Source organism: Nicotiana tomentosiformis, chromosome 11 (assembly GCF_000390325.3).
Source record: "Nicotiana tomentosiformis chromosome 11, ASM39032v3, whole genome shotgun sequence".
In the NCBI taxonomy this organism is placed as follows: domain Eukaryota; kingdom Viridiplantae; phylum Streptophyta; class Magnoliopsida; order Solanales; family Solanaceae; genus Nicotiana; species Nicotiana tomentosiformis.
Window position 1 is genome coordinate 46,008,396 of NC_090822.1, and position 72,089 is coordinate 46,080,484.

A 72,089-nucleotide genomic window follows, 5' to 3' on the forward strand; every position below is an offset into this window, starting at 1 on the left:
AGCAGACTATTATCGTCGCCTTGTGGAGGGGTGTTCTGTCATTTCAGCCCATTGTTAGTATTGCCCATGGTTTCGAGGATTTACACCGTGTATTATGATGTTCATGCATTGTTACCGTGAAATGCTAGTGTGAATGGTAGGGTACTTATCTATGTGTCACGGCAGTGAATGAGTCAAGAGGAAGATTATTCGGTTCATGATCGGGAGATTCAACATTTAATTCCAGCGGAGGAGAGGCAATTGGTCTATGGATGTTCAAGCGTTGGTTGATAGAGTCGTGAGATTGGATATTTCCGAACTTGGTAGAATTCTTGTTTATATTATGGTGTCGACGTCCTTTTTTGAACGCATTAAGAATCGTCGGTATGATGGTCTTTATTTATTTGCCTTTGGGGCACGATGTTTTGAAATGGTGCCTAAGAAGCAGTTTTCGGAGATGGAGGTGTATCACAACTTCGGGTTCGAATCGGTGTTCCGGTGTTGAGGGTTCGAGTGAGATGATCCTTGAGGTGGCTTCTATACTTGGGAAGTTCGGATGTGACGAAAGGAGTTTGTTCGGAATGTAGAGAGTTGTGAATGATTGGTTATCATTTTGGAATGCTATATGGCTTCGAGTTTTAAACATATTGTTGGACCTTCAGTTGATTTTAATGGAATGAACGAATTCTTACGGCTGGCAGATGAGTGTGAACCCAAGAGAATTAATTGATTTCATTGTGGATGTGTCTATGGAAATATTGTTTGGGGATGTCGTTATGAGGTTACACAGGTGGGCTATCTCCTGTGAGAAGGTTAGGGATTGCATGATTTATGATAAATTCCTATGAAGAGTTCTAATTTCTATCCAATATGAGGCATGCACTGTATGTGGGTCTAAATCACCTGAGAAAGATGGCGCGATTGAATTGAAGTTGAGTGTGCATTTAAGACTATTGATTCGAGATGTGTGATGATTAGTGCAACAAGAGCTTGTGAGAAATTTGGCTGAGTAACGGTGTGAGATCATGGTAGCTAGGAGGAGAAGTCATTGTGGGTCCTTGGATGTTACGATTGTGGCTTAAAGATAAGTGGGGGAGCCTACCGTCGATGATTGGGTCACGTGGTTATGTGCGTTTTTAGTTTCTGGTTAGCGGTTCGTTGGTGGATTAGTTATGACCGAGGAAGAGAACATTAGGGGTAATTCGAGAAAGGAATTTGATGGATGTGTGCTATATTTCACCTTATTGGTGTGTGAAGGTTGTGGAATAACTCAGATTGGGTATTTCTTTGTGGATTTGATGTGCGAGGAAAATGATTCTTTTGGTTGCTTCTTTGGAGTATTCGAGCGCTAACAGAGCACTAGTTGTTTGGTTATATAATCGGGACTGGATTAGAGTGGGAGACTCTCAATAATGGTTCTAGTAAGGTCAAGAATTTAACGTGTGGTACCTAAGGTCTTTCCGGTTCGTCGTATGGCTAAAGATTTAGTTTTGCAATGGAGTGTGAAAGAGACTTGGATTATTTCTATGAACATCACCGGGTTTGGGGTATGGTGTTAGACGATGGAACAAACAGCTTCGGATTTGCAGAAGATCTTTTCAGAACGGGTGTATCAGTTGGAGATTCTATTTAGTGCACGAGGATAGTATAAATTGGCTTAGTGGTATTGAGGCAATGTGGTATTGCGATTTGGGGCCACTCGGGATGAGTGTCGATTGAGGTCCATTGTGTGCTGGAAAGGAGAGGTATTAGTTCTGAAGGTAAGTCAAGGGAAAAACTGAGGAGTTGAGTCAGTTTAGTAGTGGTTTGGATTGGCACGGTAAAGGAAATGATTAGTTCCTTCAGTGCGATAAGGCTATACGAGTGTTTCGTGGCTATACTTGCGGGCTTGGAAGTCTCCGTAATTTGGTTGATTTAGAGGGATTCGATCTTGATGGTTTGGATATGTTCAAGTGGGTCCCGAAGGAATTATGACGATTTTGGCCATGACTTAAGGTTTGCGTCTTCCACGGTTACGAGAAGTTGGTTGCGTGTTGCGATTTTTCTTCTGGACTGAGTTAAGTGAATTGTTTCTAGCTGATGAAGTATTTATTCTGCTTGTGGTGCAGGATTATGATGAAATTCTTGTACACTCGCATAACAACATGGTAGGTGCAGTGAGCGGTATGGAATTGGGATTGAAGGATCAAGGTTGCAGTTCAATTTTGACAGGAATGTCACGAGCTCGGAGGTGTGGGGAAGATTTCTGATGCTTAGACATAAATCTTAGAAATCAATTCAAGGCATATCATAACTTAAGTACTACCCCGAGAATGGATAAATACCTCGATGCTTGCATAGGGCTCAAACCCCACACATATGCGCACCCACAGCACGTAGCTATCACAAATAAGTCAGGAAACTAGTGCCTCAACCAAGTTTAAGTAAGATACTTACCTCAAGTAAGCCAAATCAAATACCGAGTAAGCCAAACAATAGTTCAGAAATGCCATCCCGCACAAATCAACCTCTAAACGGCTCAAAACTAGCCAAAAGCAACTCAAAAACCTAAAATAATGCCTTAGGAAACAAACCCAAGCGATAGATGTCAAATCTTTAATTAAAAACTCAAAGTCAACCAAAAGGTCAACCAGGGCCCGCACCTTGGAACCTGACAAAAATTACAAATTCTAACAACCTATTTGAATATGAGTCCAACCATACTAATTACATCCAATTCCGACTCCGAATCGATGTTCAAATCTCAATTATTCTCTTTAGAAAAGTTTTGATAAAACCCCACAATTCTCCAATCAAAATATAGATAAATTCACGAATGAACTAGTTTAACCATGTTAAAATATTTAAAAAAAAATAGGTTAGATAATGAACTCCATGAAAAGACGAGAAGAACGCCACAAAAATCACCTCGATCGGAGCTCTAGAACTCAAGATATGCTCAAAATACTAAATGAACGCAATTTGATTTTTTTATACACAGGGATTTCCGCTTTTGCGCCCAAAAATCCGCACATGCAGTTTTCCAGCTCTCATTTCCGCTTTTGCAGACCACTTTTCGCACCTGCGGGGTCACAAATGCGGACCCCACTTCGCATCTGTGAAGCACCAGCAACAGCTAACTTCTCCAACACTAAAATGGCCATAACTTCCTCATATGATAACCAAATTCGAAAATTCTTTTTGCTATAGTTCCGTAATTATGATACGGATCTAATGATTCAATTAAAACATAATTTGGAGCTTATTTGCTTAATTTTTTACCGTTTATCCTTGAAAAACCAATGTCAAAATCTCAAAAACGAGCGCAACACAACCCAAACCTATCTGAAACTCACCCGACCCCTCGGGACCCCGTCCAAATATACCAATAAGTCTCAAAATATAATATGGAACTGCTCGAGGCCTCAAATCCCACATAACAACATCAAACCATGAATCACACCCTCAATTCAAACTTAATGAACTTTTAACTTCCAAAACGCGTGTCGAACCATATCAAATCAACTCGGAATGACCTCAAATTTTGTACACAAATTCCAAATGAAATAACAAACCTATTCCAACTCTTGAACCACAATATGAACCCGATAACATTAAAGTCAACTCTCGATCAAACCTATGAACTTTCCAAACCTTCAAATTGCCAACTTTTGCCAATTAGCGCCAAAACCTTCTAGAAATATCCAAACGCAACTTCGGGCATACACCCAAGTCCAAAATTACCATCCGGACCTAACGGTACCGTCAAATCTCTAATCCGAGGACAAATACATGAAAGTCAAACTTGGTTAAGTCTTCTAACTTAAAGCTTCTAATTTAGGAATTATTCTTCCAAATCAATTATGAACAACTCGAAGACCAAAACTGACGATACACGCAAGTCATAATATACCATATGAATATATGCATGACCTTGAACCACCAAATTGAATGTAAATGATCAAAACGACTGGTCGAATCATTACACCTAGACTCCAGGAGACTTTGGCATATTTTCTAAGCATGTTTGGTACTTTGGCTTAGACATGGTTGACTCCGGTTGCACCAGCTACTTCTTAAGATGGGGGAGGAGCTAAAAATCCCACTTCTCATACTCTAGAGCAGCGAGCTCATGTTGATCAGGCACCGGCTGTTATGCCGGTACAATCCATGATCGCGGTTCAGCCTGAGGTCAGGCCAATGGCATTAGAGGAGGAGCAAATGAGGCTAGATAGGTTCAAGAAGTATTTTCCTCCTACTTTCAGTGGTGCGGCTTCTGAGGATGCATAGGGTCTAGACTAGTATCATCATATTTTACGCACCATGGACATAATGGAGATGAGTGGGGTCCGCCTTACTACCTTCCAGCTGACGGGGTCGGCATATAGATGGTGGAAGGCTTATTAGGAGAGTATGTCAGCTGGCGCAACACCACTTACTTGAGTTAAGTTCACTGATCTAATTTTTAGGGAGTTTATTCTACAGACCCTCAGGGGAGTTGCATACCGAGTTCGAGTTGTTGCACCAGGGGACCATGACTTTGTCTAAGTAAGCTTTAAGGTTTAGTGGGTTATCTTATCACGCACTTGATTTGGTTTCCGCTGTTCGAGAGAGAGTTTGCAGATTCATTGATGGACTTGGCTATGGTCTTAGATTTGGGATGGCATGGGAGTGGGGGACTGATACTCCATTTCAGCAGGTTGTGGAGATTGGTAGGAAGTTGGATAGTATCCACGACCAGGAGAGAGGGGATAGGGAGGCCAAGAGGCCTTAAGATTTTGGAGGGTTTAGTGGTATCCGCTCTGCAGTGTCAACTCATCACGACATAGGCTTTATTGGTCGACTAGTTTAGTCTGCACTTCAGGCTACTCACAGTGCTCCAGCTATTCAGGGACCTCAGAGTACTCATTTTGGACAGCCATATTCCAGTGCACCTCCTGCACAAGGTTCCTACTGCGATTATTCTAGCCATCTGAATCAGACTCAGTACCAGAAGCCATACCGCAGAGAGGTTGCTTTGAGTATGGTGACATGAAGAATATGGTGAGGGATTGTCCCAGACTTCGGAGGGGTGGACCTTCCCAGGGTACTCAAGCTATAGTTTCTGTTGTAGTTGCTACTCCACCTGCACAACCAACTAGAGGTGGAGGACATGTGGGTAGAGGATATCCTAGATGGGGAGTCCAGGCTCATTGTTATGCTTTCCCTTGTAGGACAACGACTATTACATAAGATGCTATCATCACAGGTATTGTTCCGGACTGTCATAGAGATGCATCAGTTTTATTTGATCTAGGTTCCACTTATTCATATATGTCATCCAATTTTGTTGCATATTTGGATATGTCTCGTGATTCTTTGAGTACCCTTGTTTATGTGTCTAAACCTGTAGGGGATTCTATTATGGTAGACCATATCTATAGTTATTGTTTGATCAGTATCTGGGGTTATGAGACTAGAGTTAACCTTCTATTACTCAATATGGTGGATTTTGATATGATTTTGGGCATGGATTGGTTGTCACCCTATCACGCTATTCTTGATTGTCATACTAAGACCGTGACGTTGGCTAGGTCGGGGTTGTCGATGTTAGAGTGGAGAGGTTGATTGGGTCATATTCCTAGTAGGGCGGTGTCTTTCTTGAAGGCATAACGGATGATTGAGAAGGGGTATTTGTCATACTTAGCCTTTGTGAGGGATGTTAGTATTGATATTCCTACCATTGAGTTCGTTCCGATAGTGAGAGAGTCTACTGATGTGTTTCTAGCAGATCTACTGGGCATGCCACCCGATAGGGATATTGATTTTAGTATTGACTTGGTGCTGGGCACCAGTGGAGTTGAAGCAATTAAAGGAACAACTTCAAGAGTTGCTTGATAAGGGTTTCATCAGGCCTAGTGTCTCACCTTGGGGGTGCTCCAGTTCTATTTGTGAAGAAGAAAGACGTTTGATGAGGATGTGTATTTACTACAGGCACCTGAACAAGGTTACAATCAAGAACAAGTACCCACTATCGCGTATTGATGATTTATTCAATCAGCTTCAGGGTGATATGGTATCCTTGAATATTAATTTGAGATCTGGGTACCATCAATTGAAGATCTGGGCTTCAGATATTCCGAAGAAGTCTTTCAGGATCCGCTATGGTCAGTATGAGTTTTTGGTGATGTCTTTCAGGATGACCAATACCCCAACAACCTTTATGAACTTGATGAACAGTGTGTTCCAGTCGTACCGTGATTCCTTCATCATCATGTTCATTGATGATATTTTGGTGTATTCTTGTAGCTGGGAGGATCATGAGCGGTACTTGAGGATCGTGCTCCAAACTTTGAGAGAGAAGAAGCTATATACTAAATTCTCCAAGTGCGAGTTTTGGCTTGCTTTAGTGGAATTCTAGCGCCACGTGGTGTCCATTGAGGGGATTAAGGTAGATCTAAAGAATATTGAGGCAGTTTAGAGTTGGCCCCGACCTTCTACCTCTATCAAGATCCAGAGTTTTCTAGGCTTGGATGGGTATTATCGTTGTTTCGTGGAGGGTTTTTCATCTATCGCAGCTCTTTTGACTAGATTGACTCAGAAGGGTGCCACTTTTAGGTGGTTTTACGAGTGTGAGGAGAGCTTTTATAAGCTTAAGACTGCCTTGACTATATCTCTAATTCTTATTTTTCCTTCAGCGTCGGGTTCTTATACAGTCTATTGTGATGCTTCACGGATTGGCATAGGATGCGTGTTGATGTAGTAGGTTAGAGTGATTGCTTATGCTTTGCGTCAGTTGATGCCCTATGAGAAGAACTACCTAGTGCATGATTTGGAGTTAGTAGCCATTGTTCACACGCTGAAGATTTAGAGGCATTATCTCAACAGCATGTCATATGAGGTCTTCGCAGATCACAGGAGTCTACACCACTTATTCAAACAAAAGGATCTGAACTTGAGGCAACAGGGTGGTTAGAGATACTAAAGAACTATGATATCACAATTCTTTATCATCCTGGGAAGACCAATGTAGTGGCCGATGCTTTGAGTAGAAAGGCTGAGAGCATGGGGAGTCTTGCTTTTATTCTAGTTGGGGAGAGGCTGTTAGTCTTGGATGTTCAGGTTTTGGCCAACAGATTCATAAGGTTGGATGTTTTGGAGCCTAACCGGGTTCAGGTTACGTGGTTTCACGGTCTTCTTTGTTTGAGCGCATCAAGGTGCGTCGGTATGATGATCCCCACTTGCTTGTCCTTAAGGATACGGTGCAACACGGTAATGCCAAGGAGGTGACTATTGCAGATGATGGGGTGTTGAGGCTTCAGGGCCGGATTTGTATGCTTAATGTTGATGGGTTATGGGAGCTGATTCTTGAGGAAGCCCATAGTTTGCGGTATTCCATTCATCCGGGTGCCGGAAAGATGTACCATAATTTGAAACCGCACTACTGATGGAGAAGAATAAAGAAAGACATTATGGAGTATGTGGCTCGGTGTTTGAACTTCCAGCAGGTTAAGTACGAGCAACGGAGACCGGGTGGTTTGCTTCAGAGTCTTGATATTCCAAAGTGGAAGTTGGAGCGTATCACCATGGATTTTGTAGTTGGACTTCCACGGACCTTGAGGAGATTCGACGCAATGTAGGTCATTACGAACAGACTGACCAAGTCTACTCACTTCATTCCAATCATGACTACCTACTCTGTAAGGACCCGTAAATATTTTAACCAAAAAATCGGGGTTTCGTGGTGCCAAGTTGGATTGAACAGTACCCTACGGACTGAGAGGAAAATGTTTCGCAGAAAAATGCATTTTTGCGGCCCATTATGCGGCCGCATAATCACTATGCGGACCGCATAATGGCCGCAGAGGGAAGCAGTAAGTTTGGCCAACTTGAGGTCAGTTTTGCGGTCGATTATGCGACCACATAATCAATATACGGACCGCATATCGGTCACATAATTCCTCTTGGGTTTCTACGGAGGGAGTTCTGCTGTGTATTATGCGACCGCAGAACAAGTATGCGGACCGCATACTGGTCGCATACCTGAGCCAAAAGTTTAGGCCCATGAGGGCCATTTCTTCGGTCACTTTGCGGACCGCATAACCATTATGCGGTCGCATATGTGACCGCAGACCTGTGTCGGGACACCATTTTTCTTAATTTAAAACCCGACCCCCATTTAGCCTATTTTGAAGCTCATTTCTAATATTTCTAATGTGAGAGAGAGAGGGTTCTAGAGGGAGGGCCTAATTCCCATCAATTAATCTTCAACCATCACTCAAAGTTTGGAAATATTCAAGTAGAGCACCAAATTCTTAATCCAAAAAGGTATGACTTCATCACCCCAACTCTTAATTTCAAACATAGCTATAATGGGGTATTAATAAGATGGTCCATGGGTATGAGGATTGTTCATCTTGCATTCATGTGATAAAGAGTGTGGGAAAAATAAAAAGTGAACTAGAACCATGAATGTTTTCCTAATTTTGGGTTCAATTTAGATTGAGGTTGCTAAGGGTTCCGGATAATTGTAAAGTCTAAAGAAGTGCAATTGACGTATACATGGCTAACTCTTTTCTTCTTAGAATCGAACTCCTGGTGTCCGAATAATTGGTGTAAGTTCCAACTTGATCATACTAGAATTGTTTGGCTTAGTGTGTTGGATTGAAAGAGTCATGTTCTCTAATCGTTTTAGATGGTTACCATGTCATCATGCTATTTGAGAATGTAATTATGATTTTCCAAGCTCGTTCCCTTATGTGTGAAATGCCTTATGTGATGGTACTTATTGACATGAATGATGATGTTATTTGAAAAAATAAAAAGGGAAAGAATTGAATTGTAAAATGTGCCCAAGTGCCAAGAACTACTTAATAAATGAGGTTGTTTGTGCTATGTAATGAAGATGGGAAAGAAATGTGAATTGAGTGGACAGTTGAAAGAGGTTATGTCTCAAGTGAGATGGCTTAGCCGATCGGGCCGAGATCGGATGCCATGCTGTACACATAGTGGCATTTGTATTGGAATTATTGAATTACATTGTGGATATGGATATGTCTCACTTGAGATGTCTTAGCCGGTCGAGCCGAGACCGGAATCCGTGTAAAAACACGGTGGCATTGTGAGTTGTGGCTTTGGCACTAAAGATTATTAATCTAAAAAGATGGAAAGATTGAATTGGAAACTATGTGATCCTTACTTGGTGTTTTCTTTGTATTTCTATGAAGTACTTATTGATTATTATGAATGCCTTCTCTTTGTTTCACTGTTCATTCTACTAAGATTGGTGTTTGCCTTACACACTGGTACTATTTGACAGTACTAACGTCCCTTTTGTCGGGGGCGCTACATCTTTGAATGGATGTAGGTGGTTCCATCGCAGATAGTGCCGATCGCAGATAGTTGTGCTCTCTTTCTCTCCTCACAGCAGTCTTGGTGAGACCCATTTCTCCCAGGAGTCATGTAGTCCTTCTTTTGTATAAGTTTTCACATTTTGAGGTATAGCCGGGGTCTTGTTGCCGGCATTGTCATGTTGCTCTTTTGTATCCTTATAGGCTCCGTAGACGTTTATGTGGGTCATGTATGTACGATGGGGTGGTCGCTGGATTGAGTTATATTTTGGAAACTCAACAATGGCATGATGTATATAAGGAAAAATTAACTAGCAACGTTTATATATTTATATAACTGATCTCTCCCCTATTTTACAAATAGTGATGCGATCCCTTTTTGGATTATGAATGAGTCGGGTAGGAAAGGTTTAATAGGCTTGCTCGACCGGGTTCACTCGGTTGAGCGCCGGTCGCGCTCCCCGAGGTTGGGGCGTGACATACTCTTCATAGTAGCTAGCTTGAATTTATCTTCGTGAGATAGTTCGCCTTCATGGCGTGTCGGTGTCTATTATCTCTGATCGGGGCTTATAGTTCATATCGCATTTTTAGAGAGACGTGCAGCGTGCGTTGGGAACACAGGTCAAGCTGAGTACAGTATTTCATCCACAGATGGACGAGCATTCCGAGCGCACTATTCAGATTTTGGAAGACATGTTACGTGTCAGTGTTATTGATTCGGGGGTCCATAGGACCAGTTTCTACCGCTAGCAAAGTTCTCTTATAACAACTTCTATCAGTCGAGCATCCAGATGGATCCATATAAGGCCTTATATGGGAAGCAATGTCGATCTCTGATTAGTTGGTTTGAGTCTGGGGAGGCTCAGTTGTTAGGCACTGAATTGATTCGAGATGCTTTGGAGAAGGTGAAGTTGATTCAGGATCGGCTTCGTAAAGCGCGGTCCAGGCACAAAAGTTATGCTGATTGGAAGGCTCGTGATGTGGCATTTATGGTGGGGGAGAGGGTTCTGTTCAGAGTTTCACCCATGAAGGGTATCATGAGTTTCGGGAAGAAGGGCAAGTTGATCCCTCGGTATATTGGTCCGTTTGAGATTCTTGAGAGAGTTAGTAAGGTGGCCTACCAACTTGCATTACCACCCAGCTTATCGAGAGTTCACCTGGTATTTTATGTTTCCATGCTCCGAAAGTACTATGGCGATCCGTCTCATGTTTTAGATTTCAGCTCAATGCAATTGGACAAGGATTTGACTTATATTGAGGAGCTGGTGGCTATCTCGGATAGGTAGGTTCAGAAGCTGAGGTCGAAGAATATTGCATTGGTGAAGGTTCAGTGGATAGGTCAACCGGTCGAGAAGATGACTTGGGAGACCGATCTTGATATGCGGAGCCGTTATCCTCATCTTTTTGGCACTTCAAGTATGTTTCTATACTCGTTCGAGGACGAACATTCATTTAAGAGGGAGAGAATGTAACGATCCGACCGGTTGTTTTGTGTATTTGAGTCTTGTTTCCCTTTTTGAAGCTTCTCATATATGCATTTATGGTTTTATGACTTACGGGGATGGTTGGTTTGGTTTCGGGGAGATTTTGGATTGATTTTGAACAATTGGTTCTTAGTTCGGAAGCTTAAGTTGAAAATATTGACCAAAGTTTGAGTTTTGTAAAAATGACCTCGTAACGGTATTTTGATGGTCCCAATAGGTTCGTAGGGTGATTTTTGACTTAGGCATATGCTCGTAATTTTATTCGGAGGTTCCTAGGTTGAATTGACTCTTTTTGCCAGAAGTTGACAATTTGAAGGTTTAGAAATTTCCTATGTTTGACCATTGTTTGACTTTATGGATATCCGGTTTGGATTTGGGTTTCGGGACTTGGAATAGGTCTGTTTTGTCATTTGGAACTAGTTTGCAAAGTTTGGTGTCATTCCGAGTTGGTTTGGTAGGAATCAGACACTTGGTTGTGATTTTAGCGATTCTTGAGTTTCATGGTGATTTTCATGTGTTTTGGTGTCCGATTCGTGGTTTCGGATGTTATTTTTGTAATTTGAGCGCACGAGCGAGTTTGGGTGAATGTTTGATGTGGATCCCCGGGGGCTTGGGTGAGTTTCGGACGTGTTTCAAATTGGTTTGGACTTGTTTCAGGTTGGTGGTGTGCTGGTGCTACAGTTATCGCAATTGCGAGCACCAGTTCGCAATTGCGAAGGGGAAAGGGGGAGCGATTTTGAGGAGGAGATTTTCATGCAAAGCTATTGGGTAAGTGATTTTGATTCACTTTTGATTACACAACATGATTATTTATGAATTTTTAACATCTAGATCATGATATTTGAAGAGAAATTTTGGGGATTTTTGACTATATTTTAAAAAATAAAAAATTGAGATTTAAGAGACGAATTGGACTCAGATTTAAAAATCAAACACATATATGGACTCATGGGGTTATGGGTAGTCGAGATCTACCCTTCGGCTCGGGTTTTGACTGGGTGAGCCCAGGGTTGACCGTTTTTTTACTTTTAGGGAATTGTGTAAAGATCTTAACTTTATTAATCGAAATTGGCTTCTCTTGCATTGTGTGATGATATTAAGTTATTTTTGGTTAAATTTGAGCCGAGCGGAGGTAAATTATAAGGGAAAAGTATTTTTAGAGTATTTAATTGGCCTAACTAAGGTAAGTATCTTGCCTAACTTTATGGGGGGGAACTTCCTCTTAGAATTTAGTCTAATTGCATTAATTGTATTATGTGGAACGACATATACATAAGGTGAAGAGTGTGTACACGGTCGTGTGTGTGGTAATTGGCCGGATTAGACCTTAGGCTATTAATATGCCTCGAATTTGAGTTTGTTTGTTACATGAAGCACTTTCATTGTTGTTCATTCCTCGTACCCTTGTGTTATCGTTGTTATTCTTGTACCTATTGTTATTGAGTCGTGGGCTATGTATTGTTGTGGATTTGGTATTGTTGATTGGGTGATGTTGTGCATGTGTGCACATGTGGTGCTAGTTGATTGTTGTGTTGTGAATGCGATGCTCATGGGGCAACATAAGGGTGGTGTGTATATTGAAGCACATGCGGCGAGATAAGGGGGCTTATACGCGTCTTGCTTGTAAGGGAAAATACTTCATTGTGATGCACACGCGGCGAGATAAGAGGGCTTATGCGTGTTAAGCTATTTAGGGAAAATGTTTTAAATGTGAAGCTCACGCGACATCATAAGGGTGATTTGCAATTATGTTATGTGGTGCTTCAGGGTGATTCTTGTGTTATTCCCATGTTGGAACAGTTTGATGATTTGAAAATGTCATTGTTTTCCTTAACTGTTTTCACTCTGTATCTTATTATCACATGCTCTTTTCTTTGTTGTTGTTTACCTTGTTTGCTTTCCGTGTTAGTTTTATGTTGATATTCTGTGCAAATTATTGTCTAGTGGGTGCCTTGACTTGAACCTCGTCACTACTCCACCGAGGTTAGTCTTGATACTTACTGGGTACCGATTGTGGTGTACTTATACAACTTTCTGCATATTTCCTTGTGCAGATCCAAATACCTCGGATCGGGTCGGTCGCTAGTGAATTGACCTAGATATTGTGGAGACTTCAAGGTATACCTGTTGTTCTCACTCGCAGGCCTCGGATTCACCTTTAATTGTTTTTCCTTACTACTGTTATTTGTATTCCAAAACAACGTTGTATTTCGAGATTTCTAGTTTATTCTTAGTAGAGCTTATGACTCTATACTACCAGTTTTGGGATGTATGACTGTTGATCATTTTCGACTATGTTATGTCATTTATCAGTTTTATTTAATAGCTAAGTTGTTTTATTCTGTTAATCTCATCATGTGCTAGGCTTACCTAGTCTTAGAGACTAGGTGCCATCACGATCCTAAAGGTGGGATTTTGGAATGTGACAAAACTCTTACAAAGGATGCACTACGTGGTATTTTCTTTTACTTTAAAATTCAATTGACTATTTTGCTGATCTTGTAGATTCATTTATTAGAGCACATTTGGAAGCTCAGTAAGTAGAAAAATAATGAAAGATATCTTCAAGGCAAAACAAGAAAGTACATAATTGCTCAGAGAATTCGTGGATCGCTTCCAGCGAGAAAGGATGTTGTTACCTCGCGTACCTAATATTGGACAGCAATACCAGAATGAGAGAAGCTTAGAATCCACGAGAAGATTGAAGGAGAGTCTGCGAGAAATCCCAGCAACTACTTACAACAGGTACAACACAAAACTTTGAATTGAAGAAGGTACGGTATTCCAACCAAAGGTGGAGGATAGGTTCGGATCTACACGATCAGACCAGAACAAAGGACCGAAAAAAATAGGTAGGAGCCTTACATGGGACCAGTAAGGCTAGATCTTATGCTGAAACCGGAACATGTACGGTTTGATCAAAGATCACGATAGAAAGAAGTAGGTTCCTCTTCTCGATTCGGGAAGGAACGAGATATGACAAGGAACAACGACCTAAATTCTCAATCAAAAATAGGTGGTTACAACTTCAATGTAAGTACTTCCAAATTAGTAGCAGTGTTAAAAGACATGGGAGATAAGGTACGGTGGCCCAAAGAATTGAGATCAGATCTTAGCAAAAAGAAGTCAAGAATTTTGTTGTAAATTTCATAATGATCACGGGCACGAACGACAGATTGCCAGCTCCTACAAGCAGAGGTTAATTATTTATTGAAAACAGGTTATCTCAATGATCTATTTAGTGAGAAAGGTAAGCAGTCTTATATGAAGAACATGGAAGAGCCACTGAAGCCCCCATCACCAAAGAGGACGGTGAACATAATAATCGGGGGACTCATGGGAAGCTAATTCTGTAAGTTTTAGAGGGAGAGAGAATAGCATTCGACGATGAGGATGCAGATGGCTTGTTCATCCCTCACAATGATGCACTGATAAATTCTTTACTTTTTCATGACACTAATGCCAAAGGAGTTTTAATTGATCCAGGTAGCTCACTGAATATTATATTACTACGAGTGGCCAACAAAATGCAAACAATTGATTGTGTAATACCCAAGGCTCGGTCTTTGTCTAGGTTAGACAATTCAAGTGTCATAACTAAGGGAGAAATTACGTTGTCCACATTTGCCGAAAGAGTAGTGAAAGATACCAATTCTAAGTGATGGATGCAGACATGGCTTACAATATGATTTTAAGAAGGCCATGGATTCATGATATGACTGCAGTACCTTCAACTTTGCATCATGTTGCCTCTAGTAGTCGTAGAGGAGGTAGGCGGGTACCTCCCCCCGCCCCAGTAGAGGAGGAAGTGGAGCGCATCGATCCAGATGCGGATGCAGTACCGGGCTGCAAGTATGACATTCGGGTTGTGCCAGCTCATGCTAGAAATTGGTACAGGACCTTTGTGCATACGGTGAGCCCCAACCGGGAAGTTGGTATTGATGACTGCAAGCTAGCTAGGAAGTACTCGGGGATATACAACAACATTAGATACCTGGGTTTTGAAATCTTGTTCCATTCCAATGAGTCGGTGAACGTGAACATGTTAAACGAGTTTTATGCCAACTGACAGCCCGAGGCCAGTTTGGATGCGGTGTATGAGGTGCAGGTGAGAGGCAAGATGATCCTCTTTTCCTTACAGGTGATAAATCAAATTATGGGGTTCACAGAGCACTCTCATAAGTTGTTCCAGAGCTTACTGCGTCGACCCCCTATCCTAATATTAGGCGCCAGCTGTGTGGCGCTGATTCTCTTACCACATGGACGCGAGAGAGTTCCACAAAGACATGAAGAAGAGCAATTTACAGTGTCCCACTAGAGTCATTCTCTGGTTGATTAATGCAAAGATCATGCCTACCCAGAACGACACCGATGTCTTCAGGTTGAAGGTGTGTCTCATTTATGCCATCTTGACTCGGATGATGTTCGATTGTTTCAAGATTATGCTTGAGCACATGGCTCGAGTATGACCACTTGGGGCTCGCCGCCTGTATTTCCCGAGCATGATCACTCGGCTTCTGTGAACGCACCATGTGGAGGAGGAGTTCCATTATGATCGAACGATTTCGGTGTTGCGGCCTCCTAAGGCCTTTCATGTCACAACTGTGATAGATCCCCCTTTTATTGTTGTTCTTGTGGATCAGAGATTACTTCGTGTCGAAGAGACACTGCAGCTGTTATTTGCTGATATGCCTTCGTGCTACTCCGGGGAAGACTGACTTGGCAGAGCTACAGAAGGACCCCCTGTCACGCCCAGAACTCGGGGAGTGCGACCGACGCTCACCTGAGATAACCTGGTCAAGTAAGCCTACTAGATGCCTTCTACCCAACCTTGCCCATTAACCCCTAGCAACTGGTTCTTTCAATACCTCCTCGCTGCCTCAAACTCGTAGGTTACTCGTATGGAAAATGAGACATGACGAGGAAATTAGCTTCCTATCTTGAGCTCTATCGCACGATCTGGAGTACCAAAGAAGTGTGAAATTCTTAAATGTCCAAATATCCTCCTCATTATAGATGTGGTCAACAACACACTGATAAGAAGGACTCTACAAGACATGGCTCCGAGATATCCTAGGACACTTTAAAACCTTAGGCTCTGATGCCAAGTTTGTCATACCCCCGAACTCGGGGAGCGCGACTGGCGCTAAACCGAGATAACCCGGTCAAGCAAGCCTGCTAGATGCCTTCTACCCAACCTTTCCCATTAACAATATAAGAATCAGTCGCCAGAAATATACATGAGAGAAGTCAAGTGCTCCCATTCTTTTCCATTAATCAAGGAGATTCATTTACGACTTCCAAAATATTACAAGTTTATAGATATGATGAAAAACATATTTTCCACATACCAACACTTCTAGTTCATTACTCAACATCAAACCCCACCCACAACCTGTTTACGGAGCCTCTAAGTACAATCGAAGAGTAGTATGGAAGTGCCGGCAATAAGGACCCGGCTATACCTCCAAATACAATGTACAACTCAAATGACATTAGGCCTGGAATAGAGTAGGGCTTACCAAAATATGCTGAATAGAGAGTGACTTCTAACGAGGACCAAAGCTTCCAGTTGATGAACCACCTGCATCCATTGAAGATGCAGCGTCCCCGGCAAAAGGGACGTTAGTACAAATAGAATAGTACTAATATGTAAACCTAACTGTCCTCTTTTAAAATAGAATGCCAATGTAAGAAAAGGAAAACCATGGAAACATCAATCAACAATCAATGATATCCAAATTCCAAGATAAAAAACATAACAATTTCAAAATTACGAAGATAATATTTTATATTTTTGGTTGGGAGATCTTTAGCACTGATATACCACTGTTCACAATATCACCGTACTTTTAGAATGGAGTCCGATCACGACCCGATCGTCTAGGCCGTCTCATCCGAGACATCAACCACAGTCACAATCTCGATCATAATTTCAATTACAATTTCCAGCACAATCACCACCATGTGTGCGGCATGGCATCCGATCACAACCCGATCGGCAAGGATATCTCACCACAATGCCGTGTGGATCGCCATCATCATTTTTTATCAATCATCTCATCCCAATTAAGGGAAATAATTTTATCACATCAATCTCATCCCAAATAAGGGGAATAATCACAATCTACTCCTACACCGGCACGTGTAGTCTCAGGCTTAGATTATTTCAACCTACCCTTCCTCGGTGACTATCGATACTCCAAAAACACTTTTGATTTGCATATAAAGGAAACAGAAGTACAAATTGCATTTTACCTCATAACCTTTCATACCGTATATAGCTTCATTGGTACTTTTATCTACTTACAACATCATTATTTCATTGGCTCTCTTGGCCATACATATGATTCATCATTCATGGCACGATGTTCATATTTCATATTCCACACTTTCATTTGTTTCCTTTCATGGATCGTCATCATAAATATCAACATATATAATATTCCGGAAATAAAAACTTTAAGTTCATTAGAAATGAAAAATTTAAGCACAATAGATTTCTTTCCAAGAAATGGAGTAAAATGATTGGCAATCGATGCGCAAGTTAAAATCATAAACAAGTAAGACACCATTTATTCTTGAAATACTTTTCCCCAAAAAGGACAATACACAATTTCTACTCACGAATATATAAGAACGCAAAACACATTGAAAATACTCACAAAGCATAGCATTAGTTAAAACATCCACATTAGGGCATGACTTGAGGACATAAGCTTTTAGGTAAATCTACTTTTCAAATAATTTTGGAACAGTTGAATCAAGGCTTATTTCTTGACCTTTCTCACATCATTTCATTTTCTTGGCACCACTGGACATAAGTATAACTTTCATTATCGGCACGGTGGCCACACATTACATCTTCAACCCATTTCTTTCACTTTCCAGCATCTTTATAGATTATCAACAATAAGGCATTTTAAATCAAGACTTTAGGTACACATAGGATCAATTAAGAGTCTTAAGCACATCGAGTTTTTCTCCCATAATTTGGCATCATAACTTTCATTTGAAACACGACTCAAAGTCATAATATTTTAATACACATATCATTCTTGGACACATTCCCGAAGGATAACATAATGTGATAGGAACATTTGGAATACATTTTGAATACATAATTCTCGACACTTTGCTTACTCGGGACAATCAAATTTATTGGGAACAAATCGGAACATGGGAATAAAGAACTTGAGCCAACCATACTTGAAACTTACTGGAACATCATGAAATTCAATTCTAAGAGATTAGTTTAGTCAACATACCTCGATTGAGCTTTCGTTAGAGTTGTTACAATGTTCCACTACCCTTGGCAATGTCAATCTATAGAAACATGGTCAAATTGGACCATCATTAGGAAGGGTTTCATAGCATCTAGCTCACTTAGGGATTTTATCAAACACTAGTAGGCATGAATCTCTACATCTCCTAACCATAGAATTAGTTCATCCAACTACTATCATTTACCGGCAATTTATCCCACCATCATTATTAAAAAATTCATAACTTCCAACATCATATACATGATCATACATCCACACCCAACCAACAAAACTTCCATCAAATAATCACCTTTCAATCTCTACAATGGTTATGTATTTAAATTGGGAACTTATGGCTTCTAATCACCATACCATAAGTTCCAATACTTAATTCATACTCATATTCCCATAATATTTCATACGTGTAAGTCTAAGTGTGTATGATTACCTTTTGGAAGAAATGTTGCAAAACCCTCATTTGAGTAATTGAAGAAAGTTCTTGAAGAGCTATTTATTTTATGGAGGATTGAGTTAGTTTTAGGGTGGAATTGATGGAATGAAACAAAACATTAGTCGGGATTACTCACATTAAAGATGGGGGGGAGTTAGGGGTCTTGATAGAGTGGAGAGGAGCTCCAAGAATCAGCCAAGAGGAGTGGGGGAAGTGAGCTACCGAAATGCTCTTTATAAAGGCTTCAGGCCTAGCTTGTCTATCCTCGTGCGTCGCGCGGACATGGACGAGCTCTCGTTCAAGTTTGCGTGCTGGGGCAATACTTCATTGTTTTATTGAAATTGTTGGGGGTCATGGATCGTTCAAACCCGCGCGGCGTACGAGTTCAAATGAGCTGCCTAGTTGTATCCTTTCTATATTTCTTGTTTTCCAACTTACCCTCCATTGATACCTTGCTATGATGTAGACCCCAATTCACTTCCAAACTTTCATATAAGTATGAAACCATGATTACACGATGTTACCCTCATCCATAGACATCTAGGGTACACAAGCGAAAAGTAGAGATCTCGAGGCATGATATAGCGCCTTAAACCCTTAGCAAAACTTTCTTTGTTCCAGCTGCCTCATTTTAGTAATTTGATCATAACTTCTTGTAGAAATATCCAAATGACAAATGGTTTGACGCTTTCGAAACTAGACTCGAAGGGCTATGCTTCAGGGAAAAAATTCATGGAAAATATCCTTTTGCTATAAGAGTAATTCCTAGTTATAATAAGATGTTGTGCAAATTGAGACATCCTTTCCACTTAATATATCCAACTTGTCCCACACAAATTCTTCCCACTCACAAACCTCCTTAATTTGTTCCAACACACCTTAAACAAATATTTTTAATTAAAAATGATGTGGTTCTATCCCATAGGTCTCCTTTAATACTCGAAACGTTATTCCCAAATACCGTTGGCTCACTTTAAAATCTTAAATCATTAGGAAATTTTAACGGGGCCTTACATTCTCTCTCGCTTAGGATCATTCGTCCTCGAATGAGGGTTAGAATCCGCCATAGACACCCAATGTGACTTAAATCTTCATCCACACACCAAAAGCTCCAAACTTTGGCTAACTCCCCAAATTTCCAGAAATTTCGATAGAGTGTGCTATAGCCCACGCCTTCCGAGTGGGCCGTGCCCCCCGCACTCGGATCACCTAAAAAGTTTTTGGGCCATCAAATAAGACCTAAGGAACCATAGTCACCTTCCCGCCATGATCGTTTCTCATTTTGTGCATTTTTCGGCCAAACAACTAGAATTCCGCCCGATTCCCATATTTTCGTGTGCTATACCCACGCCTTACAAGTGGTCCCGGGTCTCAGGACCCCTATCGCCTAAAATTTTTCCGGACTATCAAAAAAGACCTAAGGAACCATAGTTACCGCCCAGCCATGATCGTTCCTTATTTTTTTCCTTTTTCTCCCCTGTATTTGGACCTATCCACCTGTCAGAGAGCCCCAGAAACCACTCTTAACAACACATCCACAACCTAATGAAATATCACAACATACAAATAACACCAATCTCAGCATTACAAGCATTACATCACCAAAAAGTGGTAGCTCAACATAAGATGTACATGTTTAAATCATAATACATAGGAAGTTCTTTTTTAACCACAACCATTAGGTTATATAAACAAGTGGGAATATTTTCTTTCCACAACATCCTTGGCCTTCGAGGTAACCTCCTCGACTCATAGACTTCGCCGTAGCACTTTAACGGAGGCGATCCCAACTTCCGGACTTATCTAACAAGGATGACAATTAGATACCCCTCATAAGCCAATTACCCATTAACTTCACCTTCCATAGTTTCCACTGGAGCGACTGACAAAGGATTTCCAACTAACTTCTTAGACATAGACACATGAAACACCGGGTACATGGAGGACAATGATGGGGAAACATCATACTCTTAGTTTGATCTATTTCCTTCAAGATTCCATAAGGCCTAATGTGACTACACCCACTTTACCTTCCTTCACAATTCACCTAATATCTTCATGGAGAAAATTTTGAGAATATCCCGTTTACTTCCTTCAACTCTAAATCTCTACGTCAAACACCCAAACTAAACCTTTGGCAGCCTTCAACAATTATTCTAAGATGTGCTAGCCTGAATATGACCATAAAGTCTCCTACCCGATATGTTTGATCATTGAATGATGCTTCTTCTTTGACATGTTTGAACCTTCAACCCCAATAGATTTAATACAAAGAGAAACAACGGGGTTTCAAAATACATGAAGTTACGTTACGCTCTTAACAGTATTTGACACAAGAAATCTATGCCACAAGCCCACGAGGTTGAAAAGGAGGTTGAACACTTGTGAGATTATTATCATTCTGACAGCTTAACCCTTCACGATAGTTGATCCTATATGAGAGGACTAGAGATACGGAAAACTTGTCTTTCAAATCAATATGCTCATCATATGTGCCAGAATCTGAAACATCCACCTGAAGTGGGGACAAAAAAGTTGCGGTAAGGCTTCGTAACTTTCAACCACACATAAGTGAAACCATGTAGCTAGGACATCTTAATGTTGGGATGAAATCATATATTGGTTAGAGAGAATGAACACTTTGCTATGAGCTAGACATGTTTTTGCCATAAAAACTCTCAAGCTGCAATACTAGGCTACTTCATGGGCAACTACAATACTAAGAACAAAGTGAGTTACTCACTGAGGCATGATCTAGGTGGACATGAAAGTCATACTGAGATGGGCAAACAAAAAGATCTTCCTGTGACAAATTTGTGAAAATCTCAAATTTTCGAGAAACTTTATATAGACAAGTGACCATTTCAATTGACATGTACACATATGATAGGCGTTGAGACATGCTCTCATGTTGCTAGAAAGTGAGAAGGGTTTATGATAATATTCACAAAGGAGTATAGTGACTGTTCAAACCATAAGAGCCACATACACCGGAGAGAGAAAGAGTGGCTCAAGAAGGATCTCAACACTAGGTTGTTTTACATTGGATTTGATACCACATAGGTAAACTTTATGACGGTGCATATACAAACACAAGTGTGCAGATGTTATCCATTTGAATCAAAGGTTCTATAAGAAATTCATCAGGTATAGTCCCTTATTTTGAATTTAGGGAAGCAAGTGGGAAGTTATAGCCTAGGGTTATAACTCAATTCAAGGAAATAATTATAGAACTCAATTCCTCAAGAGGTTGTAAATAAGAGAATTTGTGATAGAGTGGCTTCACGAATAATGCGTCTCGTTTAGAAAGTAAGTACATGCAATGTTTTGTGATTCAGCATCTTGTTAAGACCGTGTTTATGAAGGCTCTTCAATACAGATGTACATATATGCCAAGGAAAATTATGCGGTGTTCAGAATGATGTAACAAGGAGTGACTTACTTGGTGACTTTAGGTTGACGGGGCAGTGCCTTAACTGATGCCCCTCGACTCCACATCCATAACACACATTGGTACCATAGTGACATACCCTCAAATGATATCTACTACAGTTCACGCAACGGGGATGAGGTCCGTTAAACTAACCTACCCTACTGACCTGACTTTTACCTTTTTTGCATACATCATAAGCATTCCCCATGTCCTTCCTCCAGGACCCTTTGAAGGGATTAATAATCTCTGCACCAGCTCGCTGTATGGGCTTTTGGAATTTCCCAAATCTACCACCCCTAACACGCTCCTGAGCATACTCACAACACGACGCAAAATGTTCTCACCCGCATATCGGGCAGACCGGGATGGGTTTACCTAACCTAAGGGCATTTTTTTCTTCTTGTGCCCCCTCTTTCCACAACCATAACATATTTCAAGAATCATCCAACATAAACCCGAGTGAGTCTTCTTTCATATCAAACATTCCGGCTTATTGATGCCAATAATACTCTTTCATTTCTTAGGTGCTCTCACCACATATTCCGGTGGCGCGATAACATTAATAGGAACAAGGACACTTCCCCTAGCAACTGGTTCTTTCAATACCTCATCGCTGCCTCGAACCCGTAGGTTACTCATATGGAAAATGAGATATGCCGAGGGAATTAGCTTCCTATCTTGAGCTCTATAGCACGATCTGGAGTACCAAAGAAGTGTGAAAGTCCAAGTAACCTCCTCATTATAGATGTGGTCGATAACACACTGATAAGAAGGACTCTACTAGACACGGCTCCAAGACATCATAAGACACTTTAAAACCTTAAGTTCTAATACCAAGTTTGTCACTCCCCGAACTCGGGGAGCGCGACCGGCGCTCAACCGAGATAGCGCGGTCAAGCAAGTCTGCTAGATGCCTTCTACCCAACCTTGCCCATTAACAATATAAGAATCAGTCGCTAGAAATATACATGAGAGAAGTCAAGTGCTCCCATTCTTTTCCATTAATCAAGGAGATTCATTTACGACTTCCAAAATATTACAAGTTTATAGATATGATGAAAAACATGTTTGCCACATACCAACACTTCTAGTTCATTACCCAACATCAAACACCACCCACAACTTGTCTACAGAGCCTTTAAGTACAACTGAAGAGTAGTACGGAAGTGCCGGCAACAAGGCCTTGGCTATACCTCAAAAAATAATGCACAACTCAAATGACATTAGACTCGGAATAGAGTCGGGGTCACCAAAACCTACTGAATAGAGAGTGACTGCTAACGAGGACCAAAGCTGCCCACTGATAAACCACCTGCATCCATTGAAGATGCAGTGCCCCCGGCAAAAGGGACATTAGTACATATGGAATAGTACTAGTATGTAAACCTAACTGTCCTCTTTCAAAATAGAATGCCAACATAAGAAAGGGAAAACCATGGAAACAACAATCAACAATCAATGATATCCAAATTCCAAGTTAAAACATAACAATTTCCAAAATACGAAAATAATATTTTGTATTTTTGGTTGGGAGATCTTTAGCACCGATATACCACTATTCACAAAACCACCGTACTTTTAGCACGGAGTCCGATCACGACCCGATCGGCTAGGCCCTCTCATCCGATACATCAACCACAGTCACAATCTCATTCACAATTTCAATTATAATTTCTAGCACAATCACCACCATGTATGCGGCATGACGTCCGATCACGTCCCGATCGGCTAGTCCATCTCACCACAATGTCGTGTGGATCGACATCATCCTTTTCTATCAATCATCTCATCCCAATTAAGAGAAATAATTTTATCACATCAATCTCATCCCAAATAAGGGGAATAATTTTATCACATCAATCTCATCCCAAATAAGGGGAATAATCACAATCCACTAATGCACCGGCACGTGTAGTTTCAGGGTTAAGTTATTTCAACCTACCCTTTTTCGGTGACTATCGATACTCCCAAAAACATTTTTGATTTGCATACAAAGGAAACAGAAGTACAAATTGCATTTTACCTCATAACCTTTCATACCGTATATATATTCATTGGTACTTTCAGCTACTTACAACATCATTATTTCATTGGCTCTCTTGGCCATACATATGATTCATCATTCATCGCACAGTGGTCGTATTTCACATTCCACACAGTCATTTCTTTCCTTTCATGGATCGTCATCATAAATATCAACATATATAATATTTCTGAAATAAAAACTTTAAGTTCATTAGAAATGAAAAATTTAAGCACAATAGATTTCTTTCCAAGAAATGGAGTAAAATGATTGGCAATCGATGCGCAAGTTAAAATCATAAACAAGTAACATACCATTTATTCTTGAAATACTAAAAAGGACAGTACACAATTTCCACTCACGAATATGTAAGAACGCAAAACACATTGAAAATACTCACAAAGTATAGCATTAGTTAAAACAACCACATTGGGGCATAACTTGAGGACATAAGCTTTTAGGCAAATCTACTTTTAAAGTAATTTTGGAACAGCTGAATCAAGGCTCATTTGTTGACCTTTCTAACATCATTTCATTTTCTTGGCACTATTGGCCACATGTATAACTTTCATTATCGGCACAGTGGCCACACATTACATCTTCAACCCACTTCTTTCACTTTCCAGCATCTTTAGAGATTATCAATAACAAGGCATTTCAAATCAAAACTTTAGATACACATATGAGCAATTAAGAGTCTTAAGCACATCGAGTTTTTCTCCCATAATTTGGCATCATGACTTTCTTTTGAATCACGACTCAAAGCCATAATATTTTAATACACATATCATTCTTGGACACATTCCCGAATGATAACATAATGTGATAGGAATATTTAGAACACATTTTGAATACATAATTCTCCACACTTTGCTTACTCGGGACAGTCGAATTTATTAGGAATAACTCGGAACATAGGAATAAGGAACTTGAGCCAACCATACTTGAAACTTACGAGAACATCATGGAATTCAATTCTAAGAAAGTAGTTTAGCCAACATACCTCGATTAAGCTTTCGTTAGAGTTGTTACAATGTTCCACTACCCTTGGCAATGTCAATCTATAGAAACATGGTCAAATTGGACCATCATTAGGAAGGGGTTCATGGCATTCAAGTCACTTAGGCATTTTATCAAACACCTAGTAGGCATGAATCTCTACATCTCTTAACCATAGAATTAGTTCATCCAACTACTACCATTTACCAGCAGTTTATCCCACCATCATTCTTAAATAATTTATAACTTCCAACATCATATACATGACCATCCATCCACACCCAACCAACAAAAATTCCATCAAATAATCACCTTTCAATCTCTACAATGGTTATGTGTTTAAATTGGGAACTTATGGCTTCCAATCACCATACCATAAGGGTGGAATTAATGGAATGAAATACAAAATTAGTAGACATTACTCACATTGAAGATGGGGGGAGTTGGGGGTCTTGATAGAGTGGAGAGGAGCTCCAAGATTCGGCCAAGAGGAGTGGGGGAAGTGAGCTACCGAAATGCTCTTTATAAAGGCTTCAGGCCTAGCTTGTCCATCTCGTGCATCGCGCAGACATGGACGAGCTCTCGTTCATGTTTGCATGTTGGGGCAATACTTCGTTGTTTTATTGAAATGGCTGGGGGTCATGGATCGTTCAAACCCGCGCGGCGCACGAGTTCAGACGAGCTCCCCAGTTGCATCCTTTCTATATTTCTTGTTTTCCAACTTACCCTTTATTGATACCTTGCTATGATGTAGACCCCAATTCACTTCCAAACTTTCATAAAAGTATGAAACCATGATTACACGATGTTACCCTCATCCATAGTCATCTGGGGTACAGAAGCGAAAAGTGGAGATCTCGAGGCACGATATAACGCCTTAAACCATTAGCAAAACGTTTTTTGTTCCACCTACCTCATTTTAGTAATTTGATCATAACTTCTTGTAGAAATATCCAAATGACAAATGATTTGATGCTTTCAAAACAAGACTCGAAGGGCCATGCTTTAGGGACAAAATTCATGGAAAATATCATTTTCCTATAAGAGTAATTCCCGCTTATAGTAAGGTGTTGTGCAAATTGAGATATCTTTACCACTTAATGTATCCAACTTATCCCACACAAATTATTCTCACTCACAAACCTCCTTAATATGTTCCAACACACCTTAAACATATATTTTCATTTCAAAATGATATGGTTCTATCCCATAGGTCTCCTTTAATACTCAAAACATTATTCCCAAATACCGCTAGCGCACTTTAAAATCTTAAATTATTAGAATATTTTAACGGGGCCTTACACCCCTCCCCTCTGCGGTCACTCAGTAGTGGTTGGGCTTGGAAGATGGAGCACAGATGCCACCAGATAAGGACATAAACTCTGTTCCCTCCGATGATGAGGATTACCTGTGCACCTTTGAGGGTGTTGATGAGGAGTAGGCCAAGGGCCTCAGGGAGTTACCTTTTCACTTTTGTTTATATTGTTTTGCATTGGGGATAATGCAAATTCTTAAGTGTGGGGGTGTGGTGCTCCTATTTGGTTGTATTTGTTTGTTTTCTATTTGCCTATTTTCTTTGTTTGATTTGTTTCTTGCTTTCTTAGACAATATGGTCTGTAATTATAACTCTAAATTATATCGTCTTGTAATAGTTAGTAATCATAATTGTTTAGTTTCGACTCTTCTGAACGATGGATTTCGTCGACTTGATTCTTAAGGGATTTGAAGTCGAACGAGAAAAATACAAAAAAAATCCAAAATTTTGAAAATCCAAAAATATGTCTTTTATTTTATTATATTTTATTTTACTTTCTTAGGTTGTGTAATAATTTTCCCTTGATTTTTCTTTGTGTTGCAGTTCTTTTCCAAGGGTTTTACTTGAATCGGGTATAGTTAGTTTTTTAGTTTTATAGGAATAAAGAATCTTGAGTCACAGTGATAATTTGAAGCAATTTCCCTTGACTGCATATTCTTTGAGAGTGGTGAGTGCCTTAGTTGTGACATCTAGGCTCAGTTCTTAACTCTTAGATAAGTGCCTTAAATTGGTTGATTGTAACTTTGCTTAATTGTTTTGACCAGAGAGCTGGGATAGATCCGATTCTAAGTGAGTTATGTGCCAATGTGTGAGTGAGGCTTGTGTTGATATTCTGTGCATATTAGTTGATGTCTAGAACTTGCCCTATGTGTTTGCAAAGGAAAATAGCAGTCTTGTTCAGTCTAGAAAGTGATATATGCATTTCTTTGTTGAGCCAATTATATGTCTGTGACCCGCCGAATTGTTGTATATCCTAGTTAGCCCTTTTGAGCATGTAACCCTATTTTCTTTGGCAACCACACTACAAGCCTGACCCCTTTGATTGAATTGACTATCTGATTGAACCGTTTTACCTCTCTTGAGCACTTGATATATTTTTAAACTTGTTAAAAGCTAAGTGGAGGTATGGTTGGGGTTTTGAGTAGAACTATAGAAAAGGAGAAAGGTACACTGTTTGAAAAAATAATTGGGAGATCCACTTGTAGGGAATTGGAAAAAAAAAGAGAAAGAAAAAAATGTTGGTGTTTGTATATATTATAAAGAAAATTATTCCTTACTAGTGGTAAATATTGCTTTTTCTCTACTTAAAGAAATTGGGAGTTTGGTATCAATATGATGTGAAGGTTGGGGTTTAGTTCAACATAAATGAGGGGTTTGGATTTGTGAATTGTATGTATTAAAGTGCTCAGGGAGGTGTAGCCAATATTATCCAAATTGTATCCTACCCGTCCCGTAGCCCACATTGCAACCAAAATTAAGTCCTACTTGATCTTTGACTGAATGAGCTCAATTGATAGAGTATTATACTACGGACAAGCCTATGATAGGTCTTCGGTAGCACATTAATTTTGATTCTGAGAGTGAGTGAATTCTGTCTATCTTGAATTCTTATTTGTTCGTAAATTTTATTTTGTGTGGAACTACACTCTATTTTTTGTTAGTGTGAGGGCATATGACTTGTGAAGGAAAGATAATGACACTGACCTCTGTGTTAGAGTAAGTGAGCATGTTGTGAAAAAATACGTGGTGCTTTTGAGTCGAGTTTTCAGGCTTGGATGTTATGATAGGGTGTTTAGTATGCTTTAAAAATTCTTGGGCTGATGTGTTAGAGAAGTTGTTTGATGAAAAGGTCGTCCATATGTGAAGTGTAGTTTGATTGCTCGAGGACGAGCAATAGTCTAAGTGTGGGGTGTTGATGGTAGGCTAGAAACCCGTATTTTAGCCGTAGTATTGCACTCTAATTACGTGTATTTGAGCTTAAATGATAGTGAATTATACTTATTACATGTTTATGCCTTGCAGGAAGTGATTCCAAGTTAAAAAGTTAATTTGGAGCTAAATCGAACAAGTTGAAACTTTGAAGTCTGAGTAGAAGCCCAATAAATTAAGCCGGGATCACGTTTAGAGTTCGAGGACCAAGTCTGGATGTCAAAAAGCGGACGAAAAGATTTACTCGGAGAAAACAACATTGCCGTGCCGCGTGGGGTGCCACATGGCGCGACGCAGCGCAACTGTGTAAAAGTGGGCTGCCTGTCGGATTTGACCTCTCTGAATATCCTCACAAGCGCGCCGCATGGTGCGGCACGGGGCGCAGTGCGCCCGTACAAATTTCTCAGAGTTATTTCCTGTTTTGGCTAGGAAAGGGTAGTTTCGTCCGGGCCTGTTCCTACAGGGTATAAATACACCAAAAATATATTTTTGAAGGGACTTTGACCTATGAAAGATTTGAGAAGCAACTAAGGCAAGAAGACACAAGAATTCGTCAAGATTTTAACCAATGATCGGTGCAATACAGGAGTTTATATCGAATCACTAGCATTGATGTTTTCTATATTTTTAAACCTTATTGAGACGACTTTTTCCATTGTTATGGAGTAATTTCCATTAGGGTATTGACAGATACGATGTTTTGATAACTTGATTAGGGATTCAATTCTTGATAATTGTTGAAATTAATTAATGTAGTTTTAATTCGTATTATAAAGTTATTTTTTATTTTGCTTAATCAAAAGAGGAACGTTATATTGAATTTCTTTACATCTTATGCTCTACTTTAAATTCGTGATTCAAATAGGTAATCGAAAGAGTCTCTTGAATTGTTAATTGAATTAGAAAATAGGAAAATATTCGTGAGAAGTTTCCCTTTAGACCATATCCATCATTTTATTCGTTGCAATTGTTTACCATACTTCAATTAGATTAATTACTGAAATTAATATTTAAACGAAAGAGGAACATTAACTTCAAGTGTAATCCAATTATCTGTTGAATTCATGAGAATCAACAGTATTATAGAGTGAACTAACTCAAGAATTGGATCGCAAGTCAATTATCTTGCACCTGTCTAGTCAATTACCCTTATTTCTCTCATTGATATTTCTTTGTTGCTCATCTACTGTCTTTTGTGATCAATTGTTAAGTGTTCAATTTTTAGTAGTAAATCATAGTTGATAATCATCAAATCAAGTGTTAATTTTCCTGGATAGTAATCAATTGAAGATTACTCGAACACTATTTAAATCTAATCAATATGGAGACGATAATTAAACTATACTATCTTTGACTAGCGAGCAATAATTTTGTATTGTGTTTTGCGCTTGTCACCATTACATCAAACTGACAGAACCGTATGAGCCTAAAATACCGATGCAAACCGTAGAGCCAATCATAATAAGATACTCATCTCAAAATTAAATGGAAGAGACATAAGTCTCTTTACTTCTGATGCGCATCATAATAATCTTGGAAAGAGGCGGCAAAACATCCCTGCCATAAATAAACTCTCCACTTCCCGAATACTAAGTTGAGAATATTCAGAAAGTGGGAGGGACTATTGTATTGGTGAAAAATAAACTCACCGTGTGGACCAATATTATGATGACATGTGGCATGAGAGTCGAAGCAATAAAAATTATGTGTAGAGAAGATATGAGTAATACCCACGTGATCGTCTATGAAGATACCGTACCTATTAGCTGAAAAAGAGAAAATAGCTACGGGGCTGATAATTAAGGACATTGGAAGCCATAGATATGGAAAGATCATTAATAGCCACAAATATGGCAAGAAATCAGTTGAATCCCTGATTATGTGCGATGTGCTATTATCACTTCAACCGTTATAAATCACCCACGTAATGGGTAATAAATACTGATAATGGGCAAGAATTAAATAGGGTAAGAATTATATAGGGCAAGCATTTATGAATTATTCTCTTATATAAATCCCCTTTCCATATCTTATAACCCATCGAGAAAACTACAAAGTAATTTATCAATTGTCAATTTTCTTGTTATTCTCTGCCATTGGAAGATCTTGTTCTTTCTTATTGGAAGAAAGCAACAATCATCAATAAATTTCTATTTTCTTATTCTCAGTCTTATTTTCCTTTATTATTATTCTTTTATATTAGGAAAAGTGAAGTAAAATTGATTGTTAGAAGTCCGGATTATTTTTTTATTTGCTTTGATCATAAAAACTATTTTTTGGTTAAAACACTACCAAATTACAATTTGTGGTCTATATCTATGTGTAATTTTCTCTCAGTTATTTTAGGAGGGAAAAAAAATGATCTCAAACAAATCGGGAAGAAGAAATACAAGTGTGTATTTATGTTTCTTTTGTTTCTCATAATTAATAAAAAAAATAAAAAATTAAAACTTGTATTGGAGAGCAAGAAAGAAAAGTCTACAGGTGGCGCAGTCCCTTGTTTTAAACCGCCCACTGTGTTATACTTACAGGTGGTGTGTTCCACGCAGCACCAAAGTAGCCAAACAATATTCTATAGATTAGTAGGAGTCGTCTTTTTGGCGAAGGGCGTCACTCCATAAATTCCTCAAGAAAGATCACACTTCCATTACATCTTTGAAGTTTTTCTCTGAAGAAATCCCATTCATTTTTTCAAAATGGCAAATTCCTCCAATTCTGTTTTTGCCCATGTTGTTCGTGCTCCTGAAGATCCCATCTTAGGAGTACCTCCCTTTCCACTCTTTCTATTTTACATTTCCACTGAATATGTTTCTTCTGTGGCTCCTTTAATAATCTTCCGTAAATATATTATTAGTGGATTTGATAAGCTACTTCTCTCTCTCTCTCTCTCTCTCTCTCTCTCTCTCTCTCTCTCTTTTATTTTCTTATTTTGGGTTAGATTAGAATGAACATTAATTAATGATCAGATGATTAGGTTAAAAATGATATCTTGGAGATCGGCATAAATAAGTTGATTGGAATGATCGCTATAGGGTTACCTATTGTATGCATTGGATCATGGATGTGTTTACTAATTATTTAATACCTCTTTCTTTTTACTGTGATCTGGCAATTCCTTATTTTATTCCTGGTGTGGTTGATGGAAGGGTGTAGATTTGATTCTTTAACTTGCTCTATTGAGAAGATAATTTGTTCTTCTCAAGTGTTTAGTAATGGTTTTTTTCCTGTTGTGCTACTTCATTAAAACAGGTCACAGTTGCTTATAACAAAGATACCAGCCCGGTGAAGTTGAATTTGGGTGTTGGCGCATATCGCACTGAGGTCTGCCACTTCTACTTTGTCTCGTTATTCTTTATTTTTTATTTTTTATTATAACCAAAATAAGTTGCCCCTTGAATGGATTTGGTCCTGCTATGTTTTGTTGAATCCTTGGTTAAGTTTTTCTTTAATAGGCTCCTTCACAAGGATACAAAATTGTAGACACTGATGCATACACATTAATATTTTTTTTCCCTGATGCATAATGAAGTGAAACCACTTGATTTTATAAGTGGTTGTTTTTTTCTTCAATCTTGAGTTGGATGTTAGTGTTAAGCTTGAAAATTATGTTCTACTAATGCATAGTCCGATGACAACTTGCAGGAAGGAAAGCCCCTTGTTCTTAATGTGGTGAGACGAGCTGAACAAATGCTCGTCAATGACACGTAACTTGCCAAATTAGAAACTAGCTTACAGATTTTCTTTTGAGATATGATCACCTGATGCCATGATTGGAATCTAAGGCTGATATGATGCAGGTCTCGGGTGAAGGAGTATCTCTCAATTACTGGACTAGCGGATTTTAACAAACTGAGTGCAAAGCTTATATTTGGATCTGACAGGTTTGGAGAATTTTTGGTGCAGTTGCTCTTGATAAATGCTTGAATCAAAAATATAAAAAAATGCTCACTATCCATGTCGCTCCAGTTAAACCTATCTTGCCAAACCACTTGTATAAAAGAAAATGAGCCTTCAATATTCTTCCTTCCATCTAGTTTGATATTTGAATGAGAGATTGTTGCTAAAAGGGAATGCTTTATCTCTACAAAGTAGAGTAACTGAATACCTGTTAAAACATATTCCTCCGTATTTCATCTTATTATGATGCCTTGCATCAGAAGAAAATTGTTCTAGAGTTAACTTTCTCTCCTCTTTGTTGTACTGACTTTCTGTGTAAGGTGAACGTGATATCAGGAAATATGTGTCTTCTATCACTATTACTCCTTGTTAAGTCATATGTAAGATATCAGCAGATTTACTTATCTTTAGATGTAGTTTAAATGCTTTTTGTGCTGTTTTGTTGCTGATACAGCCCTGCCATTCAAGAGAACAGGGTGACTACTGTTCAGTGCTTGTCGGGCACAGGTTCTTTGAGGGTTGGGGCTGAGTTTCTGGCTAAGCATTATCATGAAGTTAGTATTCCTTGCTCTCTTTCCCTTTATATGTCTAAATCAAATGGACACTTCTATAAGCTTCTACTGTTTGTTTTGTTGCCAGCATACTATATATATACCACAGCCAACATGGGGAAACCATCCGAAGGTTTTCACTTTAGCTGGGCTTTCAGTAAAATATTACCGTTACTACGACCCAGCAACACGAGGCCTGGATTTCCAAGGTACTACTGTAATCAATGTTCTTAAAGTTCTACAGTTGTAAGTAAGAACCGATTTCTCTTTTTCATGGACAAGTGAACTTGCTCCTGGTCGTGTCTAGAAAGATCTATATATTATGTGTAGCTAGCACAGGATCTTTATTTATTTAATTTTGTATTCTGTTGGTAAAGATATAAGCATAGTTTATCTGTGGCTTCTCCTGTATTTGGGTGTTGCGTATCAAATTTAATCATGAACCCTGTAGGACTTTTGGATGATCTTGCTGCTGCACCCGCTGGAGTAATAGTTCTTCTCCATGCATGTGCTCATAACCCAACTGGCGTTGATCCAACAAATGACCAGTGGGAGAAAATCAGGCAGTTGATGAGGTCCAAGGGGCTGTTACCTTTCTTTGACAGTGCTTACCAGGTAAAGCTTATGATGGGATTTTGAATTCAAGTGATACTTCGTTAAGAATGATTACCAAATAATTTGAAGCCCCAAACTATGTATTAATGGGCTGCTCAATGGACCCCTACTATAATGAATATTTTTGATATTGCAGGGTTTTGCCACTGGCAACCTAGATGCAGATGCACAATCTGTTCGCATGTTTGTGGCTGATGGTGGTGAATGTCTTGCAGCTCAGAGTTATGCCAAAAACATGGGACTGTATGGGGAGCGTGTTGGTGCCCTTAGCATTGTAAGTCCTTTTGTCGGTTGTAATTGCTTTCCCTTTTTAATAAGCAATAAAATTGCTTTCCCTTTTTAATAAGCAATATAGCATGATATCCATGGCTATATCATGCTATTTATGTCTAAAGATGATTTTTTCTTTGGAAGCATAATTCAGGTTATATTCCCTAAAAGGCTAAAAAGAGGTTGTTCTGTTGGTACAATGAACACAGTCTCTAGAGATATTGAAAGCCAATTTTTTGAAGATGGCTTCCACTTAGATTGTAATTGGAAAAGAAAGAGAAGGACAAAGTGGAATTAGTACCGGATTGTATGTTTAGGAAAAAGTGTCGTTTTTTTTTGAGTTTTATCAGACAGGTACTAAAAGCTGACTAACACTACAATAAAATTTTGTGTTGTGTTATAGGTTTGCAAAGATGCAGATGTTGCAAGCAGAGTCGAAAGCCAGCTAAAGCTGGTTATCAGGCCAATGTACTCTAATCCACCAATTCATGGTGCGTCTATTGTTGCTACTATACTCAAGGACAGGTTTGTACAACTATATACAAGATTCTGTTTTGTTGTTAGTAGATGCTATACCTTCTACATTTTGATGTGGTTGCTCATCTAATGGTGATAGACAAATGTACGATGAATGGACAATTGAGCTGAAAGCAATGGCCGACAGGATTATTAGCATGCGCCAACAACTCTTTGATGCCTTGCAAGCTCGAGGTATCTGATCTTCATATTTGTTCTTTCTAGGGAAGCATACTGTATTCTGTATGATGGGTTTGACTGCTACTGCAATAGGAACTTTTTCTGGAAAAGTGCCAGGGTGAAAGAACCACGGCAACTAAATCTTCTGACTTCATTGTTCAGTTTAGTGCTAATGTAAGTTTTATTCTGTTGTGCAGGTACAGCAGGTGATTGGAGTCATATCATCAAACAAATTGGCATGTTTACTTTCACAGGATTGAATACTGAGCAAGTTTCATTCATGACTAGAGAGCATCACATTTACATGACATCTGATGGGTAAGGACATCTGACTGTTGATATTTTTTTTTATTTGTTTAGTTTGTTACTTTGGGTTGCTTTTTTCTCAGTAGAAACTTAAATAATTGGAACTTAGAAGTCCTTATCATTGATTATTTCGGCTTGAATTCTTTAATAAGGAGAATTTCAGACTTATAGCTTCAGTTTTGAGAGGAAGCATAAACAAGTCCAGCTCTGTCATTCATACTTAAAATTTACAGAAGAAAGTGCAGTTCTGTTTTCCCCCCCTCCCAAATTATATTGATTCTCAAAAGAACTTACCTTCAATCTATGGCACATTTAGTAATCTGGTATCAGTTGAAACATCTCTTTGTTGAAGTTAAGATTTTGGTTAAAAAGATCATCATCTCTAGTGACATTTTCTACTTTCCATTTTTAGAAGGAATGATTTTCTCCTTTCTCATTTGCAGGAGAATTAGCATGGCAGGCCTTAGTTCTCGCACAATTCCGCATCTTGCCGATGCCATACATGCTGCTGTTACCAAAGCGGCCTAAATGAGTTCAGTTGCATTCGAGAGCGGTCTTATTGAGAAACTAAGTCTGTTTTTCCTTGATCGCTTCCTTGTCCTTTGATGTTAAATAAAAACTTGTATGACTATATAGACATAGTATTTGGATGTCAGATTTTGAAATCCCATTATAAAGGGATTTGATGAATGCAAATCACCTTCTGTCAAATTATTAAGTTAGGCTGAATGTTATGAATTCGTAAATTTCTTGGGAATTTTACTTATGTGCAGTAACATTTTAAGTATCATGGATGAATTAGCAATATTGCACATCAACAGATGTTCTTCATGTATTGCACATCTACAGAAACTGACATGAACTTGAAAAGGAAAATAGAAAAGAAAAAAGATAAAAAAAAACCTAGGTTGCTCGATGGAAGGAGTCACTTCTCCTGAGTGCTTAGCATCAAAGTTTATACTTCAAACCCTGCACTGACTTATGCTTTGAGATGGACATGGAGTAATTCGTGAGGAACACTTTCCAAAAGCAAAAAGCCAAGAATGCTATTAAAAGGAAAAGAACATCTAACCAAAAAATGGATTACATCTTGAAATTACCTATTCGCTTCAGAAGAAGAGCAGTTACAGTCTTGCATACACTGGTAAGAGAAATTAGACACTGATCTGGTTCTCTACTATATGAATCAGACTTTGATCACTTTAGTGTTTAATGCCGAGCAGTAGGGACTTGTTAGGCCACTTTCAATGTAAGAGAACTTATCGTTGCATGGATTTTTCATTATCATCTTGGGCAAAAAGTTTCCTGATTCTTATGTCTCCCTCTCCTTGCTCCATATTCCACCCCATGAAATCGGACAAGGTCATTGAGGTTGGTGTTTCTGCTGCAGAACTTAACATCTCTGACTCTCCCCTGGGAGTTGACATTCCACTTAGTGGTTGCTGAGGTGAAGATTCAGCTGAAGGGTTCCACTTTGCTATCGCAAGTGATGGATCTTGTGTGACAGAATCTGCGTATAGGACATCCTCAATACGCGACATAACTGTGTTGGCTAGGCTTTCTAGCACCCTTGAGTAGCTCTCCAGAACAGCATGTCCCACATCCTGCAGGTGAAACAGTTGATAATTTGTTCAATGAATATATCAGTTGTGTAGAGAGCCAGCAGGATAGTTCTTACTCTGTTATATTGGATTTTACTGATCTCGAGGGAAGATTGAGGAATTCCAGGAAATCTGTGTTTTAGCAGGAGTAAGATAGTCTCTGCTCTCTCTTCAAAGAGCTCCCTCTTCTCCAAACTCACAGCTGGAACCCAGGAAGATTTTCCATCTTTTTGGTGCATCTTCCTCTTCCAAATCACAATAGATGCTTCAATTCTGTTTTTAAGGTCAAGAACTTTGTGTTCTGATGACATATCCATGGTTGAAAGGAATTGTTCTGGATCAAAGAATTCGACCGTGATGTTCTTGTAGATTGAATCACCAAGACTTGATCTACCATTCTAGCAGTAGAAGAGCAGGAGTCAGAAAGAAGCAGTATGTTAAAATCTAACTTGTGAGTGTGTACTTGTGCTTCTCACCTTGGGGAGAGATTCAATGTAGTTTTCAGGGACTTCCATTTCTGCTAGTATTTGAGCGTTAATCGCCATGGATGCTTTGAGTACTTGGTTCACACAATCCTTCTGATATTGTAGCCATCTCCGGGAAGCATCTGAGAGTCCCTCAGGTGGAACCTTGATTGTAGGTAGCCACCATTTATCAGTCCTCTGGACACCTTTCTCAGATTCTTCAGCATCTCTCGAGACATACCAGAATTCTTTTGCATCTTTGAAGTTATCTAAGCAGTCCTGTAAATGTTGATTCAGTTATTGGGGAAGTTGATACAATTTAAGTAAGTAATAGAGTGCACTTCAGGTTTCTCACAATGAGCATTGCATCAAGCTTCTTCAGAGCAGGGATGTTCATGAGCAGATCTCTTCTTTGTTGAGTAACCATTATCTGTCAAAACAGGGATTACATTTCTTACTTTAAATCTTGAAGCAGAAATGTAAGGAGGACGAGACTGAAATAGTACCTCCATGTTTGTTCCATCTTTTGATTTTTGTTGCGCGGGGATAAACTCAACAATGTAATCTGTCACAGATAATAGCCAGTCGATTTCTTTTCTCCACCTCTCTTTTCTCTTTTGAGACATAGGCTCCAATTTCGATTGTTCTCCAAAAACAGAAGCTATAACATGTTACAAACAGATGTCAGAAACATTTTTTTTTTCTCCGTTGAAGAATACAAGGAAAGAACATAAATCGAACATTGATTAACAATTGCATAGCAGAACTATACATGGACGTCGAAGACCAGGGCATTATTTGAGAGTTACCAGCTAGATTGGTAATGGCGTTTGATAAAGCCAGAGCTGATGAAACACCTTTTCCTCCTCCTGACATATCCTCCCCTAAAAGCAGCTTTGCAAATCTTTCTTTCATCAACTCCATGTCTGAATCCATAACATTTACATCAAATTAATGTGTCATGACACATTAATACGGTTCAAATTGTGCATACATACAGCACAATTATATAATTATCTATCAATGTCAAGAATAATACCTGTAGGTTCATTATCTTTTTGGGTATTTCCTGCCTTAGCTGCATCCTGGGTTAAGCTTGAAACAGGTTCATTATCCATCTGATGATTTTCTAAAGGTACAGACGTTGTTCCGCCTTGGCTAATAAATTGGACGTTTCCAATGTTGTTATCCATGTCCTCTTCATCACTATCACTCTCCCCCCCAATGCTCTGTGCCAATCTACTTGGAATCTCAAATATCTTCCTAAAATTGAAAGACCTCGACTTCTGAATCTTATTTTCTTCGTTAACCATTTTGTGCCAATTCCCGAATCAGAGGGTATCTATATAACCAGGGGATTAAGAAACAATATAAGAATCCACACCAAAGATCTGAACCTGAAACCTTAAGCAACTTTTAACAACCATTAATGTTACTGTATAAACTTCCCCTATATCAAGAGGATATAAAAATTCTTTTCACCCTATTTGTACAATATAATTTTTCGTTGAAGGGGATTAATTAAATCCCTTTGAACCATGACGCTCTGTCCCTGCCCCTAACTATGAAAACTAGTTTGTATACCCCCAACAATGTTGCAAGAAGACGTAGTAATATTCGTGAACTGCATGAAGATAGACTTTTTTGTACATATGTTCTTTCTCCTCAAGGAATGTGAGAAACGGAAAATGAAGAAAACCCCTCCTTTTCTTTTTTGGTATAAAATGAGAAGCCAATGATGGTGATGAATGAGTGAAGGGTTTCTTATTTTCCTGATGAAAGGGGTTAGTGAAAACAAGGGAAAGAATAATAAATAACACATGTTGTTCTTGGTCTGTTTTAGTAGAATATATGTGGTTGAATTTTCACCTATAGCAAAAAGCCCGGGAAAGCATACGATGGACAACTAACTGTCGTCTTAAAATGGTCTCTCCACGCAACACTCTAGTCAACACTTGTCATAACACATTTATTTATCTTTGCTATTCATTAAAGTTATAATAATATTGTAGTGTCTTAGTTTTCACATTTTCGTATTACTCATTGTACATTTTTTAATAGTTATTTTGGTTTTACTTTTGAAGTGTCGCAGATCAACAAAGCAGGTGTGCCTCTAAGCTTTGTACATGAAGAAGTTCGCCAACGATCATTAGTAAGATCCTGACAGATTTCTTACATTTTTTGCACTTCTTTTATATATAATAAAAGAATGCACATGGGCATTTTTGAAGTGGCATTAAGCACCTCTTGAGGGATTCTATTTTGTAGTTAATTAGGCTTTAAAGTTTTAAGAGTGTTTGGACAAGATTGGGTTGGTTTTGCGGCTAAGTATTGGTGGAAGATGTTTTTTCAGGTTTTTGACTGACTCCCGTGAAACTATTTCATAGAAATTCATTGATATCATCTTTTTATAAAGCAAATCGATTTCGATTCTTGAATAATCCACATCACTTCTGCTTCTATTGGAACACAAGATTCCCTTTTTCTATGGAAAAAACCCGTATCAATAATTCTGAAACGTATTCGGTTTGTAATTTAGCGGTGTATATTTATAATGTATATTACTAATATATAGAAACGGGAGTTAAAGCTATACGAACAAGGGTAAATGTGGTATTATAATTGTTTATCATGGGCATTTCGGTATTTGACTTTCATTATGGGCCAGTGGCCACGTGTTTAGCAGCTTTATATTTGTGAACAAGTTTAAGTTTAACATCACTTTTATTTCTGGTTCTTCTTCAATCTCTGTTCTTTCTATTACTCTTCCTTTCTCTCTCACTTGCATCTTTATATCTTCTCTGCAACTAATTCTTTTTGTAAAAAGTTTTGCTCTTATTCAATCTTAATCTGGCATTTAAAAGGTGAAAGAGAAAATTTAGCCATAATATTTTTCGTATTAATTTTTGCATATCTACGTAGACTTGCTTGGAATATATGCCTAGATGTATAATTTTGTATAATTGATGAACAAACTCTGATTTTTAGAGTAACTCGATTCCTTTGGCACACTGATGCAGCCAAGGTGCTTGATGATCTGACCCAAACAACTAGCTTTTCTCTAGTTGACAAGTTGATAAGGAGGATGCATCTGTCTCAATTTACTTTCTACATGCATGTTTCATGATCTATGCGATGCAACTTTACTATGTATCATATAATAAAATGTCTCACCTTACATTGAGTCTTGGGATATGTTGAGTCGATTTCTATAGCAACATTTGGTCCAAAAATCTTTTAAGTGTTTAATTAATCCTGTGATAGGACAATATAAATATTTAATCGAATGTAGGTGTACGTATCTTGAAGCTCAGATCTTCTGAAATTGCCGCAGCGATGATAATGTTTGATTCAGTCTACCAAGGAAAAGAAGAACACATTGAAAGGTGAATGCATTGTATTTGATCATGTGTACTTTTGATTCTTAATGCCAAGGGAAGAATTTTGCGGTGATATTTGGCTGTCTTTCAAAATGATGTTTAATTTTAGACTATACGGTACTTTGGTTTATTTTTATATTAATGAAAGAAAAAATTTGATTAGTACATACACCAAAAACAATCATTCTGCAAATATAAGATGACTAAGTTGTTAAATGCATGGATAGGCAATGCATTGTAATAATTTGTTATACATGACTGTGGTGTAAGAGTAAGTATGCTATTCAAAAGGGCATGTTATCACAGAAAATGCCTATAAGAATCTTATAGTATGAGGCACCTATATGAATTGTTATCTTTTTGTCGAAACTTATTATGAAATAACTCAAAGTGATTTTAACTATTGCCAACTCATATGGTAGTTGTCATGGCAATGATGACATTATGGTTGGGTACTTTCGCCAATATTTGCCTGGTAAACAAGCTTTTAAAGGGGGAATTGGCCAAAAAGCACTTCACTGTTTCATTAGATAAGCTCTTTGTATTTGTTGATTCTGCAGTGGTACCTCTATTGGTATTATAATCTTCTATTGTGCCTTTCTTTTAAGATATTTAACATTGAGAAAGAGTTCCTTTATACGTTTCACCTTATAAAAAGAAGTATCTTTTATAGAAATCAAAATATGTAACATTAAAGTGCTAGATGTTTCAAAGCTTATTTTCTGTATTCCTTAAATAAATTCTACTTTCAGTAATACTAGTCTGCTGCACAAGACAACTATGATCTTGGCTGAAGAGAGTATGGAAGTGGAGGTTCCCAAGATTTAGGTTGCCTAAGGTCCCATTTTTCGGTGAGTTGCACTGCTACTGGAAATCCTTATTGATTTCTTTATGTTTTTGCTCTGTAGCATATTTTAATGAAGTTAACTCTGTTGTAGGGAGTGAAACCTGCAACTGCAAAAGCTTTGAAAATATTCCCTATAGCGAAGGCAGGAACGAGAATTGTGCCTCTTATGTTTAAATGGCGGTGAGCATGCAAAAATCGTGGGAATTGCTATATTGGATTGTGCCACTGTCTGAATAATGAATGCATTAGTTTTTTTCTCTTTCGGTAAAGCGACTTGCATTCCAGATTTGGATAGGAGTTGAGCACACATTTTAGAGCGATAGGTTGTAACTTTGGTTAAGGCTCCTCAATACACATCTAAGTTTTGATTATTTCCTACGATATTTCATCACATATTAAAGGAGTTTTTTCTTTTTCTCAGTACTATTTTCCATTGTTCTTGATGATACAATGAATTTGTTGGATTTCATAATTTTAAAGTTGTTTGAGAAAGTAACAGAGTACAAGAATTGTTAGAAGTTTAGTTTATGATTGTCTATGTTGGGCCCGTGCTTTTGCACGGACTATACCTTACTAGTATATATATATTGAGCAAGTGTAATATGTATAATAAACGTGTTCGTATTAGTTAGTTGTTTCATATGACATTATTTAGTATTCGGGAGTGTATTTAATCAGTTTAGTTATCAGAATAATTTAATCAGTTTAGTTATCAGAATAATTTAATCAATAAATGTGAACAATAAAGTGGTTGTTTAGTGATGTAAGATGCATGAATATATTTGGTTTGTTATCTCAAATGTATGTATGTATAAGATCGGTTGTATATTTAATTCAGCCATCTCTTTAATTCAATACATGTATATTTTTTCTTATATCATACTATATTATAAGTATGAAGACCCAAACTAAAATTTAAAAGATCGAAATAACCTTATAAAGGTGAATGATTATAATACCCTTCAATATAATATTATTTCAGATATAAATTTGTACAAAGAGGTAAAGATACATTCTAAGAAAATTAATAAAAAGAAAATATTTAAATTGAAATAATGACAGACATTCACCATTAAAAATAATCCTCCTATTATATGATGAATTATAACTACACATTAATTTATTATTTATTTTGTTAATCATGCATAGAGTTTAAACGTTAATTCCCTTGCAAAGCTACATCGGGCCTTTTGCAAAGTTACATCGGGCCTTTTTCAATTGAAAGGCGCATCGAAAAATTCACATACCAGCGGAACACACCAGCCTGGTGAAAAATCCATCTAGTCTTCCATGTCAGCCGCCTCAGGCTATTTCAAAAAATACATGGAAGATCATTCAGAAAGCCACCTCACAATACCGAGGGGAACAGACCTCCCAACCATCAAGAGCCTGACCAATCATCATCATCCTGCAGGTAAGGCTCCGAGGACGTCGCCAACTCAGGTGGGGGAGAATGTCATGGGCTGCTTTCCATCATCAACCCATGACCCCTTGGACACACCCTGTGGCGTCTCGGCAAGCCTCCCAATGCCTAGCGCCACGGTCGGCCCCGTGGTCTCGGCAGCGCCAAATGACAAGCGCGCATGTGCCTCTGTCGTCCCACCGATAATCAGTGTCAGTACCCAGTGACTGGCGAATGCCATTAGTACTGCGCGCACCGACAATGCCGCGCACACAAACCATCATGTTGCCAACAGCGCCGCCCGCACAGACAGTGCCCCGCGCGCAGACCCAATGCCAAACACCAGCGCCCAGCCGCTGGCAGATCCAAATAGTGCCGCGCGCGCCAACAGCAATGCGCGCGCAGACCCTGATGCTCAAGACAAAGTTGCTGCCATCGGACTTGCTTCCATAGAAGACTAAGTCTTTTTCATTATAATTATATAGTAGTTTTACTTCATTCATTTTCAGTGTGCTTCTACAACTTTCTTAGGTCAACTCATGTAACTTTGGTTTATTTTTTTAAGCATTATTAAGGGGGACCAAAGCATTCAAACATTTAAGCATTCAAACAATTCTCTGTACTGGTGTCTCTCCCCCCTCCCCCTCCCCCCGATACTGCATTGCATCTTGCAATAAATTTCATCATCATCATTACAATCATCAACTTTCATCATCAATTGCTCATTTTTTGCTGCTCAATTGCTCATGACATTGGTTTTCCCGTACGGCACTGACAATCTAGTCTAGCGTAAGGCGAGTACCTCAGTTAGCGCATAGCAACCGCAATGACTGACATCGGTTGCTTAGCCTTACGTAGCCCTTTCAAGGAACTTCAGGAAGGCACCGCGTAACAGTTGGTATCAGAGCCTAGGCTCGACATCAGATGAGGGAACCCATTGCCATCATCATCACCATTTCTGACCATGGTGAATTACGGGGATCGCATCACGACCCTAGAAGAGATGGTTGACGCATTACGGCCCATCGTGGATACGTTGCCTGATCTAAAAGCCAGCCTAGTGCAAAGCTTGGATGACCTGGACCGCAGAATGCGGCAGGCAAAAATTAACATAGCAAACATCAGTCGCGACTCTGAGGAAGACCGGCAAACGGCTGCCATCGAGGCAACCGAAATTCATGGCAAATTCGAGGACCTCCAACAGGAGCGTGCCGAGGATTTAGCCCATCGGGAACTAGAGGCAGACAGACTGAGCGTCATGCATCAAACCATAGACAACTTGACAGGCCAGCTCAATGTTGTCAATGCTGCCCTTCAAAGCCTGCTCAAAGGAGGCGAAAACCAAATCAGAGGTGCCATGAACATCGCCCCCATGCCACAAAAGCTGAAAATTCCGGATCCCAAGCCATACAACGGAGCCCGGGATGCTAAAGAAGTGGAAAACTTCATCTTCGACATCAAACAATACTTCGATGCCGTGGGAAAATTGGAAAAATACAAAAAAGTAGCAACTGCTGCCATGTATCTTCAGGGTGATGCAAAACTCTGGTGGCGAGTCAAATACGAAGCCATCAGGGCCGGTGAAGATACTCTCCAGACATGGGTAGAACTGAAGGTCGCCATACGCTTCCTGTTCTTCCCCAAAAATATGGAATACAATGCACGGAGAAAGTTGCGTGAACTCTGCCACACCAGGTCAGTGCGGGACTACGTGCGTGAATTCTCCGCACTCATGCTAAACATACGGGATATGGGGGCAAAGACAAACTGTTCGCATTCATAGAAGGTTTAAAACCTCATGCTCGTATAGAGCTGCAAAGACAACAGGTAGATACCCTGCCCAAGGCCATTCAAGCTGCAGAGTGCCTTGGGGATTATAAGTTGGAAACTCAGAAGGATAGGCCCCAGCCGCCTGTCCGAGGGGGATACAACGGGAGCCAACCTAGCAACGGTGGCCCCAACAAAAATGGAGGAGATCGAGCTGCATCCAAATCTAAGACTCCTTCCTCAAGCAGCAACAGTGCTGCGTCAGTCAACAACAATCAGGGGAGAAAGCCCCCATCAGAATGCCGTCATTGCGGTGGGAAACATTGGAACAATCAATGCCCTAATACCCAAATCAATGCTCAACAAACTGTTGACGATGATGAGTCAGATCAGGACGGCTCAGTCGGCGCAGAACAAGTAGGGCCTTCAACGCATTTGTTGGCTCCATTCATGATACCTTGGCGGGAACCAGTGCTGGCAACCCCAAGAAGAACACATTCCCAATCGACAAGAAAGGGAAAGGAAAGGCGGACGAGAGGCCTCCCACATCACAAAAGAGGACCTTAATGTTCGTTGACATGAAAGTAAACGGCAGACCTATTCGGGCATTGATAGACATGAGTGCTAGCCACAACTACCTGGCCTCAACTCAGGTGCAATGCCTCGGTCTAGCAGTGCAAAAATGCAAGGGTCGTGTCAAGGCTATCAACTCTCCATCTCAGCTAGTGAGTGGAATAGCCAAAGAAGTGCCAATGAAGCTTGGCCCATTCAAGGGAATATTCGACCTACGCATAGCTATCATCGATAACTTCGAACTGATAGTGGGATTGGACTTTCTCAAGCAAACAAACACCATCCCGATACCATATGCCAACATGCTCCTAATGATGGGAGACAACGGGGCCAAACCCCGTACCATACCGTGCATACCCATAAATATGACCACTGGAAACATCTCGGCCATGCAGTCAAAGAAGGGAACCAATAGACCTGAACCTACGGTTTCGGCTGCCCTCAACATCATCAATCAAACATCAGATCATCGGCGTCCAACAGCTCATGGCGCCCCTCATTGTGTGAAGACCTGTCAAGCATTCCAAAAGCACAAGTCGGATCACTCAGCACAAGCGGGACTCTTGGAGCCACTGCCTGTCCCACAGAGACCTTGGGAAAGCATTTCCCTAAATTTCATCACACGATTACCCAAGGACGGAAATCATGCAACCATCATGGTGGTAGTAGACCAATTTTCCAAGTATGCTACCTTCATCGCAGCCCCACAGAACATATCGGCAGAAGATACAGTTCGACTCTTCTTCTCTCATGTTGTCAAACATTGGGGTATTCCCAGCAACATCATTAGTGACTACGACCCACGCTTCACTAGCAAATTTTGGACCCAACTCTTCAGTTGCCTCGGATCCAAATTGAGTTACAACTCAAGCCATCATCATCAGCAAACATATGATCAAATACACTGGTTCAATGACATGCTGGAGGAATATCTCTGCCAATTTACAACCGGGTCACAAAAATATTGGGTGAAGCTTCTGCATGCTGCTCACCTGTGTTTCAATTCACAAAAGTGCGCCCATACAAACAAAAGCGCTTTTGAAATTATTACCGGATAGCAACCGTTACTCCCACAGAATGTGAATGCACCAAACATGCCAACATCTCACCGAACTGCCAGTTTCTCGACAGAATGGGAGAAAACTTTGAAGATAGTGTGGAGCCATCTTGTCAAAGCCCAAGACAGGGCAACGAGGTATGCCGAACAAAATCTTCACTTTGCCCAACATCAAACAGGGGACAAAGTGATGGTAAGAACCCCGAGGCGGAACTTATTTGCAAAGAGGACCCAAGATCCTCGCCTATTGCAAAGCTACATCGAACCTTTTTCCATTGAAAGGCGCATCGGGAAATCCACATACCAGCTGAACTCACCAGCCTGGTGGAAAATCCATCCAGTCTTCCATGTCAGCCGCCTCAGGCCATTTCAGAAAAATATGGAAAATCATTTAGAAAGCCACCTCACAACACCGAGGGGAACAGACCTCCCAACCATCAAGAGCCTGACCAATTATCATCATCCTGCAGGTAAGGCTCCGAGGACGTCGCCAAATTAGGTGGGGGAGAATGTCATAGGCTGCTTTCCATCATCGACCTATGACCCCTTGAATGCGCCCCGTGGCATCCCGGCAAGCCTCCCAATGCCTAGTGCCACGGTCGGCCCCGTGGTCTCGGCAGCGCTAAATCACAAGCGCGCATGCGCCTCTGTCGCCCCACCGATAATCAGTGCCAGCACTCAGCGACTGGCGAATGCCATTAGTGCCGTGCGCACCATCAATGCCACGCGCACAAACCATCATGTTGACAATAGCGCCGCCCGCACAGACAGTGCTCCGCACACAGATCCAATGCCAAGCACTAGCGCCCAGCTGCTGGCATATCCAAATAGTGCCGCGCGCGCCAACAACAATGCGCGCGCAGACCCTGATGCTCAAGACAAAGTTGCTGCCATCAGACTTACTTCCATAGAAGATTAAGTCCTTTTCATTGTAATTATATAGTAGTTTTACTTCATTCATTTTCAGTGTGCTTCTACAGCTTTCTTAGGTCAACTCATGTAACTTTGGTTTATTTGTTTTAAGCATTATTAAGGGGGATCAAAGTATTCAAACAATCAAGCATTCAAACAATTCTTTGTACTGGTGTCTCTCCCCCTGACACCGTATTGCATCTTGTAATAGCTTTTATCATCATCAATATAATCATCAGCTTTCATCATCAATTGCTCATTTTCCGCTGCTCAATTGCTCACGACATTGGTTTTTCCGTACGACACTGACAATCTAGTATAGCGTACGGCGAGGACCTCAGTTAACGCATAGCAACCGCACTGACATCGGTTGATTAGCCTTACGTCACCCTTACAAGGAAATTCAGAAAGGCACCGCGTAACAGTAAGTATGCTATTCAAAAGGGCATGTTATCACAGAAAATACCTATAAGAATCTTATAGTATGAGGCACCTATATGAATTGTTATTTTTTTGTCGAAACTTATTATGAAATAACTTAAAGTGATTTTAACTATTGCCAACTCATATGGTAGTTGTCATGGCAATGATGACATTATGGTTGGGTACTTTCGCCAACATTTGCCTGGTAAACAAGCTTTTAAAGGGGGGAATTGGCCAAAAAGCTCTTCACTGTTTCATTGGAGAAGCTCTTTGTATTTGTTGATTATGCAGTGGTACCTCTATTGGTATTATAATCTTTTATTGTGCCTTTCTTTTAAGATATTTAATATTGAGAAAGAGTTCCTTTATACGTTTTACCTTATAAAAATAAGTATCTTTTATAGAAATCAAAATATGTAACATTAAAGTGCTAGATGTTTCAAAGCTTTTTTTCTATATTCCTTAAATAAATTCTACTTTCAGTAACACTAGTCTGCTGCACAAGACAACTATGATCTTGGCTGAAGAGAGTACGGAAGTAGAGGTTCCCAAGATTTAGGTTGCCTAAGGTCCCATTTTTCGGTGAGTTGCACTGCTACTGGAAATCCTTATTGATTTCTTTATGTTTTTTCTCTATAGCATATTTTAATGAAGTTAACTCTGTTGTAGGGAGTAAAACCTGCAACTGCCAAAGGTTTGAGAATATTTCCTATAGCGAAGACAGGAACGAGAATTGTGCCTCTTATGTTTAAATGGCGGTGAGCATGCAAAAATCGTGGGAATTGCTATATTGGATTGTGCCTCTGTCTGAACAATGAATACATTAGTTTTTTTCTCTTTCGGTAAAGCGACTTGCATTCTAGATTTGGATAGGAGTTGAGCACACCTTTTAGAGCGATAGGTTGTAACTTTGGTTAAGGCTCCTCAATACACATCTAAGTTTTGATTATTTCCTACGATATTTCATCACATATTAAAGGAGTTGTTTCTTTTTCTCAGTACTATTTCCCATTGTTCTTGATGATACAATGAATTTGTTGGATTTCATAATTTTAAAGTTGTTTGAGAAAGTAACAGAGTACAAGAGTTGTTAGAAGTTTAGTTTATGATTATCTATGTTGGGCCCGTGCTTTTGCACGGGCTATACCTTACTAGTATATATATATTGAGCAAGTGTAATATGTATCATAAACGTGTTCGTATTAGTTAGTTGTTTCATATGACATTATTTAGTGTTAGGGAGTGTATTTAATTAGTTTAATTATCAGAATGATTTAATCAATGAATGTGAACAATAAAGTGGTTGTTTAGTGATGTAAGATGCATGAATATATTTGGTTTGTTATCTCAAATTTATGTATGTATAAGATCGGTTGTATATTTAATTCAGCCATTTCTTTAATTCAATACATGTATGTTTTTTTTTATATCATACTATATTATAAGTATGAAGACCCAAACTAAAATTTAAAAGATCGACATAACCTTATAAAGGTGAATGATTGTAATACCCTTTAATATAATATTATTTCAAATATAAATTTGTACAAAGAGGTAAAAATACATTCTAAGAAAATTAATAAAAAGAAAATATTTAAATTGAAATAAAGACAACCCTTTGACCTTCACCATTAAAAATAATCCTCCTATTAAATGATGAATTATAACTACACATTAATTTATTATTTATTTTGTTAATCATGCATAGAGTTTAAACGTTAATTCCCTTGTACTTTCTATTTGTTTTTGCTGCTAAATAATGAGCTAATAAGAATCATTTATATCATTTGCTGGTTTGTTAGTTAGCTTTCATTTGTCAAAAAATAATTTCTTCTAACCTTCTATGCATGTATCACCATTTAAGAGCTAGATTTTACAATTCCATAACTGGTTTACAAAAAAGCATATTTGCAAACATAATTACATAAACTAATGTTCTCTTCATTGCTATTAAATATTTAGAGAATTTGAGGAGTTGCTTTGAATATTTTATTTGTCTAATTTCGTTCTTGTCACGATCCAAAATTTCTCACCGACGGGACCATGATGGCGCCTAACATTTCACTTGCTAGGCAAGTCAACGTTAGAAAATCGTTAAACCAATTCCTTATTTCCAATCAGTAAATAACAATAATTAACTAAGATAAAATATAATAAGTACGAAATATTATAAAACTGTATTAATTACTACCACTAGGATTTGGAGTCACAATTCACGAGCATTCTAGAATTTACTACAAGTAATGGTCTAAAAGAAATATAACTGTCTGAATGAAAGAAAACAACAGTGACATAAAAAGTAGACGGGGACTTCAAGGTCTGTGAACGCCGACAGATCTACCTTGAGTATTCGGACAGTGGACCAATAGCAAAATCTCGATCAACCTGAGCCGGTATCAAAGTCTGCACAGAAAGTGCAGAGTGCAGCATCAGTACAACCGACCCCATGTACTGATAAGTGTCGAGCCTAACCTCGGTAAAATAGTGACGAGGCTAAGACAAGACACCCACATATAACCTGAACAGTATAATCATACTAGTGGCAACAACAGTAAATAAAGAAATAACGCATAAATAATGGGAAGGGAACATACAGTGGGGGAATACAACATAAAGAGTGAGAATAATAAAAAGATAGAATTAAACCGAAAATCCTTAAATGAATTGAGCAATTAAAACATCAAGGAAAACCGCACGGCATCACCCTTCGTACTTTTACTCTCAACCTCACCAAATAAATAAATAGAATGGCACGGCATCACCCTTCGTACATTAAACCGCTCATAATATACACGGCATCGTCCTTCGTGCTTTAAACCTCTCATAATATACACGACATCACCCTTCGTGCTTTACACTCTTCCTCACAATATAAATAATGCATGCACGACATCACCCTTCGTGCTTTACACTCCTCCTCACCAATCACAGAATCAATAACAACGGATAGATACGAGTATCACAAAGAAACCAGTATTGTACCCATAATCAATAGCACAATGTAATCTCAACCTTGAATCAATATTCGAAAGTTACCAAATCTCAGTGAAACCAGATGTGAGTCACCCAACATTTCAAATAACCCGCTAAGCATGGATAGTAGAATTTAAGGCTACAAAATAGACAGAATATAATTTTACTCGCATGCTATGACTCGACAATGACGCATAGATGCTTGTCACCTTACCTATACATCATATTTAATAACCAAACACGTAGCAAATGAACACATAATACCTATTCCCTCAAGCCAAAGTTAGACACGACACTTACCTCGCTCTGAAGGCTACTTGATTCTCAATCACAGTTTTTCCTTTGGAATTCACCTCCAAATCACTCGTATCTATTCAAAAATGACTCAATAATATCAAACATTGCTAAAGGAATCAAGTTTAATGAATAATTACAGATTTCCCAAATTTTTCCTCCAAAAAGTCGAAAAGCGACCCCGGGCTCGCTTGGTCAAAACTCGAGGTTCGGACCAAAATCCATTTACCCATTTACCCCCAAGCCCGGATATGCAATTAGTTTTGGAATCCAATCTCAAATTGGGGTCTAAATCCTCAAATTTTCGAAATCCCTAGTTTCTACCCTAACCCCTAATTCTACCATGAAAACTCTAGATTTTAGGTTGATAATTCATAAAATATAATGGGTAATTGAAAGAAAATGGTTTAGAATAACTTACCAACAATTTGGGGAAGAAATGGCTCTTGAAAAATCGCCTCTCACCGTTTGGTTTTTGAGAAAAATAAACTTTTGGCTAAAATCCTGTTTTTGGATTCTGTTAAGTGCTGGACGATAGTGTTCATCGCGTTCGCGAGAGCAGTATCGCGTTCGCGAAGGGTACTGGCTGCCAAACCTTCGCGTTCGCGAGAACCAGCTCGCGTTCGCGATGGTTACTCCCCCCTGGCCTTCGCATTCGTGAGGCATTGCTCGCGTTCGCGATGAAGGAACGACTGACTCCCCCTCCCCAATGCCTAAAACTACGTGTTTGCGATGGGCTTGTCGTATTCGCGAAGGATAATGCCCCCCATCGCTTCGCGTTCGCGACCAAGCCTTCACGTTCGTGAAGAAGAAATCCCTGCCTCATCAGTTTACTCTTCACGTTCGCGAGAGGACCTTTGCGAACGCGAAGAAGGATATGTCAGACACCAGAATCTTCAGAAAACCAGTTTTTTTCCAAGTCCAAAGCATCCCGTGGCCTATCCGAAAATCACCCGAGCCCTCAGGGCTCCAACCCAAACATGCACACAAGTCTAAAAATATCATACAAACTTGCTTGCGCGATCAAATCGCCAAAAATCACCTAGACTATGAATTTAGCACCAAATCAAATGCAATTCTCAAGAACACTTTAAAATTTCTATTTTCTCAACTGGACGTCTGAATTACATCAAATCAACTCTGTTTCTCACCAAATTTCACAGACAGGTCTTAAATATCATAACGAACCTGTACCGGGTTTCGGAACCAAAATACGGACCTGATACTAACAATGCCAAATATCAATCAATTCTTAAAAGCAAATAATTTTCAAACTTTTAATTTTCATCAAAAATTCATAACTCAAGCTAGGGACCTCCGAATTCGATTCCGGGCATACGCCCTGGTCCCATAATTCGATACGGACCTACCGGGACCGTCAAAATACGGATCCGGGCTCGTTTAGCAAAAATGTTGACCGAAGTCAACTAAAATCAACTTTTAAGGCAAAAATTCTTATTTTCAACATAAAAGCTTTCCGGAAACTTGCCCGGACTGTGCACGCAAATTGAGGAGGGTAAAAATGAGATTTTTAAGGCTTAAGAGTGCAGCTTCGAGTTCTTAAATATAAGATGACCTTTTGGGTCATCACATTCTCCACCTCTAAAAAATTGTTCGTCCTCGGACGGATATAGAAAAGTACCTGGGCTGGTGAAAAGGTGGGGATATCTACTCCGCATATCGGACTCGGACTCCCAAGTAGCTGCCTCAATAGGCTGACCTCTCCATTGCACTCGAACTGAAGGGTAACTCTTTGATCTCAACTGGCGAACTTGCCGGGCTAGAATTGCCACCGGCTCCTCCTCGTAAGTCAAATCCTTGTCCAACTGGACAGAGCTGAAATCTAACACACGGGACGGATCGCCGTGATACTTTCGAAGCATGGACACATGGAATACCGGATGAACAGCTGCTAAACTAGATGGCAACGCAAGCCTGTAAGCCACCTCTCCAGAATCTCAAAAGGTCCGATATACCTAGGGCACAACTTGCCCTTCTTTCCGAAGTTCATTACACCCTTCATGGGTGATACCCGAAGTAACACTCTCTCTCCGACCATGAATGCAACATCACGAACTCTACGGTCGGCATAACTCTTCTGCCTGGACTAAGCTGTGCGAAGTCAATCCTGAATAATCTTGACCTTATCCAAGGCATCCTGTACTAAGTCTGTGCCCAACAACCGAGCCTCTCCTGGCTCGAACCACCCAACTGGCGACCAATACCGCCTACCATATAATGCCTCATAGGGAGCCATCTAAATGCTCGACTGGTAGCTGTTGTTGTAGGCGAACTCTGCAAGGGGCAAGAACTGATTCCACGTTCCTTTGAAATCTATAACACAAGCGCGGAGCATATCCTCCAAGATCTGAATAGTACGCTCGGACTGCCCGTCCGTCTGAGGATGAAATGCTATGCTCAACTCAACTTGCGTACCCAACTCACGCTGAACTGCCCTCCAAAAGTGCGAGGTAAACTGCGTACCTCGATCAGAAATGATAGACACGGGCACACCGTGAAGACGGACAATCTCACGAATATAAATCTCTGCTAACCGCTCTGAGGAATAGGTAACTGCCACAAGAATGAAGTGCGCTGACTTAGTCAGCCTATCCATAATGACCCAAACTGCATTGAACTTCCTTTGAGTCCGTGGGAGTCCAACAACAAAATCTATAGTGATACGCTCCCACTTCCACTCAGGAATCTCTAACCTCTGAAGTAAACCACCAGGTCTCTGATGCTCACACTTCACCTGCTAGAAATTTAGGCACCGAGCTACATAGGCAACTATGTCCTTCTTCATTCACCTCCACCAATAATGCTGCCTCAAGTCCTGGTACATCTTGGCAGCGCCCGGGTGAATAGAATACCGAAAATTGTGAGCCTCCTCAAGGATCAACTCACAAAGTCCATCCATATTAGGAACATAAATACGACCCTGCATCCTCAAAACTCTGTCATCTCTAACAGTAACCGACTTGGCACCACCGTGATGCATTGTGTCTCTAAGGACAAGTAAATGAGGATCGTCATCCTGCCGATCTCTAATGCGCTCAAACAAAGAAGACCGAGCAACTGTACAAGCTAGAACACGGCTGGGCTCAGAAATATCTAACCTCACGAACTGGTTGTCCAAGGCCTGAACATCCAATGCAAGAGGTCTCTCACCAACTGGCATATATGCAAGGCTACCCATACTGACTGACTTTCTACTCAAAGCATCGGCCACCACATTGGCCTTCCCGGGATGATACAATATGGTGATATCATAGTCTTTCAATAGCTCCAGCCACCTCCTCTGCCTCAAATTGAGTTCCTTCTGCTTGAACAAATACTGCAAGCTCCGATGATCAGTGAATACCTCACATGGCACGCCATAGAGATAGTGCCTCCAAATCTTCAGCGCGTGAACAATGGCTGCTAGCTCTAGATCATGAACAAGGTAATTCTTCTCGTGAACCTTCAGCTGCCGTGAAGCATATGCAATAACCTTGCCACCCTGCATCAAAACCGCACCCAGACCAATACGAGATGCGTCACAATATACTGTATAAGATCCTGAACCTGTGGGTAACACCAATACTGGTGCCGTAGTCAAAGCTGTCTTGAGCTTCTGAAAGCTCACTTCACATTCGTCTGACCACCTGAACGGGGCATCCTTCTGGGTCAATCTGGTCAACAGGGCTGTTATGGATGAAAACCCCTCGACAAATCGATGATAATAGCCCGCCAAACCCAGGAAACTACGGATCTATGTAGCTGATGTGGGTCTAGGCCAGTTCTGGACGGCCTCAATCTTTTTAGGATCAACCTAAATACCCTCTGCTGATGCAACGTGACCCAAGAAAGCAACTGAACTCAACCAAAACTCGCATTTTGAGAACTTAGCATATAACTGGCTGTCTTTCAGAATCTAAAGAACGATCCGAAAGTGCTGCTCATGCTCCTCTCGACTGCGGGAGTAGATTAAGATATCATCAATAAACACAACCATAAAGGAATCCAAGTAGGTTTTGAACACCCGGTTCATCAAATCCATGAATGCTGCTGGGGCATTTGTCAGCCCAAATGACATCACTAGAAACTCATAATGCCCATACCAAGTCCGAAAAGCCGTCTTAGGAACATCGGATGCCCTAATCCTCAACTGATAGTAGCCAGATCTCAAATCAATCTTTGAAAACACCATGGCACCCTGAAGCTGATCAAATAAATCATCAATCCTCGGCAATGGATACTTGTTCTTGATGGTGACTTTGTTCAACTGCCGATAATCTATACACATCCTCATCGATTCATCTTTCTTCTTCACAAACAACACAGGTGCACCCCAGTGTGAGACACTAGGTCTAATGAAGCCCTTATCAAGCAAATCTTGCAACTGCTCCTTCAATTCTTTCAACTCTGGCGGGGCCATGCGGTATGGCAGAATGGAAATAGGCTGAGTGCCCGGAGCCAAATCAATGTAGAAATCAATATCCTTGTCGGGTGGCATCCCCGGCAAGTCTGCAGGAAACACCTCTGGAAACTCATGAACAACTGGCACAGAATCTATGGAAGGAACCCCCGCTCTAGAATTGCGGACATAAGCCAAATAAGCTAGACACCCCTTCTCGACCATATGCCGAGCCTTCACATAAGAGATAACCCTGCTGGCAGAATGGCCAAGATTCCCTCTACACTCTAATTGAGGCAACCCCTACAAGGCTAAGGTCACCGCCTTGGCGCGCCAATCTAATATAGCATGATAAGGTGACAGCCAAACCATACCCAGTATGACATCAAAATCAACCATGTCGATAAGTAGGAGATCTACACGAGTCTCAAGACTCCCAATAGTGACCACACATGAACGATAAACACGATCTACAATAATAGCATCTCCCACTGGTGTGGACACATATACAGGAGCACTCAAAGAATCACGGGGCACAACCAAATAGGAAGCAAAATAGGATGACACATAGGAGTAAGTAGATCCCAGATCAAATAGAACTGAAGCATCTCTACTGTCACGACCCAACTGGAGGGTCATGACTAGCACCCGGGCCATACTTGCCGAGAACCAACGTACATTTTATCTAACCTTCCTTATTATCTTTAAGGGCCGACAAGATCAATATAAATGGTAGACATGGATCATGAACATCCAACAATGAAAGATAATGTCATGAACATACATAACATGGGACAACAAGACTGTCAAGAAACTATATATAAGGTACGAGCTACCATGAGTCGACACCTGTCTATGAGCCTCTAAAGGAACATAAGTTCTATAACATTGCAGGAACAGGGCCCCGACATACCCATAATGTCTATAACAAAAATGCATACTAAAACCACGGCAAGTCCGGAGAAGGGATCTCATCAATAACTGCTGAACTGGACAGCCTACTGTGGTGGGGGAGCTGTGTCTACCCGTCTATCAGGACCTGCAGCACGACATGCAGCATCCACAAATAAAAGGGACGTCAGTGCGAATAAAGTACTGAGTATGTAAGGCAGGAAAGCATAAGTAAGAACAGTAATGTAAACAGGGTTTAGGGAATATACAACCTGTGACATCTGGGTACCTCTGAGGGCTACTGACATGAAACACATGATACATACATATATATACATAAACTTTTAAAACATACGCCTTTGGGGGCATCACCATCATCATATCGTACCCGGCCGTAATAGGCTCGGTAAAACGTACCCGGCCATCATAGGGCTCGGTAGAATCATACCCGGCTACGTGGAGCTCAGTAAAACCCAACTGATCAGTGGTTGCACAATAGGTGCCGTACCCGGCCGACTATAGCGCGGCTCGGTAAAGTAAAATAGATACATATATATGATGCATGTTAGACTCATTGGAATCACATTTTGAACCTTTCGGAGTGACATAAGATTGGTATCCTTCGTACACGTTATTAGGATTAACTCTTCATCAAGAATCTTATAAGAATCAGGAACTACCAACAACATTGATAATATAAGAATAAGAGAAGTAACATCAATATCAATCGTTTCATAAGAAGGGCAGTAATGTAAGTACTGCTAGATTCTAAGAGTAGAGTATCTTTGGGAGCTCGTTCATTACATTATGTACAACCGGAGTCGTGCAAAAGAATGAAGGGGATATCCTCACATACCTTGTATATATTTCCCAACCTCAAGCTATGCAAATGTCACGACTCCTTAGTCTACAATAAGAGAAATGACACTATCATTATCGTTTAAGCGTCGTAACTATTATGTATCGACCGCAACCTATTTTACGATGAAACGGACAGCACCTCCCTATTTATATGACTTCCCACAAGTCAATACAATCACCAAACAGCCCAAACAACATCATTAATAATCATATTGAGCCTCCAAAACAGTCCACCAACCAACAACATTACTACCAAGCCTTTCGATATATATTTCACAAGTTCTAGCTTCAACGACTTAGCCGCAACTTGGATAATCTTAAATATATATAGAGTAAGAGGTTACTTACCTTTAAACAGAAAGAACAACTCAAATTTGACCTTAATTTTCCACGAAATATCCCTTCAATTCTGCCACGAGAACAAGGAAGCGAAACTAGCAATTAATTTGGGTTTTTCGGCACTAGAATTACTTTAGAAAACTTGAAATCACCTAGGGTTGATATTAAAAACTTGAAGGTGTATTTACAGAATATAAAACACTTAAAACAACCTCCCACACGAGCTGGAACAATACAAAAATCAGCAACAACAAGAAGAACAAGAAACTTACTAGCGCCACGGGATTCTCAACACTTGATTTGTGTTGTTTGCCCTTTGTTTGGGTCTTGGATCATGAGAGAACCTTGAGAGAGTGTTTTTAGGGTTCTAAGGTTTGAATATACTGAAAAATAATGACTTAAAACGGGGTTGAGGTATCTTATATATATCCATATGTCTTAAACCGCCTATGTGGGCCCCATAGAGAGCTGCTTGGCGCACTCTCCCGAAAATACGAATATCTCTCTATTCCGAGATTGTATCGACAAACGGTTTAATGCGTTGGAAACTAGACTCATAGATCTTCAATTTTATAGGTAGATCACCCCATAATTCCAAGTATATTGGGAGAAACATGTAGTAACATTTGACCTAAAGTTTAAGTAAAATTATAAACGTAAGTTGCGACAACTTTTATCGACATTGTTTCATAACTCGCTTGACTTCAAGACTTATGATACGGATATTATATAATTTAAATACATTAAAACATGACCTCTTGGGACAATTAATCACCTCTAGTGTTACCCGAAAATACGGGTTACAACATCCTTGATTCGTTTAACTTCTAATACTTGTTAACCACTCTTATACACCCTTGTATCGTTTAAGACCAATACGATTAACTTCTTATCATCTAAAAGATAATCTCTTCTTGGATTTACGTAGACTAACTTACGGCGTGATCTAAGGTACGTGAATTTGGGTTGTAACACCCTCTCCCCCTTAGGAACATTCGTCCTCGAATGTAAGGGTTTATGGGGTGTCTAACTCATTGTGGATTCCGACGGAAATTTCCGGCTGAGCTTCCCCTATAAAATGGACACTAGCCAAACTTGCAAGCAGTTAAACCCAACCTATGGCCTTACAAGACTATACAAAGCATTATGGATATGTACGTTATCTGCATATCACCATTTTGTATTAAAAAAAAGTATTCACAAGCTATTGCTTACCTCATAGAGCCGTTCCACCTTATAATGCGTCCTTCTTTCCCCCGGCATCCTCGTTATCTTCACTCTGGAATAGGTAAGGGTATTTAGACTTCATCTCCTCTTCTGCTTCCCATGTCATTTCTTCTATATTCTTGTTCCTCCATAATACTTTGACGGAAGCTACATCCTTTATTCTCAGCTTGCGGACTTGTCGATCTAATATAGCCACTGGCACTTCATCATATGATAGATCCTCTGTAACTTGTACATCTTTGATAGGGACGACCCGAGAAGGGTCTCCAATACATTTCCTCAACATAGATACATGGAATACCGGGTGGACAAATTCCAATTCGGATGGCAATTCTAACTTATAAGCAACCTGTCCAATTCGTTGAAGAATTTTGTACGGCCCAATATACCGCGGACTCAACTTACCTTTCCTCCCAAAACGCATAACACCCTTCATCGGTGAGATCTTCAGGAAAACCCAATCACCAACCTCAAATTCCAGATCACGACGTCGGACATCGGAATAAGACTTTTGCCTGCTTTGTGCCGTCCTCAGTCGCTCTTGTATCACTTTCACCTTCTCAATGGCTTGGTGAATCAAATCTGGCCCATATAATTCTGTCTCACCGACTTCGAACCATCCAACTGGTGATCTACATCTCCTCCCGTACAGTGCCTCATACGGGGCCATTTTAATACTGGAATGGTAGCTATTATTGTAGGCAAATTCTATAAGTGCCAGATGGTCATCCCAATTCCCCTTGAAATCTAGAACACATGCTCGTAGCATATCTTCAAGCGTCTGGATGGTACGTTCAGCCTGTCCGTCAGTCTGCGGATGGAATGCAGTGCTGAGATTTACTTGTGTGCCTAAACCCTTCTGAAAAGACCTCCAAAAGTTAGCCGTAAATTGAGCTCCTCGGTCTGATATAATAGATACCGGCACACCATGAAGCCTAACAATCTCCTTCATATACAACTTCGCATAATCTTCAGCCGTGTAAGTTGTCTTAACTGGCAAAAAATGGGCAGATTTTGTAAGTCGATGAACTATCACCCAGATGGAGTCAAACTTATGATAAGAGCGAGGTAATCCAATAATGAAGTCCATATTAATCACCTCCTATTTCCAGGTCGGAATCTCTATATTCTGAATCAATCCACTGGGTTTCTGATGCTCGATCTTTACTTGTTGACAATTAGGACACTGAGCTACAAATTCTGCAATAGACTCCTTCATGTTAGCTCACAAATACTGCTCCTTAACGTCATGATACATCTTTGTCGAGCCGGGATGGATAGAATATCGGGACTGATGAATCTCAATCATAATCTTCTCTCGCAACCCTGCCACACTAGGCACACATAATCGGCCCTGGTATCTCAGTGTCCCATCTTCTCCGATCTTGAAAGCTGTAATCTTACACTGCTGAATTCCCTCTCTCAATCTTACTAAGGTAGGATCTTCATATTGTCGTGCTTTTACCTCGGCTACCAAAGATGATTCTGCTGTATTCTGTACAGTAACACCTCCGTCATCAGAGTCCAACAATCTGATTCTCATATTGGCCAGCTGGTGAAGCTCTTTGGTCAACCCTTGTCTACCTGCCTCAATATGTATTAAGCTTCCCATTGACTTACGGCTGAGAGCATCTGCCACAACATTAGCTTTACCGGGATGGTACAATATCTCGACATCGTAGTCTTTCAGTAATTCAAGCCACCTACGCTGCCTCAAATTCAACTCCTTCTGCTTGAAGATGTATTGTAAACTCTTGTGATCTATGTAGATGTCAACATGGATGCCGTATAAGTAGTGTCGCCATATCTTCAAAGCATATATTACTGCAGCCAATTCCAAATCATGAGTCGGGTAATTCTTTTCATGCTTCTTTAATTATCTTGATGCATAAGCAATCACCTTCCCACGTTGCATCAATACGCACCCCAAACCTATACCTGAGGCATCACAATATACCACATAACCTTCTATTCCTTCTGGGAGAGTGAGCACTGGCGCGGATGTCAATCGATTCTTTAGCTCCTGAAAACTATGTTCACAAGCATCAGACCACTGGAACTTGGTAGTTTTCTATGTTAACTTAGTCAATGGTGCTGATATAGAGGAAAACCCTTCTACAAACCGCCTATAATATCTTGCTAGCCCCAGGAAGCTGCGGACTTCTGACGGTGTTGTAGGTCTCGGCCAATTCTTCACTGCATCGATCTTCTGAGTGTCGACACTAATACCCTCATCAGATATCACATGGCCAAGGAATGCTACTGAGTTCAGCAAGAATTCACATTTAGAGAGCTTAGCATATAACTTATGATCCTGAAGGGTCTGGGCATAAGCCTGAATACGGGAAATATCCATGCCCTCTACCAAGGAGGCTGTTGTGCACTCATTTATCAGATGTGGTCACCCTATCACTCATCTCGGCCACCATATGGGGAGTATACCTTGATAAAGAATCAAACTATATACTATACTCTCATGCACTCATATTACCCTGTCGAAGGTTCAAGAACTTATCAGCTCTAGCTCATCGTATCTCAGCTGGTAAGTAGTGATGAAGAAAGGCCTCAGAAAATTCCTTCCACACGGCTGGAGGAGCGTTCGGACCCCTAGATCTCTCCCAACTATCATACCATAAAATCGCTAAATCCCATAACCGATAAGAAGCCAACTCTACTGCCTCTGTATCACTAGCATGCATAACACGCAATGTACAATGAACCTGATCAATAAATGTTTGCGGGTCCTCCTTGGGGCTTGATCCGGTAAACACTGGAGGGTCTAGATTAATAAAATCACGAACTCCTGCACTAACCGGTTTATCAGCAGCACCGGTATTCTGCCTCTGAGCCTGAGCAGCTACTAAGCTACTCAACAACTGCACTGCACTGCGCATATCGTGGTCTGTAGTGCCAGACGGAGGAACTGGATGTACTGGGTGCCTCCTAATATCCTCTGGAGGAGACAGAGAGGTATGAGACGGCATCTCACTCTGAGGCTCACTTTGGCCTGCTATGGCTGGAGGCACCTGAATGTTACCCTCTCCTACAGCTGTATCAAGCCGTTTACTAATCGCTTGCTTCCTAGTCGAAGGCATCGCTAAAAGAAAACAAGGTGAATATTAGATATGAACACTTACGACTCAACTCTACGCACGATCTAGATTCAGGAAGAAGGTAACAACCCTAGATGTCACGTAGCCTCCTGATTATAAATGTGGCGCGCTACACATCCATAATCAAAACTCTACTAGACACGGCTCATAGACAACCCCTAGGACAGACTTGCTCTGATACCAAGTTTGTCACGACCCAACTGGAGGGTCATGACTAGCACCCGGGCCATACTTGCCGAGAACCAACGTACATTTTATCTAACCTTCCTTATTATCTTTAAGGGCCGACAAGATCAATATAAATGGTAGACATGGATCATGAACATCCAACAATGAAAGATAATGTCATAAACATACATAACATGGGACGACAAGACTGTCAAGAAACTATATATAAGGTACGAGCTACCATGAGTCGACACCTGTCTATGAGCCTCTAAAGGAACATAAGTTCTATAACATTGCCGGAACAGGGCCCCGACATACCCATAATGTCTATAACAAAAATGCATACTAAAACCACGGCAAGTCCGGAGAAGGGATCTCGTCAATAACCGCTGAACTGGACAGCCTACTGTGGTGGGGGAGCTGTGTCTACCCGTCTATCAGGACCTGCAGCACGACATGCAGCGTCCACAAATAAAAGGGACATCAGTACGAATAAAGTACTGAGTATGTAAGGCAGGAAAGCATAAGAAAGAACAGTAATGTAAACAGGGATAGGGAATATACAACCTGTGACATCTGGGTACCTCTGAGGGCTACTGACATGAAACACATGATACATACATATATATACATAAACTTTTAAAATATACGCCTTTGTGGCATCACCATCATCATATCGTACCCGGCCGTAATAGGCTCGGTAAAACGTACCCGGCCATCATAGGGCTCGGTAGAATCATACCCGGCCACGTGGAGCTCGGTAAAACCCAACTGATCAGTGGTTGCACAATAGGTGCCGTACCCGGCCGACTATAGCGCGGCTCGGTAGAGTAAAATAGATACATATATATGATGTATGCTGGACTCATTGGAATCACATTTTGAACCTTTCGGAGTGACATAAGGTTGGTATCCTTCGTACACGTTATTAGGATTAACTCTTCATCAATAATCTTATAAGAATCAGGAACTACCAACAACATTGATAATATAAGAATAAGAGAAGTAACATCAATATCAATCGTTTCATAAGAAGGGCAGTAATGTAAGTACTGCTAGCTTCTAAGAGTAGAGTATCTTTGGGAGCTCGTTCATTACATTATGTACAACCGGAGTCGTGCAAAAGAATGAAGGGGATATCCTCACATACCTTGTATATACTGCCCAACCTCAAGCTATGCAAATGTCACGACTCCTTAGTCTACAATAAGAGAAATGACACTATCATTATCGTTTAAGCGTCGTAACTATTATGTATCGACCGCAACCTATTTTACGATGAAACGGACAGCACCTCCCCTATTTATATGACTTCCCACAAGTCAATACAATCACCAAACAGCCCAAACAACATCATTAATAATCATATTGAGCCTCCAAAATAGTCCACCAACCAACAACATTACTACCAAGCCTTTCGATATATATTTCACAAGTTCTAGCTTCAACGACTTAGCCGCAACTTGAATAATCTTAAATATATATAGAGTAAGAGGTTACTTACCTTTAAACAGAAAGAACAACTCAAATTTGACCTTAATTTTCCACGAAATATCCCTTCAATTCTGCCACGAGAACAAGGAAGCGAAACTAGCAATTAATTTGGATTTTTCGGCACTAGAATTACTTTGGAAGACTTGAAATCACCTAGGGTTGATATTAAAAACTTGAAGGTATATTTACAGAACATAAAACACTTAAAACAACCTCCCACACGAGCTGGAACAATACAAAAATCAGCAACAACAAGAAGAACAAGAAACTTACTAGCTCCACGGGATTCTCGACACTTGATTTGTGTTGTTTGCCCTTTGTTTGGGTCTTGGATCATGAGAGAACCTTGAGAGAGTGTTTTTAGGGTTCTAAGGTCTGAATATACTGAAAAATAATGACTTAAAACGGGGTTGAGTTATCTTATATATATCCATATGTCTTAAACCGCCTATGTGGGCCCCATAGAGAGCTGCTTGGCGCACTCTCCCGAAAACACGAATATCTCTCTATTCCGAGATTGTATCGACAAACGGTTTAATGCGTTGGAAACTAGACTCATAGATCTTCAATTTTATAGATAGATCACCCCGTAATTCCAAGTATATTGGGAGAAAAATGTAGTAACATTTGACCTAAAGTTTAAGTAAAATTATAAACGTAAGTTGCGACAACTTTTATCGACATTGTTTCATAACTCGCTTGACTTCAAGACTTATGATACGGATATTATATGATTTAAATACATTAAAACATGACCTCTTGGGACAATTAATCACCTCTAGTGTTACCCGAAAATACGGGTTACAACATCCTTGATTCGTTTAACTTCTAATACTTGTTAACCACTCTTATACACCCTTGTATCGTTTAAGACCAATACGATTAACTTCTTATCATCTAAAAGATAATCTCTTCTTGGATTTACGTAGACTAACTTACAGCGTGATCTAAGGTACGCGAATTTGGGTTGTAACATCTACTGCAAATTGAAACAGTACCTGTGATAACAGCGTCAGATGACTCAGCCTCAGGCCTGGTTGAGAAAGCATAACACCGAGGCTAGGCCCCACCACCCTAAACTATGTCCCTGGGATGACCTCTAGCTGGCTGGTGTCCACCTCTAACGGCCTGACCCTCCACCTCTAACTGTCTGGCCCCTACCTCTGGCTGCCTGACCCCTACCCCTGGCTGGCTGAGCAGGTGGTGCAGCAACTGGTGCCGTAACCATGGCATGAGAACTCTGATGCTGTGTGCTGCCCGTTACCCGAGGGCAAAATCTAGCAATGTGCCTCGGATCACCACAAGTATAACATAACCTCAGCTGCTGTGACTGCTGGCCCTGAAACTGACCATGTCGACCTGAATAACCACCCTGATAACTCTGGAGTGGAGGTGCACTAATAGGAGCTGGTGGTGCACTGTAGGCTAGCTGGTCGGAATAATGCATCTGAGGTCCATGACCACCTGAGGCACCGTGAGATGCCTGGAGTGTTGAATGAAATGGCCTGGGAGGATGGCCTCTACCAAACGTACTCCTGCCTCTAGATGAGGCACTGCTGAACTCACCGAAATGACGAGGTCTCTTGTCAGACCCCTGACCTCCCTGAGTAAGAACCATTTTGACTCATCTGGCGACATTAGCAGCCGCCTGAAAAGAAATCTCACTCCCAGTCTCCTTAGCCATATGCAACCTGATAGGCTGAGCAAGTCCATCAATAAACCTCCTCACCCTCTCTCTCTCGGTGGGAAGCAGAAGAATGGCATGACGGGCCAAATCCACAAAACTTGTCTCATACTGAGTAATAGTCATACTGCCCTGCTGGAGATGCTCAAACTGACGGCGACGCTCCTCTCTCAATGTGATAGGCAGAAACTTCTCTATGAAGAGCTGAGCGAACTGGTCCCAAGTAAGAGCAGGCGACCCAGCTGGTCTGGTCAACAAGTAATCTCTCCACCATTTCTTGGCGGAACCAGTCATCTGAAATGCAGCAAAATCGACCCCATTGGTCTCCACTGTACCCATGTTTCGTAAAACCTCGAGACAACTGTCAAGATACTCCTGGGGATCCTCTGAAGGAGCACTACTGAAGTGAACAGGAAAGAGCTTGATAAACCTGTCTAATCTCCATAAAGCCTCAGAAGACATAGCTGGCCCATCTCCGACCTGTGCCGCAATAACCGACTAAACTAATCCGACTGGCTGAGCTGCGAGAGCCTGATACTGGGGAGCTATCTGCTCTAGAGCGGGAGTGGTAGGATTCTGGGCTCCTCCTTCAGCCTGAGAGACTGCTGGTTCCATGGGAAATGCGCCAGTCTGGGCCAAACTCTCCATAAGGCCCACCAAACGGACCAAAGCGTCCTGAAGTACTAGGGTAGCAATGAACCCCTCCGCAACCTGAGATGGTCCGAAAGGAACAGTCTGGGCTGGAACCTCCTCGTCAAGTTCTACCTGAGGCTCCACTACTGGGGCTGCTGCTCGGGCTCTAGGCTGAGCCCTGCCCCTGCCTTGGCCTTTGGCACGGCCTCGACCTCGACCTCTGTCCCGTGTAGGAGTTGCCACTGGAGGCTCTGGCTGCTGCTCAGCTAAGGAAGCAGTACGTGTTCTCACCATCTGCGAGAGAATATGAGTAGAAGAGTTCAATCAGTATTGAGAAAGCAAAATCGCACGACGGAGAAGAATAGAAGTGAAACTTGTTCCTAAACTTCATAGCCTCTGCAAGATAAGCACAGACGTCTCTGTACCAATCCTCCAGACTCTACTAAGCTTGCTCATGAATCGTGAGACCTAGGCAACCTAGTATTCTGATACCAACTGTCACAACCCAAAATTTTCCACCAACGGGACCGTGATGGCGCCTAACATTTCACTTGCTAGGCAAGCCAACATTAGAAAATCGTTAAATCAATTCCTTATTTCCATTCAGTAAATAACAATAATTAACTAAGATGAAATATAATAAGTACGGAATATTATAAAACTGTATTAATTACTACCACCCGGATCTGGAGTCACAATTCACGAGCATTCTAAAATTTACTACAAGTAATAGTCTGAATGAAATTTAACTGTCTGAATGAAAGAAAATAACAGTGACATAAAAAGTAAACGGGGACTTCAAGGTCTGTGAACGCCAACAGATCTTCCTTAATTCTCCGGATAGCGGACTAATAGCAAAATCTCGATCAACCTGAGCCGGTATCAAAGTTTGCACATTACCTAGAACTACGAATTTAGCACCAAATCAAATGAAATTCTCAAGAAAACTTTAAAATTTTTATTTTCTTAACTGGACATCCGAATCACGTCAAATCAACTCCGTTTCTCACCAAATTTCACAGATAGGTCTTAAATATCATAACGAACCTGTACCGGGCTCCGAAACCAAAATACGGACCTGATACTAATAATACCAAATATCAATCAATTCTTAAAAATAAATAATTTCCAAACTTTTAATTTTCATCAAAAATTCATAACTCAAGTTAGGGACCTCCGAATTCGATTACGGGCATACGCCCAGGTCCCATAATTCGATACGGACCTACCGGGACCGTCAAAGTACAGTTTCGGGCCCGTTTACCAAAAATATTAATCAAGTCAATGAAAATCAACTTTTAAGGCAAAAATTCTTATTTTCATTAGTTTTCAACATAAAAGCTTTCCGAAAACCTGTCCGGACTGCGCATACAAATCGAGAAGGGTAAAAATGAGATTTTTAAGGTTTAAGAGTGCAGATTCGAGTTCTAAAACATAAGATGACCTTTTGAGTCATCACAGTTCTCCAACTTACTCCTTTGCACTACTCTCATTTTCTTTCTAAATTCCATTCATTCAAGATGATTTTTGGTTCAAGTTTTGATACAAATTTCTCACTCTTTTCTTCTCTTCCTCTTATTTCTATTATCAAATTTTTATTTGAAATTGTGTGATATTATTTTTCTTAATTTTGTTTCCCTACTTCTATAGAAGCATTGAGTAAAAGACGAGCCAAAGTATTTAGCTCCAACACCAAGCAGAAACGTCAAACACTCAAAAATATATTTCTATAGTGAATTGTAAGAAATTTAACTATTTGTAAGCAATTCATACTATTATGCAAAAGGTAAAAATGAGTTTCATGTTTTGAGATGCAAATTTAATTCTTGCAGTGCATCACGAGTTATCTTTTTACGTTGATTGTTCCATTAATTTTTTCAAGATATAATACAGAAAGTTTCTCAATAAATTGGGAGGATTATTTCTAAGTAAGATAACTTGAACTCCTAGAAAATATATGTCTTTATGAATGATTATATTACTAGTAAAAGCTTTAAGATATTTTATCTTTTTTTTTAGTTTATCAAAATCACTGTGCGCCTCCCTAAAAGGAAGCATTAGGAGCGCGACCGGAGGCATTTTGGTCCCTCTTCAATGTTAGAATGAAGACGTGGACTTTACAAATCTAATACACTTCCTCACTCTCGGTTGGAAGTCGAATGCAAAATTTACTTTTTGCGTCTTTAATTTTTAAATTTTCCTATTCAATTATTGTTTGAGTGAGCTAAATAGGATCATATTTATAATTTTTTAATAATTTAAACTTTTATTTTTAATTTTAATTTTCTAACTCAAATATTCTTTTAGTTATATAATTTTTTAATTCTATACTCATCAGTGGGTTATACGCGCTAGGTGCATGCCCAAAAACTAGTACGGAGAATAAACTTGTGCTGCGTGAATGTGTACTCCCCTTATACTTTCTTAATAAACATTGTGTTCAATCGTGGAGTACTACATTATCACTGATTTATCCTTTTTTCTGTGGGGACGTGACAATTATTGTTAAGGTCTATAGGAGGTGGGAATCGCTGAATCCCCCAAAAATGAACTTATCAGTATGGATATGGTTCTAATGGATAATTCACTACAAAAAATCTCTCAAACTACAGCGGTCAAGTTGCGGCGGCCACCGCTAACCTCCGCAATTTGTATCAAATTATAGGACTTTCTTTAACCGACGAAATTACTAACAATTTGCAGGGTTTTCTCTGCTACATTAAAAACAAAAAGAGTGACAAACTTTTGTTATAAAATAAAGACTATAAAGTAGATAAACTGAAAACAAGTATACAGAGAAATTGATATATTATTCAACTTTAAATTCATGTATATAATGAACTGAAAACTCCTCTATTTATAGAAGAAATGAAGCAGTTGCGAGGTTTTTCTTGAGCTGCTTCTAAGCTGCCTGCAACCTGCCTATTTAATAAGAAGTTGCTGCAAATCATTTCATTGAGTTGCTTGCAACCTACCTGCATCAGCTGCTTGTAGATAAACTTCAATAGAGTACCAAACGTATAATCTTCTTCAGGAAGATTATCTATAGCGGAGTAATAATGGACATCCACAATATAATTATTTTCATAACACTCTCCCTTGGATGTTCATTAAAAGATATTGTGCCTCGTTAAAACCTTACTAGAAAAAATCCAGTGAAAAAAATTCTAGTGAAGGAAAAAGAGTACACATATTTAGTAATACGCATTTCGAGCTGCCTCATTAAAAACTTTATAAGGAAAACCCTGTGAGAAAAACCTTAGTAAGGAAAAAAGAGTAAAATACGTATTTCATTCCCCCTGATGAAAATCTTGTTTCAAATATTTGAGTCTCTGCATTCCAATCTTGTATACCATCCTCTCAAAAGTTGAAGTTGGTAAAGATTTATTGAACAAATCTGCTGGATTGTCAGTTGAACAGATTTATTGCACACCGATATCACTATTTTTCTGAAGATCATGTGTGTAGAATAATTTTGGTGAAATGTGCTTCGTTCTATCTCCTTTCATAAATCCTCCCTTTGATTGGGCTATGCATGCAATATTATCTTCGTATAAAATTATGGATCTTTTATCACATTCCAAATCATATTTTTCTTGAATAAAATGAATCAATCTCAACCATACGCATTCCCTACTTGCTTCATGAATAACTATTATCTCAGCATGATTTGAAGAAGTAGCAACAATAGATTACTTTGTGGAGCGCCATGATATGACAATATCTTCACATGTAAACACGTACCCGATTTGAGATCGAGATTTAAGGGGATGAGATAAATAACCTGCATCCGCATAACTAACAAGATCTGCACTACCTTTGTTAGTATAAAACAAACCCATATCAAGAGTTCCCTTTAAATATCGCAAAATATGCTTAATCCCGTTCCAATATCATCGTGTAGGAGAAGAGTTATATCTTGCTAGTAAATTAACAGAAAATGCTATGTCAGGCCTTGTAGCATTAGCAAGATACATAAGTGTACCAATTGCAGTGAGATAGGGTGTTTCAGGACCAAGGAGTTCCTCATATTATTCACTTCAAGTGACCGAACACCTATTGGTGTACTTAATGTGTATGCTTTGTCCATGTAAAAATGTTTAAAGACCCTTTCTGTATAGGCAGATTGATGGATAAAAATCTCATCTGCTAAATATTCAATTTGCAGACCAAGACAAAATTATATTTTTCCAAGATCTTTAATCTCAAATTCTTTCTTAAGATATTCAATTGCCTTTTGGAGCTCTTCTGGAGTTCCAACAAGATTTATGTCATCAACATAAACAACAAGTATAATAAATTCTGATGTCATTTTCTTTATAAAAATATATGGACAAATAACATCATTTATGTAATCTTCTTTCAGCAAATATTCACTGAGGCGATTATATCACATGCGCCCAGATTGATTTTAAACCGTATAAATATCTTTGTAATTTGATCTAGTGCATTTCTCGACTTCAAGCATTTTAAACCGTTCAGGGATCTTTATATAGATTTAATCAAATGAGTCATATAGGTTATGACTTGCACTTAAATGGCATGACATCTTCAGGTGTCTGGACTACATGTCCGATTCTCACAATCGTTTACAATATTGTGCACCATATTGTATCAAATATATCGTCGATGATCATTTTGTATCGGTTCCTAAGCGACATAACTTGTTGAGATCTCATCACTTTCTTTATTTTAAGATATCTCAACTTCTTCTGGAGTTTCATGAAATGTTATGTCGTAGGCTCTTCTAGAGATCATTTCCTCCTCATTATGATCATTTTGATCATTTGCTCCTATCATTTTTCAAGGATTGTTACCTTTGGAACTGATCGGTTTACTACGCTTCATGCGTGCAGTAAACATTATCCTTCAGGGACTTTAATTTTAATAGGAGCATTTCCAGCTGAAATATGATATTTAATTTTGGATCGGCAAATGCTTCTGGCATTTGACTTGAATTATCTTCTAAATGATGATCATACTAATGATAATTCGATTCATATAGCATATTTTTTAGCTGTTTATTCCACCCCCCAAGTGTTAGAAAAACTAACACATATCCCCAATCTTCTTTGGAAAATCTATCTTTGTGCATTGTGGTAGAGAAATTAATCATATACCACACATCAAAAGTTATTAGATAGTAAAAATATTTAGTTTCTGATCCTAAATCAATTGTGAGGGGAGGACTTATCACTTATCATATTTTGTTAGTCTGATACATACAAGTTCTGCGGTATGCAATTTACAAAATCTTAGACCAACACATGAGGCTTTGTTCTAATGATCAACAGTTTAGCCATTAATAGAATTCAATGCTAAACTAGCTTGGATATAAACCAGCATATCAAAATGAACTATATATCTTGATTTCATAATCTGAAAATTATGCTCTTAATTGAGAAAAATAATTTCAAATGCCAAATTACAGGTTGACAATAAACACACATGTAACCATCTCATATATGCATCTATAAGTGGTTCACATGATAGGCGAATGGGCCCATATTCATCTTTTATATATTTCAGAATTAAGGGTCTTAGTCCCAACTTTAGCTGGTATAATCATTTTATTATGAGAACAAGCAACACTAGAGAATTCTTGAAGAATCTTCTAGTTCTTCAGTATATGATTATTTGAATTCTCAAATAGCTATTTAAAAATGGCAAATGAAAATTTCAAGTTTATCATGGCATGTGCTATCTCTTAGTAAGCTTCTATTTTACTATGGCATAAACTTTTGCATTAGTAAATTTCTGATTTATTGTAGCTACTTTTGTATTAGCGAATTTCTGATTTACTGTAGCTACTTTTTCCTCAGTAAAACTTCTGATTTACTGTGACTGCTTTTTCATTAGTAAACTTCTGGTTTACTATGATATATGATATAGTACAAATTGAAGAATAAAGCGGGTAACTTCTCACATACATATTATTTTACCCCCTATGATTATGAAAATATGAAGATTTTTAATCTTCCAGTCATTTGTAGTCTCAATATGATATCCATTTGTATTAGTAAACTTCATGTTTACTACAACATATCTTTTGACCATAATCATATAATACGAATGACATATTTGTATATAAGCTCTTCGAGAGCCTTCATTTATTATCCACAATCTAATATTTATCGGATACTAGTGGTATCATGTGTCTTCTAGACAAACAGCTAGCTCTTTAGGAGTTGATGATACATTTTATACTATCAAATATTGCTCAGACACTTCTGGTATCATGAGAAAAAATCATAATCAAATGAACAATATAAAGCCAATTCTAAATTTATAAATGATGAAAATTAGGAATTTTAATATTTCTACCACTAACTTTGTGACAAATATCCCTTAAAGGAGAAATACCATTAACATCTGAATATTTTGTATCATTACGGCAACTACATAGTCATTGCATCCTTTAAGGAAAGATACACGAGTTGTTATTTCCTTCGGAGAACTCAATAACTAACCATAATATATTAACGTGGTTGTAGTAGAAAACATTCTACAAGAATGCTTTTACCTTAGAATGATACTTAATAAAATTATCCAAGATGTTTTACGTACAACAGGTATATGCAACAATGATCTTTATGCGACAAAAAATAATATTTATATCATATGCTATTCTAGCTCTTCAGGAGGTGAGTAGTGGTATTTCTTTTTCATTCACTCCAGGGAATGAAAATGTGCTCCAAAAATAATTTTGAATAGCTCATTATTTTGTTTAAGCACAGAAAGACACAGTTTCATAATATTTTTCTGCTTCAGGAGAAAAATTCAATTGTTTTACTACTTCAGGAGCAAATTTAAAATATGAAATATTAAATATATATTCTCTCAATCATATTACCTCTTCTGGAGGTGAATTGTAATATATTTACATTAAAAGTGCATTCAGATTTATAAGCTTTATTAATATTATTGCATTAATAAATTAATTGTAAGCCTAAACTATCACTTCTGGTGGTCATAGGCATATGCCACTTCTGGTGGTTAACAAAATTTAGTTACAATGAGATATATGAAACATAACCACTTTCGGTGGTTGTATATTTCTTGTAAA

At 39.5% G+C, this 72,089-nt stretch overlaps 3 protein-coding genes and 1 long non-coding RNA gene across 4 annotated transcripts; 3 read left to right on the forward strand and 1 right to left on the reverse strand.

Annotated features, from left to right (window-relative positions):
- The first annotated feature begins 10,078 nt into the window (after positions 1-10,078).
- LOC138901374 (uncharacterized) lies at positions 10,079-10,573 on the forward strand. Its single transcript, XM_070189131.1, has one exon. The coding sequence runs from the start codon at positions 10,079-10,081 to the stop codon at positions 10,571-10,573; it is 495 nt and encodes a 164-aa protein (XP_070045232.1).
- Positions 10,574-30,659: 20,086 nt separating this feature from the next.
- LOC104109843 (aspartate aminotransferase, cytoplasmic) lies at positions 30,660-35,232 on the forward strand. The gene is made up of 12 exons (XM_009619211.4): positions 30,660-30,948; positions 31,436-31,507; positions 31,829-31,890; positions 31,984-32,067; positions 32,538-32,637; positions 32,723-32,843; positions 33,086-33,249; positions 33,386-33,523; positions 33,923-34,044; positions 34,136-34,230; positions 34,413-34,533; positions 34,965-35,232. Exons 1-12 carry the CDS (start codon positions 30,883-30,885, stop codon positions 35,047-35,049), a joined length of 1,230 nt encoding a protein of 409 aa, XP_009617506.1. The 5' UTR covers positions 30,660-30,882; the 3' UTR covers positions 35,050-35,232.
- Positions 35,233-35,541: 309 nt separating this feature from the next.
- On the reverse strand, positions 35,542-38,391 carry LOC104109842 (rho guanine nucleotide exchange factor 8-like). The gene is made up of 7 exons (XM_009619210.3): positions 37,626-38,391; positions 37,396-37,512; positions 37,093-37,247; positions 36,942-37,016; positions 36,599-36,865; positions 36,200-36,520; positions 35,542-36,125 (listed from the first exon to the last, which is right to left on the reverse strand). The coding sequence occupies exons 1-7, from the start codon at positions 37,897-37,899 to the stop codon at positions 35,781-35,783; spliced, it is 1,554 nt and encodes a 517-aa protein (XP_009617505.1). The 5' UTR covers positions 37,900-38,391; the 3' UTR covers positions 35,542-35,780.
- Positions 38,392-39,375: 984 nt separating this feature from the next.
- Positions 39,376-41,266, forward strand: LOC104109841 (uncharacterized). The gene is made up of 3 exons (XR_689333.4): positions 39,376-39,972; positions 40,719-40,817; positions 40,905-41,266. It is a non-coding gene; the product is annotated as an uncharacterized lncRNA (long non-coding RNA).
- The last annotated feature ends 30,823 nt before the right edge of the window (positions 41,267-72,089 follow it).

Bases quoted from the DNA above. Each gene is read 5' to 3' on its own strand.
- LOC138901374 (XM_070189131.1), top strand. From the start codon at position 10,079: ATGGATCCATATAAGGCCTTATATGGGAAGCAATGTCGATCTCTGATT.
- LOC104109843 (XM_009619211.4), top strand. From the start codon at position 30,883: ATGGCAAATTCCTCCAATTCTGTTTTTGCCCATGTTGTTCGTGCTCCT. The intron at 32,068-32,537 runs GTTTGGAGAATT...TTGCTGATACAG, and splicing joins CTTATATTTGGATCTGACAG to CCCTGCCATTCAAGAGAACA. The intron at 34,231-34,412 runs GTATCTGATCTT...TCTGTTGTGCAG, and splicing joins TGATGCCTTGCAAGCTCGAG to GTACAGCAGGTGATTGGAGT.
- LOC104109842 (XM_009619210.3), bottom strand. From the start codon at position 37,899: ATGGTTAACGAAGAAAATAAGATTCAGAAGTCGAGGTCTTTCAATTTT. The intron at 37,248-37,395 runs GTAACTCTCAAA...AACATGTTATAG, and splicing joins CGCCATTACCAATCTAGCTG to CTTCTGTTTTTGGAGAACAA. The intron at 37,017-37,092 runs GTACTATTTCAG...CTGTTTTGACAG, and splicing joins AAGATGGAACAAACATGGAG to ATAATGGTTACTCAACAAAG.